This window comes from Numenius arquata, chromosome 9, assembly GCF_964106895.1.
Source record: "Numenius arquata chromosome 9, bNumArq3.hap1.1, whole genome shotgun sequence".
Lineage (NCBI taxonomy): Eukaryota > Metazoa > Chordata > Aves > Charadriiformes > Scolopacidae > Numenius > Numenius arquata.
In genome coordinates this window covers 23,418,154-23,490,006 of record NC_133584.1, presented here as the reverse complement: position 1 = coordinate 23,490,006, position 71,853 = coordinate 23,418,154, and the positions used below count along the sequence as shown (strand labels likewise).

At 46.4% G+C, this 71,853-nt stretch overlaps 2 protein-coding genes across 2 annotated transcripts; one reads left to right on the top strand and one right to left on the bottom strand.

The window, feature by feature from the left end:
* Positions 1–19,478: 19,478 nt before the first annotated feature.
* On the top strand, positions 19,479–21,217 carry LOC141468765 (lysophosphatidic acid receptor 6-like). The gene is given in 3 exon segments (XM_074153932.1): positions 19,479–19,544; positions 19,546–19,596; positions 20,267–21,217. Coding segments are annotated over 3 exon segments (1,068 nt in total).
* A 17,586-nt stretch (positions 21,218–38,803) lies between these two features.
* Positions 38,804–64,037, bottom strand: ITM2C (integral membrane protein 2C). Its single transcript, XM_074153523.1, has 6 exons — positions 63,886–64,037; positions 48,957–49,094; positions 46,788–46,976; positions 46,363–46,473; positions 42,539–42,689; positions 38,804–41,229 (listed from the first exon to the last, which is right to left on the bottom strand). Exons 1-6 carry the CDS (start codon positions 63,994–63,996, stop codon positions 41,138–41,140), a joined length of 792 nt encoding a protein of 263 aa, XP_074009624.1. The 5' UTR covers positions 63,997–64,037; the 3' UTR covers positions 38,804–41,137.
* Between the last annotated feature and the right edge of the window lie 7,816 nt (positions 64,038–71,853).

Genomic DNA, 71,853 nt, shown 5'->3' with positions numbered 1-71,853 from the left:
GTAGAGAAACACAGAGAGGAGCTACACACGCACTTTTTGCTCTGGCTGCTCCCCCCACTCTGCCAAAATACGGAGCATGGAGAGAATAGTGCAAAAGCTCAGTTATGAAAAGGGGTAGCAGTTTCTTCTCTTACTCTCTAGCCCACTGTCTCTGTATGAGGGAAGGAAGGCCTAGAGGAAGAGGAAAAGAGGATGCTGCAGCATGTGGTGGAACGTGGTTATCGCAGAGGGTGAGCTGAGCCTGCTGCCACAGCAAGGATCTGCCTGGGCAGCCGAAGGTGGCTTCAGTCCAAAGATGCAAACCTGCTGCTGGAATAAAACCATAGGAGGCGCAGAAAATCCCCTCAACCCCTCTTCCTGACCAAGGAAAGGTTTTATGTAGCTTCCTAGAGGCGTCCCCAAGCTCCTGCGTGTGTGTGCCAGCCCAGCACCCTCTTTTGAGTCATGACCTTTGCCACTGCATCCCACATCCCAGCTCCCACCCAGCCCTCACATAGGAGACAGGCTCTGCTCCCCAGGCAGGACATGGCAGGGCAGGGCTGGGGAGTGGGGACACTGTGTGGTGTCCATCTTTCTACTCAGTAGAGGTGGCCACTGTCATGGCTATGGATGCTGAGATGGATCTGCATAGGCTGAGGCTTCTTTCAGCTACAGTGACTGCTTCTGAAAACAGCTAAAACTATTTCTCTTGTAAAGGTGTGTAGGAGAAAGAAAAAAGAGAAAGAAAAACGAAACAAAACCCCAGAACCACCTATTTTTGTTGAAGTTAGGAAACATTAGTCTATGGAGAATATTAGACGAGGGATCCCGCGTTGCTTCTAAACACATAAATGAAATGAGCTTCTGTTGGCAAGAGAGTTATTTGCATTGGAATATCACGCCTAGGAACTGCTTGCCACAAGGTATCACTGTATGATGAGCTTCCCAGCTCTGTTAACCTCAGTGTTAGCTGGAAAGCTCCAGACAGATGAAACTTGCCCCTTCAGCATGAACATGTCAAGTTCACCCAAGCAATCTTCTGTTTATCTTTTTAACATCAGGCCAACAGGCAGACTAAAGCAAGCGTTAGCACTGAAGCACATCTTGCCAGACTAAGAATAGTTGCATTTATATACTGTCTTTCATCTGAGGAAGTCGGAATGACTGAAGACGAGAGACACAATCATCCGCTGAACAGACTGCTCTCCATCTAGTGCCGGAAACATGGGAAGAGAAAAAGGTGAACCAGAGAGGCAGTAGTAGATCCCCAGTAAGGATGGCACTGCTTTCCCCAGCACCCATTGCTCCAAGGTGAGGATTCATCCTCCCACAAGTGAACTGGCCTGCACACAAGCGAGTCGAACAGACCTGCAGTAAATCTGCTCTGGGGCACCAGGATGCCATCTACATTGTCTGATCTATGCTATCTGACACACTTCACTGCAAAAAAAAAACCTCAACCCAGCACCTGGCACCTCCTCTATACCATGCCCAGTTGCTTTTATACACGCTGCCTGTATTGAAGGTCACAGTGCTTACTCATTTAAACCATGAGAAACAGTGCCATGGGGAGGCAGAGCGCATTTGCAGACCTTGTGGCAAGTCTCAAAGCTTGCCTCAGATGCAGGTGTTTCAAAGCAATCATGCCCTGCCATTTATCTTCTCACCCCAGCTCACCACTTCTGCAAGTCGTCTATTAGCCAGTGTTTCAGGCCCCAGCCCTGGACCCACATGCAGTGGCCAGCTTCCCATGTGGCAAGGAGCATCCCACAAGCATGAGAGATCCTGTCTCAGCTGAACGACGCTGCCACCGTGGCAAGCCCCCTCGCAGCTCATGCCCAGAAGTGCTGGCAAGGGCAGGCTGCTGCTTGTGAACTGTTACGTTTGTGGGAGGTTCAAAAAATCGATTGCTCTTCCCCCCACTTACTAAAGCACAACAGCTTGAAGGACAGGTGGATTTCCATGTTAAAAGAATAAGGGGGAAACTGCTTTTTTTTTTGTTCAGTTTTAAGGCCCTAGTCTATTGCTTCCTCTCTCATATTTCCTGAGACCTGGAAAACTACACTTGTAAGTGAGAGACATAGTTCTACAACTAATCTTCATTCTGACCAAGACTGCATTTACCTAGTTCAGTGCATGGGTAAAGTCCTGTGACAGTCCGGAAACCACAAACAACAGCATTCATGCATACGATCGCCACATCAGAATCACACACCAAAAACCAAAATGCAGCTTTAAGTAAACACATGAGACAATCCAGTTAAAGTTAACACTGTCCCTTGCAAAACAACTGCTCCTACCTCAAGCAAAGCACCCAACTGCAGTGCCAAGTAAAGAAACTAATGAGGTTCCCTCAACAGTCAGTGAGGAACTTCTGGCTTCTCCCGCAAGCAATTCAGATTTGTAACATCTGGATTGCCCTCAACAAGAACCAACCAGTCCATCCTCCCCAAGGACAGCAGGCTGCTAGGACATCTGCGCTCTCAGGTCACCTATCTGTGTACTTGACATCTGTTAGATACTTGCATATCTGTATCCTGCAGATGAAACCATACAGCTGCTTATTAAGCATCTCTGCCACCCCAATCAACTCATTACTGAAAAAGATGCAGCCAATAATTATGCCAGAAGCTATCTGAGCACTGGAAAGGAGACCATGCATGACTGCCCTTGTAGGTTAATAAGAGTTCAAACAGTCATTAGTATCTGTATTAAATCTACTAATTGCCGCGCGTTACTGGAAAAAATTAAGATTCTAGTGTTTTTCTGAAACTTTTGATCTGTTTATTTACTGAGTATACATAACTATGATTCATCTCCCTTTTCCTCAAGTTTATGTTGGCTGGGGAATTTTCCTCCATATTTCTTAGAATCATATCAATGCATGTGGAATATGCCATTTCTTTTAAAAGATCCTAATACGTTGGCTTTGAACATTTTACAGAACACTGCCTTTTCTCTGCTTTTAGAATCATAGAATCATCTAGGTTGGAAGGGACCTTCAAGATCATCTAGTCCAACCATCAACCTAACTCTGACAAAAAAACCATCATTAAACCATGTTCCCCAGTACAATGTCAACCCGTCATTTAAATACCTCCAGGGATGGTGCCTCAACCACTTCCCTGGGCAGCCCATTCCAATGCTTGATAACCCTTTTATACCAAGTCTTTTCCAAAGGCAAGTAATTCCAACCCAGTGAAAGAAAGACTTGCTCCCAGTTCCTAGAGTAGTCGGAAAAAAATGCTGAAACAGTGTAAAGTCATCAAAATAACTGCACTGAATTCTTGAAAATCTGTCCCTCTTCTTCCACTGCACTATATCTTCTTAAGCATGCCCAGCACATCACAGTTGCAGCAATATCGGAGAACTCTACATATCTACAGCTATCTCCTTCTAACTTACTGAGATCATACTGCAAAGCAGGGCCCTGTGACATGATTGCCTTGAAGCTATAGGAGATCACTTGATTGGTTAAAATACCAAAATCCGAACTGTGTGGCGAGTGTGATTTTTATTTTTATTTTTTTTACTTAACACCAAGCACTAAGCCTGATAAAGACAGTAAAATTATTACAGAAAGTATCAGCTTCAAAATGTATTTCTCTCTAGGCTTTTGTAGTAGAGACACAAAGATATCCTGAGAATTAAATCTTTTTCTTGAAAGTAGACAGCATGATTCGTTTTGAGTCACAAACGTCTCTAAATGAATCTAAACCACATTTGCCCGATTGACATAGCAAGACCTTCTCTTCTGTCTCCCGTTTTGACTTCCAGTGCTGGAAATTCAAGCTTGGGGAATTCAGCTGGATCATTTCTTATTTTTACCTCCCTGTCAAACAAATTCAGTGCTGGCTAATTTTAGTAAAAGTCTATTTCACTGCTGTTTTCTGGCAACACACAAACATAAGAAGGGACCAAAGCTGACACTACAGCCAGAGCCTCGCCATCAAGGATGCTGACAGCCTGTGAGAACAAGCACATGTTCCCTTTCAACGCTCATGCTGGAAAGCAAATGCCTGCTTTCTCTTACACCATTATTCATTTAGAGCACAGCCTTAAAGTGTCACCACTTGCAGATTTCAGTCTAACTCAGTGGGAATTGCCCATGTGTTGGCTCAGTATTGCAGACAGGAGAAAAAAGAGAAGAAAAAAAAACCCTACCATAAAATAAAAACATTCCAGTATCTCCTAACTGCACCAAGTACCAGATCTATTATGTAAAAAAGGCTGATCTTTAGGTCAGAATACACTGTCTCCACCTTTGGCCTGACTCCAGCAAACCAACCAGTGAGAACTCTCCCCTGTGAGAAGCTGACAGGAGTTAACATATAATTTTTTAACAGAGAATATATATATTTCTATGTCTCCCAGTGTGCAGTAGGTGGGAAATAGCAAGGAAACATTTTCTTACTTTCAGCCTTTAGCTCCATCTTCCCTCCAGCTTTCTGCTCTTGAAACACCCTTGGTCATGCAGTCATGGTTTGGTTTTTTTGTCTTCTGCTTTTAAGCTGCTGTCTCTTGACTTTCTTCTGCATTATTCCTACAATTCGACGCCTGTACAAATTGAGAGGACTGATAAGATTAAATCTTTTATCCTGTTTGCCCCCAGTCCACCCACCGATGGAAACGTTTTTCAATGCCAACACCAAATGTTTTTTAAAATGAACTAGAGCTCAGTGTGGCCAATACCATCACCAATCTCTGTCAATGCCAGAGTTAACATCTGCACCAGAGACTCACCATCGTCTTCAGGTCCTTGTTTTTTCAGTTGTCACTAAAAAAGAAAGTGTCAGCTGTTCCCTCAATTCATTTGACTGGAAGGTGGAGAGCACACCCACAAGCTTCAGTGACTTCTATAAATGCCTAAAGATCAGAGAAACATTAGCAGGAGGCACTCGAACTTCAAAATAATTTCAGACTATTGTTATTTCTAAAGTCTTTTAAAAATAGTTGATTTTTTTTTTTAAGAGTGGGTGTCTACAGGGTTGGGCTTTTTGCTTTTTCTTAATGTAACTAGAACTTGGGAAGCAAAAGACTAGCTCAAAGATGTACAAACATCACCTACCAAGATCAAAGGTGTCACTCAGCTTTTTAACCCATCCAGACATGAAGTCACACCCAAATTTTAGGCATCTTCATTAAACAGGCAGGTAGTTTCCTTTCTGGCAGGCTGTCAGGAGCAGTGGGGCAGCACCGGGGAGCGTCAGGTGGCACCCCACAGGGTGCATCCTGCTGCGCTGTGCCAGGTGAGCAGAGCGGGCAGCCATGGGGAGCCAGGTTCAGCTTGAGCCCCCGTGCCATGGCAGGTCTGCAGGGATACAGCCAAGCTGGGGCTAGGGCTGTGCCCAGCACTCAGGGAAGCACCAGCAAAGCAGGATGCAAGCGTCCCCCAACTCTGCCTCACGTTGCTCCTCCACAGCAGCTTGATTTTGCGTAACAGCTCATCTCAGGCACCCCCTGCCAAGCCCCATTTGCAGAAGAGGTTTGAAGAAGAGGAAGAGGTTGCAGGTTGGTGCACTCGGGGCCATGACAGTAATTCTCACAGCTGAGCCGTGGTCCTTTTAAACATGCCTGCTTGTGCATCACATACAGCTGATGTCGTCCATGACTCACCTCTGTGGCCAGAAACCTCTTTAACAGCAGGCTGTCAAGAATCATAAGGTACTGTTTTTTTTGTCAAATGATTAAAGATTTCAACTCCAGTCTTTTTCTGTGATATGCTTGCATCCTTTAACACAAGCACAGCCTGGAGAGCAGCACTGAAGTTGGGCCATGCTGAAAGCATGTCCCTAAATGACAGTGTGTAACACACACCCACTGCATTGATGAGACCTGGCACACAGTTTCAAACTAATTCCTTTACAAAGGTCAGTAAGTCAAAAAATACATATATTATAAAACAATATAAATAAACCTCTGTCTTTTCCCCATCACCACAGGCAGCCGAGCTACCAACACACACTGGCAAAGTGATCCCAGGAGCCCTTTCAGCCTCTCAGAAAGTGCAGAGCTTCCTATGGGACAAATGCTGGGCTAGCTATGCTCTTCAACCAAAATTTCTTTCATTTTTTAAGTAGCTTACCATCTAGCATACCAAATACATCACAATCCTCCTCCAGGTCATAAGGTAATAGCTATTACTCCAAATTTTAACATATTTCTGTCCCTGAGCATAGCCTTGGTTGAAATGCAAACTGTCTTCCGTTACTGAGACTTGCACCTAAAATTTGGCTCCTAAACCTTACATTTCAGTTCTCAAAACTGGTTTGTGGGTTGGTTGCTTAAATTGATTGTTTGGTTCTGTACTGTCTTCCGTTACTGAGACTTGCACCTAAAATTTGGCTCCTAAACCTTACATTTCAGTTCTCAAAACTGGTTTGTGGGTTGGTTGCTTAAATTGATTGTTTGGTTCTGTACCAAACTTTCCCACTGGGAAACTTACCAAGCCTCCCTGGGCCAGGGAAAAGGAGAGCCTTCCTTCCAGCACCCATGGTGGTCATCCCAAGCAGCCATTCCCCTCCTCCTGCCCCTCAGGCATCTTCTGCCTTCTTCCACCTTGCGTTACCCATTCAGGGATTCTCCTATCCATGGGGCTCTTTCCCTGATCTTGACATTTGCTAGAAAGCCACAGCTGGGACTCTTCAGAGAATCTGCCCCACATTTTCCTCAGCAGTGTGAAAAGGCTGCTTTTTCTTGTACACTGAAAGGCGTGGGATTGAGTCACCTTTCTTCTCATTTCTGTGAGCTGAGAGACCTGAAGGTCTTATGTATGCCTGGGGGTGGAGAACATGGTGCTAAGTAAAAAGTGAAGAACTGGGGGAAAAGAAATGACTGATGTGCAACATGAGAACAACATGAACATGAAAACCCTGCCTGGGTTTCCTTCTTGCTGGGAGGTTCACTGCACAGCACCCAGGCCCTTCTCAGTCACTCGCCCAGGTTTGCCTTTAGCAGCACGACGCAGCCTGGGTGTCTCCTGTGCCTTGGTATAGGAGGTGGACCTATCTGAAATGAAATGAAACACCTTTAGGTAATGAAAACACCTTAAAAACCAGCCCTTTACCAGAGGCAGTGAGATTTCTGAAGAGGAGATTGCCATCTCCAAGCATGGCCCATCAGGAGGAAGGTGCAAAGTAGCAATATTTAGGCTCCCACAGAGCCAGAGCCGGGGGCCTGCCTGTTTTTCCTGCCCTTCTGTTGGGCAGCAACTGGCCCTTGGACCCCCTGCAAGCTGCAGGCGGGACTAAAGGCAATCTGTGCTTCCTCCCAAAAAAAGTGTCATGGTGTAACTAGCATCAAGTTAACAAATACAAATGGTTTTACAACAGCATCACGTACCTCTTTTTTTTTTTTTTTTTTTTTTTTTTTCCTAGCCTGTTGCTTACATGCTGTTAGGACCAGGCTGTAGATCTCTGTCCTGCTGAGTAGCAGCTCCTTCTACCAGGGGTCACTTGGTCCTTTAGTGTGGAAGGTGCTATTGAGCAGAAGAGTGGTAAGCCACAATTACATTGTGCATCCATTTGTTTGCGGGGGGAATAACAATCGAATTCGCATGCGCAGGATTTTCCTCCAAACATGTATCTTCTCCTCAACCCAGAATCATAAGCAAGAGTTCTACACAGAAACTGTCAATATTTCTTAGTTTGATAAACTAGGTCAGGTTAAAAGAAGAAGAAAGCAAGCACAACAAATAGTTAATTTAGGATGGTTACTCTTTTTTCCTACTCAAGAGGCACAAATTTTAAACCAGTAGTTATAGTTCCAGGAAGATATTTGGCTGAAATATGGCGGGCTACGTATATGCTATTAAACTGCGGTGTTAGAAGTTTGGACATATCTTGACGTCAAATTTGATCTAACTTTTCACAAGTTTATGAGATACAGAAGAAATGGAAGAAACAATATTCTGGATCCTGGAACGCTTTACTCCAAAAAACCAGGTGTCAACACTGCAAAATATGAACCGAGCATCAACTCTACAATGACTGAACTATGGTAGGAATATTTAAAAAAAAAATAAAAAATCCTGTAGTTAAAGAAAAAGATATTCTAACACTTTCTGCCCCTCCCCCCTTAATTCAGATCAAAAGCCTGACTGCTAAATCAGCATCAAAGCTATAGCCCTAGTTACTTTTTTCCTTCAGTGGTTGTGGTTATTTAGAAAGAAATGCTCAAGACCAGAGAAATTTTATGCTAAATTGTTTAAATACTTAACTTTAGAACAGCTTACCAGGAAAACAACAGGAAAAGGATGTGGCCTGATCAATGCTTGTAACAGCTTTATCAGTGTTATATTTATTCACATGAATTTGATTTCACTAAGAATTAATAAATGTGAGAAGTCTGGGGTGTACACGTATCATGGTACAAAATTAGCCGTTAAATAAGCTCCATTTTCAGGCAGGAAGACAGACATTTTTAAACTCACAGCAAATCCTGTCCACTAAAAGCCTTTTAAACCTCTCACTGAAGGCGCAGAAAAAAAAAAAAAAGAGAGGCACAGGATGGTGCAGCCTCAGCCCCTGCACACCAACCCTCTGAGGAAAGCAAGAGATGGCCAGTGGAAAGAGGATGGGGGGAAATGACACGAAGGAGAGGGCAGGAGCAGGGGCTCTCCATTCGTTTGGTTGAAACCCAGGCTGTGGTGCATGTGGGCCCCTTTCTATAGCGACTACGTATCTAACTATGCATACACACTATAGCATATAGTTACATATCCATACAAAGCCTATGGTGGAGTACTGGTGACATGAACCCCTCCCTGCCCTAGTTCTGCAGGGCAGGAACACCCTGCACACACCTGCAGCAAGGACAGATGGAAAAATGTAAAGAAAGCACATAAGGACAAAAAAAAATCCCTCACAATTTCAGCTGTACCCCAGTGAAAAGGCAAAAAGGCCATCAAATCCTTTTCCTCCATTCTTCCTCTCCCTCCCATTGTGTCCTGTCTCTCCCCACGAGTATGCGCAGACAGACAGCAAGCGCCTCCGTCACTCCAGTCTGCGTCAGCCTCCTGAAGCTCTAAGGGCTCGGTCTTAGAGAGAACAAATAGTAAAAAATGACCCTAAATTTGAATAATTAGGGGTACAAGAAAGCATAATGGAAATATGAGCATAAGTAGTAATATGAAAAGCCTTTACTTGCAAACGTGGTCAAAACGCACCACTTCTAGAGTGTAAAAAAAAAAAAGAAAAAAAAGAACCAAACAAAAAAATCCCAAAACAACCAAAAAACAACTCACATTCTATCAAATGGAATTTCTTCTTGTCTCAAAGCCAAGAACTTAGCAGGATTCAATGGAGCAATACAAAGATGCAAAACAACGGGTATCAGGAAGAACTGCTTTCCTTAAATCAGGTTATTTTACAGGTTATTTCTTGAGACAATGTTTGAACCTTTCTCTCCCCAGCCTCTGTAGTATGAGGGGCTCAGAAGATTAAATGTGCCATTTGCTGAGCGCTTTTCTGAACAAGTCCGTCAGCTCAATGTGGTTCAACAAATCTTTTCTAAGCACAATGTAGTGGCAAAACTAAACTGTACATATTGCCCCACAAACATTAAACCTCGCACATTCCTCATCTTACAGGTAAACCAACACTGAGGGGATTATCCACACTGTCAAGCCATAGGGCTGCTGGCTGACCAACTTCTTTGGGCACTTTGGTCTTTGGTTTACTGGCACTTTGGTTTACTGGCACTGCTGCCAGCCTGCAGGGTGGAAACAAGCCAGTGACCACTGCTCAAACTGCCTTGCAAAGTCCTGGCCAATGCATGCGCCAGGGTCCCTGGCTCCTGTCCTGTAGAAGAGCTCCTCTCTGCCCCATCCCATGAAGAGCTCTCCTTCCATTAGCCTCAATGCCAGGCAACGGGTAGATGCCCATGAGGTCATCAGCAGCCAAGAGAGCAAACCTAATCCCAGGGTGCATCGAACACAGTATAACCAGCTGGTCAAAAGAGGTGATTATCCTGCTTTATTCAGCATTGGTACAGCCTCACCTTCAACACTGTGTGCCATCTGGGCCCCACAATTTGAGAAGGATGTGAAGGTCCCTGAATGTGTCCAGAGGAGGGCAACAAAGCTGGTGAAAGGGCTGGGAGGAATGTCTATGAGGAGTAGATAAGGACTTTGGGCTTGTGTAGTTTGGAGGAAAGGAGGCTGAGGGGCAACCTCATTGCTCTCTACAGCTTCCAGAGGAGAGGAAGCAGAGAGGGAGGTGTGGAACTCTTCTCCCTAGTATCCACTGAGAGGATGTGTGGGAATGGTTCAAAGCTGCACGAAGAAAGGTTTGGACTGGACATTCAGATCCATTTCTTTACTGAGAGAGTGGTCAAACATTGGAACAGGCTTCCTAGAAATGCTGATGCCCCAAGCCTGTCAGTGCTTAAGAGGCATTTGGACAATGCCCTTAACAACATGCTTTAACTTGGTCAGCCCTGAACTGGTCAGGCAGTTGGACTAGATGATTGTTGTAGGACCCTTCCAACTGAAATAGTCTATTTATTCTATCAGTCAACTGCTTTTAAAGGGATTGGTGTTAAAAACAGGGCTGGAAATTCAGAGTTCCCTTTCTATGCCCAGGTGTAGTTATCGCACAGTAGCTCTTCGGAGAAGAGAGAGCAGCTCAGAAGGTAGCTCTTGCAAAGATACCTAATGCCAAATGGTAACAATGACAAGGGACACAAAACTATCAGAAGTCTTCCTCTGCCTTTCATCCGAACTTGAAAAGAATAAGAAAATGGTCTTCCTTCTGCATAAATTTCTTGCTATTAGCAACCAAAGCTTTAAAAATCAGAGCCTCAGAAGAAAAAAAAAAAAAAAAAAGCCAAAACCATAAAAAACCTACTGTGTCAAAGGTAAGAAAATTACAAATGTGTGGAAAAGAAAAAAAAACATGCAGACTATTTTCTATGATTCAGAGACGTGTGGGATGCCGCACGCATGTTTCACACATCAGAAAGCAAACGCTTAACACCGCTGCTTAACAGTAGGCTAAAAACCATCAGCAGCACTGCAACAGGCTTTAGCATAACCAAACTGGTGTTTCAGCACCTGTGCCTATTGTGAAAAAAATTGTGCTGGCATGGCAAGGCAAGGCACGAAAAGGAGAAATCCTGCTAAATGCACAAGAGACCCTTGGCCAAAGAAATCAAATCTTGCGAAGTATAGATTCTTTCTGTAAGCTGTATTATCTTAAAAGGAATAATAATGGAAAAAGAAATTATGAATTATGAGTGCTCAGCAAATTTACATAATGTAGGTGACTAAATGATAAGCTGAATAAACACCGTACCATGAACACACTTACAACAGTGTAAGATTTGCTTGAAAGCCACCACTTCCTGAGTTCAGCTACAGAAAAAAAGGAGGGAAAGATACTCTTCTCTTAATCCTTGCTGAAATCTGCACAGAATATAACTGCAGAGACACTATACTTTTATCACATATATACAGCCTCACCGTAACTAAAATGTTACTGAAATTAAATGGAAAGACTGAAAATTCAAATTAATTAAGTGATCACATATATATGGAAAATGACATGAAACACACGTTACCATATTCTTGATTACTTCTTTTGCATGTTACTACATAGTTTCAACAGTTTCAGCACTTATCAACCGAGAATTGTTGATTCTGAATATAAAAGGGCAGACATACAAAATATTTATGAAGAATGTAGGACTTCTAGAAGGGGTGTGGGCATCCAGACATGATTCATGCAATGCTGTCTCTCCTGGGGTGCGGACAGGGAACTGGGCCCCAGGAAGGAACAGGCTAAAAATAGTGTGTTGGCACTGGGAGGGAGGTTTCTGGATTTGGGAAACCACACTTCACTGTAGGTGTCTTGTATCTCCTTTAGAAGTACTTTTTCTTATCTCTGCTTTGATTCCCCACATGTAAAATGGAAAAGATAACAGGTTCTACCTATGCCACCAGGATGACACCAGAACAGTTCCATTTAGGAGAGGACGGAAAAACCCAAGCTTGACAGTGTCAAGCAAACAAGCCTGCATTGCGATGTCCCTGTGAAGACATCTAAATCACCCTAAAAGTGGTGTGGTTAGACACAGCAATCACCACACCTTATCAACACAACGCTCGGCAGAGCTAATGTTTCATAAACAGGTTGTAAGGTTAGTGAAGCACTAAACTGACACGTTCAACTATGCATACAACAAGAAGAGAGAGATTTGCATTAACAGCCAAATCCTCTGTGCACTCTACCTCTAGTGATAGCAAAGTTAAATCTTACTAGTATGTCATGATATAATAAACATACTCATTGTTACTGGCCTGTTAATGTTAGAGTAGACCATGAGTTGGTGATTGGCACAATAATGGTACACACAGTTTACATAATGAAGCAATAGAGCAGAACACAGAGAAATCAAAATGAATTTTAGTAAAAATTAATTTAAACACACACACACACCCCCAATAAGTCTTTTGAAAATATATCATTTCGTAAAAATATTTCCTTTGAGGAATATGTTATGAATATAAATTCAGGGGAAAGTAGCATTGCCGAATTCTGACTGCTGTCACTGCATTTCTAATTAATTCATTTCTTCATGCTAATTATCTTAACTCAGAGGTTTGCTGTCTTTCAATTTCTGCTACCTTAGGAAGACCAGAAACCATGATTCAGCTGGCAACCTACCTGCTCTTTCTCTTAAGCAATTTTAACAAACAAACCACCTCTACCAAACAACGGAAGTTGCTTTATCATAAAATTTGTTTGGGGTTTTTTCAAGAAATGTTCCTGAAGCAGCAGTTGTTAGGTAATACGGTTCATCGATATCTGACTGGTTCCCTAAAATACTAAAGATACACGGGTAAAACATTTTGGTATTTTCAGTGTAAAGACACACGTGCATATCATGTTCAATGTACGGCATACATCTGTAAGGCCTCAGTAGAAAAACACTGTGGGATAGGGGAAGAGGAAAGTCTGGAGCCTAAGGGAGTCTTTATGACCAGGCTTTCCTTATTTTCTAAACTTCTTATTTCTAGAAGCACTGTCAGCAACAGGAATACCATCTCTTACGCTCTTCCCCTTTGCATCCACTGCTGGCTTCATTCAAAGACAGGATGCCGTATTAGACGCAGTTTTTCTCATGCCTAAAATGACTCTTACATTCTTCTTCAGTTCATTATTTTCTCGTAATGACATTCAACGAAATTCCCTCCCTGCCATGAGGGCTGCCATAAATATACCTAACGATTTCTCACAGACACACGCTGTGCCATTACACAGGCCCCAGAAAAGAGGCAAAGAAAACTGACCATTAAGAAGAAATGGAGCTGTGAGCTGTGTGGGGTCTGATCAAGACTCTCCCAGTCACCACGGGGTGAACCCCAGAAGGACACAGTTCCTTGGCCATACGAGCAGCTCAGTTAGCTCAAAATGTGTACAAGTGCCTTGTCGAAAGGAGGTCCCGTTATGCAGTTACTTTGCTGGAGTTGTACGTGCACTTCAGCACTGTGAAAAGTCTCCTTGGTCATCTTCAGTAACTGATTATTTTTTTTTTCTCACCTTGCAAAATTGCAGCTGAAGTGCCTGTCTCATCATCCTGGGGGAGGGGGGGGAGTCTTATGGTTTGGAGGTTTGTATGGTATGATCTGTTGGGAAAGAGTCGATTTACGAAAATGCTGTTTCAGGTCTTTCAAAGGTAAGTATGAGTTGAAGCCCAGTGTAGCTAATGGTTTGAGTAGGAAAAAAAAATAGAAAAATACCTTATAAGTGTCAAAATGACTCAGTCATTAGGCTGGAAAGAGGTATACACTGTGATGTGATGTGATGTGTAGGGCTCTCAGCCGGGCTGCACGAACCCTGCTTGACTGGCTGCTCTGCAGAGTGCGAGAATAACTAAAAGTGCAAAAGCTGCAACACGAGACAGATCTCCACCAAGTCGTTACCATTGCTGCTGCAGCTTGAGAGTTAGCAGAATAAGGATGTAGGGGAATGAATGCCTGAATTGCCTGGGCCTTAGATCAGAATGTAGTAGAAGACTTGGGAAAAAGAGTTAATTTTCCTTTGGGTTTATTCACATTTCATCAGTTTCAAATTTCACCAGTCCTCAGAGCACTGACACGGAAAATATCCACCCTGCTGACCTGGCCTTAGGAATTCCATGGGAGCATCCCCAGCCAATTTCTCTGTGGAAACCAAAACATGTCTCTCAACAAATACTACATCACTTCAAAACTAAACATGTCAGGGCTTAAAGAGAGAAACCAGCTCACCTGCTCTCCCAAGCAGCAGACTTAGCTTCTCCAGAGTTGAAAGGACCCTTTTCCACTGGGACACACTCGGTCCTAGTGCACCCAAGGTTTGCTGGTGCCTCCCTCAAGCTGTAGGGTCTTTTCAGAGGACATTAAATGCCAGTGAGAAAGCCATCACGAGGATCAGATCTCTGTACGACCACAGCAGCTTCCTGGCCCCGGCCTCTCAGTCTCACCACTAATTCACAGGCAGTACTCATGGGCACTGTCTCTACAGAAAAGCTCCATTTCAGCCGCTTCTGTGCTTTGGCCCTCTCTGCTCACCACCATCAGAGCTTTTGGTTCTCTTTTGTCATCACTCCTGGGATGTCCACATTGTGGATGGCGTAGCAAACACAGAAGCCAGTGAAGACAAGGAGTCTAGTGCTTGGCTGGTGGAGGCAAGTTGTGGGATAAGTTGTCTGAACTACAGGTGTCTGTTCCTCCTGGTGATCAACCAAAGATCACGACAAACATCACAGGGCTGAAGCTGTGTTTCTCATTTCCCCTGCAGCCACGAGATGGTGCAACTCAATAAGAAATGGCTCTGCAGAGTGACTGGATTTAGGTGATTGGATTTTCACTCCAGTTCTGGCTCACCCAGAGGCTGCAGGCAGCCCTGGTGGGATGCTGCAATGGCCCAAAGTGAGCACTTGGCCCATGGTGGGCAGGAGCAAGCTCCAGTAGTTTCCTGGCCCATGTTCCAGATGGGCTGCAAGGAGAGGTTGGTGTTCCTGGATGCCACCCAGAGAGGTCTCATAGCAGGACCAAGGAGCTCAAACATGCTCTCAGCCTGCCATGGTGACCCCAACCAAGCACACTGTAGCCATAAAGGCTTCTCCAGGACCATCTGAAGGCTCCACACATTGTTCTGTTGTGGCCACTGTTGCTCAACCTCCTGGTGTTTCCTTCTGGCTAGCTTCTGGAGCCTCCTCCTCAGCACAGAGCTAAAGCAGCCCTTCAAAAAAGAGAAAAAACAGGGACCTGGGGACATGGGAGGGCAGTGGGGAGGTGAATAAAAGTGAAAGGTGGAGAAGACTTGAAGGGCACCTGAGGGAAAATCAAGGAAGAAAGCAAGGGAATCACAGGAGTGGATGCTCTCTCTTCTCAAGTAGAGCAAATATTTTTCTCACTGGTTAGACTCTGCTTTAGATCAAGAAAAAAACCACCATGTTTCCACTGCACAATCCTGTGTGGTGCAATGGTTACTGAACTGGAAGCTCCTGAACTGGAAGTATATCAGCAGCACCAACCCCATACTGAAGAGGCAGGACCAGACCTGTCTGTGGTGCAGTCTGGTATCAGGGCTCAGCAACAGATTGGCAGTACCCTTGGGATGGCTGGCACAACCCAGCACAGCAAGGAGAAGGTTGACTGCAAGGGCAAGCACAGGGAATCAGCAGAGCTTCACTGGTTGCCACCCAGGGACGCGTGCATGGCCTGAATGGGAGGTCTGTGTGGCAGCGGTGATGTGGCAAAGTCCTGGATACTAGCAAAAAAAATGCCTGTGAAACAGCTCCTTAATCAGCAAAAAGGAACAAGATGATGCATTCAGTATCTAAAATTGCATGAAGCAGCAGGTGCTTCACACATTGGTGGCATCAGTGACATGCACAGAGGCAACAAGGACAGAGCAGAGTTTGCAGGGTGTGGCTGTCTTCTCCCTGGTCTGCAAGAAAAGGGACTGCACAATTGGTCTTGAGGACTTCATGAAGAGTCACGTCCCATTACCACAAAGTAGGGCCTGCACTGAAAGAAATGTATCTTGGCTGCCCATAGCTTTCTCACCCCTGCCTCACAAGTTAAGCTATTAATCAACAGTCTGAGTCCTTCGTGGACTCTCCCAGCCTTGCCATTATGCTGCTCACTCAGTTTCATTTTCCCCTCAGCAGCATCCTTTTTCACCCTTTTGATTTTGAAGGGAGAGCAGCCCTCACACCATGTCCCAAGTGCAATTGTACCCGCTGCATGCCTTCCTGGCCATTTCTCCTTGGATCCCTGCCTAAAACACTGATGCGGATGTTTGCTACAAAAAAAAAAGCAGACCAACCACTGGTGTTGACTAGACTATAACGTGCCAACTGTGGCATTGCTGCTTCCTCATCCTCCCCTTTCCAAAGCGTCTTTCTCCAGGTGTGTAGCCACAAAGGGCTTTGTGCAGCAAGCATCCACAGGGAGGCATGCTTCTGGGCAGCCTCTGGTGAGGTGGGCGTCACTTAAGTGGCATGAGAATATGCGTATCAAAGAGAAAATGAGAGAGAAGAGAAGAGAAAGCTCTGAGTGTGTGAGGGGAAAACCTTGAATGGGGAAGAGAGAGCATCCACTCTGAGCTTTGGTGGCAGTATCAGAACTGGCATGTGCAAACCCTGGACCAGGACAAGAGCACAGAGAGCACTCTGGCAACTGGGCTTACGTCCCATGGTCACATCAGTCTTGGTTCCCACCACCCAGGCTGGCTCAGGCCCCAAATGCCTCTTCATGGTAGTGGTGCCTGCCTGTGTCATGTGGGGTTTTTGGTTAATATCCAAAATGCAGCCATGGTCACAAGACCACCACTAGATACACAGAAGTGAAACCTAGCTGAGGAATGTGATAAGGTATTGTTCACTCAGACTTTCTATCATGTTTTTTCCCCTTGGTGGTGTTTCTTTTTTTTCTCAAGTAGAGTCATTTCAACTAAAATATCATGGGGAATCCCCAAGTACTGCTTCTTCTCTTATCTCCTATCCCCATCTCTTTCACAGACACACAGTTTTAATTCAATCTATATAATCCTCAATTTTAAATTTAAGGGGAATGCACAGGATTAAACAAAACTACCCCTCTGGCCTTTCTTTCCCCCTTTGGTAAGAAAATGGCAAACACGAATACAATGGGCAAAAAAGTCTTTTTTTCCCCTTTCCCCTGAACAAAATCAGCACCTGACACTCTCCATGGGTACATTCCCTGCTCCCTACGAGTATAAACAGACTTAAGAGTAACCCTTGTCTTTTTTTAAAATACGAACTTGAAGTGAACATATCAGATCACCACCGAAAATCAATGACCTTTTCCTGTCTGGTATCATGAAAAGTAAGGGAAACGATGACAGTGATAGCTGACGATTTAGCTTAAAGCACATTTTGACAGCTAACACTCCATCCACAGGTGTTACATACAAAGAATAAAATCACGTCTTGTAGAAAAAAAATTAAAAAAATAAATCTGTAGAGCCAGAATTTCCCTCTCTGTTACTGGAGACTTTTAGAGTGGGTGAGTCACAGTGACACTAGCCACACAAAGCCATCTATTTACATGCTTAAATGAGCTCTGTGTGACATACTACGTACATAGTGCGTGTACGGATGTTGTAATAGAAATATGTGATGAAACGAAAAGCAGCAGCACTTCACACTTTCTGACATCCAGACCAGCAGTTACTTTGCATGCAGCTCACCCCACCGCCTTAAAAGAAAACACAAGACTTGAGAATTCTACACGCTCAGAGGGAGAAAAAGTCAACAGCCAGAGCTACAGACAGCCCAAAGGTAAGATGACAAGAGAGAATATTTCATTGTAGTGAAACCTTACCTTAAAAGCTTTCTTCTTGCTATAAGATCTGAAAACTAGTATTGTACACAACTTGTTTTGTTTATAGCATACCTACATATCATTTTTTTTAGGAATGAACAGAGATACCCTTTGCATTTATGCTTTAATTCTTTTTTTCTGTTTTGTTTATAAATCTACACAACAGATTGTAGTCTAAGATGCCTTTTTATCAAAACTAGATTTTTCTCAGGTAAAATTCTCGGTAAGAAGCTGAAGTTTTATTTCTCTAGACCCAGAATTTCCTAGACACACTATCAAACAAAAACAGACCAAAAAAAAAAGGGCTAATGAAATCTCCTACAAAAGCAATGATGTAAAGAACTTTGTCAGTATTTATTACTTTTCAGTAATTCCTTAATTAACTTTTCATCCCTTTGGTTCTAATGCGTTCCCTCCCAGCCTTAGACTCTCACTACTTCACTTGATGAAGGGGACTCAGCAGGAAAGCAGGCTATTGGGTTGCCCAGCCTAGACCACCCTCCTGTACTGGGCAGTATCTCTGCCCAGATCTCAGTGTAACCCCTCGTCTGCCACTGGCAACCTGAATCCAGAGGTTCAGGGATCCAACCCAGCTCCCAACAAACTCTCCAGCCCCATGGCTGCAGGAGGGTTTAACTCCCAGGCAGTGAACAACCTGCAGCTTAACCAGGGGTGCTTCTCACCTCCAGCCACTCAGATCCACAAGTGCTTGACAAACTCAGGCTTTCCTGTCCTTTTTCATTTGGGCAAGGGAATTTCATTATTTCTCCTCAAACTTCCCTCAGTCCCTCGCAGACTGCAGCGAAGCAGGCGGTGCTGACAGGGTTGCTGCCCCACTGAGCCATGTCCCCCCATGCCTTAGAGGCAGCAGTGCTCTGCAAGGAAGGAGGTTGTTAAGTGCTTTATGAAGCCTACAGCACTGCCTACTGCAGGGACCCAAATAAAACCTGTACCTGCAGGACAAAAGCTGCATATGGATCCCCGCACCTGAGCCCACCAAGGGTATGCTCTCCTGCACCCACAGTCCTGCCACCACCTCATTCTCCTCATCAGGCTGGGTTTCTGGAGCTGTTTTTCTCGCTTCTGTAATGTAAATAGGAACTTATAGAATCATTTACCTGGCATCAGTGTGTCCTTAAGAAGCAAACAGCCAACCTGCTCTTGCTTCCCAACAACAATTGCTAGTTTTTAAGTAAGAAATAAATTTCCTTTTTGCTGATCCTAAACTCTCTCAAAGAGATCCAAATCTCTCTCAAACCACAGCGCAAGCGAGCTTACCTCTGAAACACTGGGGGAGTGACTTGATCTACAGAACAGGAACTTTTACCAGTTGACAAATCTAAAATGAAACAGCATCAAGATCAGTAAACTCATGTAGGAAAGGCACTAGGTTGAAGAAGTAACAATTACAGAACAGTAGACGAAAGTAATTTCTGGGCACTGATACAAAGATCTTTGAAAGGCTTTATTTACAGGTTACATTTGTTGTGACAGAAGTGGCTGGAAGAAAGGACCACGTATTTCTGTGCATTTGCATTTGTAAGCAATTCCAGCTGGGACCAGCATTGCAGAAACCAATGAGAGCCTTCCTGGTCCTTATCAGGAGAGTCTGAGGACAGGATCAAACCAGCACCTTTCCTCTAAAGAAGAGAATTACTTCATGACCCGTGCTCAGAGAGCACCTACCTCAACATTTCTAGTTCCCTCTTTGCGGAGGAGAAACCAGCTGCATGTTTTCTGCAACTCCTGTCTCTGCAGATACAAATTTATCCACTGTGGTAAGTCTGGCTCATTTAGGCAAAAGGTTGGGTTCTTAAATATCATTCTTCTTCTAAAGGCTTAACCTCTGCTAGAAATAGCCTGTTTGAAACTTCCTGCCTGCCTCCTTCTATCAAGCTTGTCAGAAGGGCCAGAGGTAGTCACATCCCCTCTTTGCACAGTGCTGGTGAAAGAGGGTGCAGGATGGCAGCTACTGTTTGGGATCTTCACATTAATAAATATGGGGGACCCTTGTGCACTTGGCTCCTCAAGGTGTCTTATGACAGCTTGATTCAGGAAATCTGATCCACTAATTGCCTCCATCCCCACAATCCAAGTAACCCTAAAACCAGGGGCTGCTACTCTGGCTCTGCAAAGAGATTGCATCGCTCCAAGGGGATGGATGGTCATACCTATACTCTGCCTAGCCAAAATTATAGGGCAACACAGTTTGGGGTAACAGGTAACGGTGCAAGTGAGGCTTGGACCTCAGAAAGCCTTGCTCCTCCTTGAGGCACAACCTTGCCCCCAGATCCCTTGGCACCGAGCAGCTCCATGTTACTGGAAGCTACAATTCAGCACACAGCAGTCCAAGAGGAAAAAGTGTCTCCAGGTCTGTAGACACACAGAGACCTCATTGGCCTTTGTACTGGGTCTTAAATGGGATCTGCATCCTTCCTTGTGGGGAAGGTTATTTTCTTCTCTTCCAGCATACCTGGAGATATGAATGACACCCATGCCAAGACCAATATCAGCGATACTGTGAAACTGTTCCAGGTCATCGTGTACACTCCCACATTTACCCTGGGATTGCTGTTCAATGTGATGGCTCTATCATTCCTGTTTTTTAAGGTTAAAAAGCTGTCAGAATCTACAGTCTACATGACAGCCCTTATTTTCCTGGACACTTTGCTGCTGTTTACTCTTCCTTTTAAAATCATTTCCTATCACCTTCAGGACAACTGGAACTTGGGGTCTGTGTTTTGCTCCACCTTGGAGAGTCTTTACTTTGTAAACATGTATGGCAGCATCCTCATCTCCCTCTGCATTTGTGTAGACCGGTACATCGCTATCCGGCACCCTTTCACAGCTCCCACCCTGCGATCCACCAAGAAAGCTGCTATGGTCTGTGCTGTCATCTGCCTGGCCACCTCAGTCGGGACAGTCTCTACTTTCCAACTGCATGGAGAGGGCAACAATATCTCGTCCTGCTTCCATAACTTCTCCAAGAACACATGGGAAAACGTGGGCCTGCTGAGCGCCTTGGAGATTGTCTTCTTCGGCAGCATGGCAGCTATGATCTTCTGCACTGTTCAGATCATCAGGTATTTGAGAAAGCGCAGAAAACCAGACAACCCCCAAACACACGCCACCAGAGCAGAGAAGATAGTGGTAGCAAACCTGGTGGCATTTTTGGTCTGTTTCACACCTTACCACGTGGTATACTTCATGTACTTTTTGGTGAAGAATAACATCATTCACACCAGTTTTCAGAAAGTGCTAAAAGATACCATTCAGGTCACCCTTTGCTGGGCAAATCTGAACTGCTGCCTTGATGGGGTGTGTTATTATTTTGTTTTAAGGGAGTCCTTGGAAGACCCATTACAGAACAGTCAAAAACCAGCCACACTAAAGCCTTGATCCACACGCTGCATGTGTTCCTTGGGATGATGTGTGGAGATGCTTTCATGGAAAGTGCAGAGTCCTGAACTACTTAGCTAAGCAATTTACTTTAAATATTCAGAGCTGAAAATATTTAATAAAAAACAAAACTAAGTACATTCCCAGGAGACTGCTCCTAACTTTATTATTTCCTTCCAGAAAGTTTTGTGTAAGCATTTGCGGGTAAAAAGAAATGGAATTATTTCCTATAAATGGTGATGCATATGTTTTTAGATGTGATTCCTCTTTACTATGGAAAAAAAAATTGTTCACTTATATGTTGTAGCTTCTTTCAGCCTCCTTGTCTATATCGCACCTGCAAACCTCCCTAGGCCTTCAGTCACTACAGACTTGGGCTGCTGAGACGTGGAACCTATGGTGGAAAGCTTCAGACTAAATTCTGTTGCCTCCCCTGCCCTGATCATGTATGCTCATGCTCACATATGTGCACACCTGTCAGGTTTAGATTTGTACATGCTATTTAAAAAAAATGAAATCACTGTAACTCTGAATCCAAAGGCAGCTTTAAGTTAACATGGGTATAACAAGACCTGCATGCCAATGCTTCTTTTAGCAACTTCTTTTAGGTCTTGTGCCTACCATCGCACTTCTAACTCATATTACTACTAGCTCAAGTCTCCAGATAGCTCAGATGACTATCCCAGTTCCAGGCTTCTTCACCAGCTCCTCTCCTGCTCACAGGCTTTTCACATATCTGTTCCTTCCTGCTTGGTTACAAACCCAGTTTCATCAACAGAGCCAAACCAAATAAGAGCATGAAATAAAAAGCCTGAGTCCAATGTAGTGGCAAACACATGAATCTGAAGGAACAACCCCTACCTTACTGGGGGTTAAGATAAGAGCTCTCCTGATACCTAAAGCAGCAGCCAGCAACAGAGGATCCCAGGGGTAAACTAACCTTTCAGACCTCGGAGCAAGCTGAGCACTACTACTTCCCAAACAAACAAGGCAATAAAAAATAGTCCACCAGCAGGAGCCTAACAAGCCAGTCAGTTACTTCTTATCAGTGCTCACAGGCATCTAGATAAACTGAATGACAACATGCTCCTGGCCTGGAGAGAGGCAGCTCACAGCTCTGGGGGACCCTATTGCTGCTGCTTTCCTGAGCGATGAGGATGATGACAACCGAAGCAACTACTTCTCATATTCATGTTGAGCTGGATCCTTGCAGTATATCTTCTAGGCAGAGATACTAATCCCAGCCTTTGAAATATCTTTTCTCTGTACACTTTTGAGAATGATAAGCACAGACCATGTATTGATTTCTTCCCTGAGCTAGCAACTTTTCACGTGGAGACTTTAGTCTGTAAAAGTGAAAATTTTTGAAGTCACTGTATCTTGGTATGAGACTGTACCACAGAGGTGCAGTTGCTGAGGAGGGAAACACTGACCCAACACAGATATAAGCATGTGCTGGTGTTTACAGGGTCCTTTTGGTGTTCAGCTGATGAACAGTGCTTCTGAGGATACAAGAGCTTTGCATTTACTCTAGCCATGTCCTGGTTATGTTCAAGTGGATGAAAATAAAACTCACCAGGATATTCCAGTACAAATTATCTCTATATATATCAATTGCCATTTGAATTGACTCCCTCAGTAAATTCAGAATACCTGACCACCTTTCCTGTCAGCAGGTACTGAGTCCTCATCTCCTCCCTCTTCATAACTTACCCCTTAACTAACTGCACTTCCATAGACACAAAGGTTTTACCACTGAGAATTCAGATTCCTTTTGGAAGCAGAGTTAACAAATAATAGAAGAAAATAGTGCTGATGCAGAAGGCGTATTTTACATTTCAGAGCTGTGGGTCACAGCTTTGAAGGCCAAGGCGGCCTCCACTTTAACTGATAATGCCTGAACACAGGGAATGGGGATTTTGTCAGGAGGCAGAAATTGTCAAAGTATATGAGGAAACTGATCTCAGTTGCATTTCTATAGCCCAAGGCAGCTCCATTAGTTTTACTGACATGACTTAGGGCTTACACTTCTATAACTGAGAACAGAAGCTCACCTGTACTTTTATGTTTCCTGTTGCTCAGCTCGGTTTTTTTCCATTTTTAAGTATGCCTGTTCTTATTTGTTTGTTATCCTGTTGTCCTTGGTCCCACAGATCATAAAGTAACTTTCACTATCATTTCATTTAGAGTACCGGGAGACAGTAGCAAGGTGAATATCATATTAAGGAATTTTTGGCTTGATTACCTCCCTCAGCAATAACACACTGCTTAGAATAGGCAGGGATGTCGACTGAATTAAGCATCATTAAAACTGTATGAAAGACAAGTTAAAAGCACTTGAGGCATTTCTTCTTCTCTCAAGCCTCTCCCCTAGGTTTCTCCAGCATTTGTGGCCACTGATTTTTTTCTAGAAACAGACAGGCTGAGGTGTGGAAAAGCAACTACCTCTCCATGGACAGGGTAAAGCCAACCACCATCTGAGCTCCCTGCCTCTACACATGGCTCGCAGTGCCTCTGCCAGCTCTAAGAGTCTGCTAATTATCAGGGCACGGTAAATCCTCTGCTGGATCTTGTTGCTTTTAGGCTTCTGAACATTCAGAACTTTCCAGGTCAAATCTGGTGTGGTCTGATCCATTCTCTTCACTCGGGTGGGTAGCTGTAACAGCTTCTTTGTTTATAGGGCTTTATATCCAAATCATGACACTGGGTATCTAGGGAGACTACAGAGATTTCTGTTTGCACCAAGAGAATATTAAAGACATAACAGTGCTAAGACAGAAAAGGAAAAAAGCCCGAAAATCTGCAATTTAAAGCCATCACAGACTTTCCAGAATACAGATAATAATTCATCTGAGGAAAAAAAGAAAGCTAAAACCAGGATTTGATTCAAAATCACAGAATCACAGAATCACAGAATCTTAGTGGTTGGAAGGGACCTTTGAGATCATCGAGTCCAACCACATAAAAAAAAAAAAAACAAAAACAAAAACAAAAACACACAAACAAAAAAACACAACACAAAACCAAACAAACAACAACACCCCCCCCCCCAAAAAAAAAAAAAAAAAAAAAAGCGCAGCATCCATCAACCAAACCCCACACAAACCCCACACACAACACCCCACCACAAACCAACAATCCCGGGCACTAGAGCATGCCCTGAAGAGCCACGTCTACACGTTTCTTAAATACCTCCAGGGATGGTGACTCCACCACCTCCCTGGGCAGGCTGTTCCAGTGCTTGACCACTCTCTCAGTAAAGTAATTCTTCCTAATATCTAATCTAAACCTCCCTTGCCGCAGCTTCATACCATTTCCTCTGGTCCTGTCGTTATTCCCTTGGGAGAAGAGGCCAACCCCCGCCTCTCTACAGTTTCCTTTCAGGTAGTTGTAGAGGGCAATGAGGTCTCCCCTCAGCCTCCTCTTCTCCAAACTAAACATGCCCAGTTCCCTCAGCCTCTCCTCATAGGACTTGTTCTCCAGACCCCTCACCAGCTTGGTGGCTCTCCTCTGGACACGCTCCAGCACTTCAATGTCTTTCCTGTAGTGAGGGGCCCAAAACTGAACACAGTACTCGAGGTGAGGCCTCACCAGTGCCGAGTACAGAGGCACGATGACTTCCCTGATCCTGCTGGCCACGCTATTCCTGATACAGGCCAGGATGCCATTGGCCTTCTTGGCTGCCTGGGCACACTGCTGGCTCATGTTAAGCCGGCTGTCCACTAACACTCCCAGGTCCTTTTCTGCCGGGCAGCTTTCCAGCCACTCTTCCCCAAGCCTGTAGCGTTGCTTGGGGTTGTTGTGGCCGAAATGCAGAACCCGGCACTTGGCCTTATTAAACCTCATCCCATTGGCCTTGGCCCATTGGTCCAACCTGTCCAGGTCCCTCTGTAGAGCCTGCCGACCCTCAAGCAGATCAACACTCCCACCTAGCTTGGTGTCATCCGCAAACTTACTGAGGGTGCACTCAATCCCCTTATCTAGATCATCAATGAAGATATTGAACAAGACTGGCCCCAAAACTGAGCCCTGAGGGACACCACTGATGACCGGCCGCCAACCAGATTTTGCTCCATTAATCACAACTCGCTGAGCACGGCCATCTAGCCAGTTTTTTATCCAGCGGAGGGTACACTTGTCTATGCCATGATTCTCCAGTTTCTCCAGGAGAATGCCGTGAGGGACGGTGTCAAAGGCCTTACCAAAGTCCAGGTAGACAACATCCACAGCCTTCCCCTCATCGAGAAAGCGGGTCACACGGTCATAGAAAGAGATCAAGTTGGTCAGGCAGGACCTCCCTCTCATAAACCCATGCTGGCTGGCCCTGATCCCTTGGCTGCCCTGCACTTGCCTTGAGAGCTCACTCAGGATGATCCTCTCCATGATCTTTCCCGGTACCGAGGTCAGGCTGACAGGCCTGTAGTTTCCAGGATCCTCCTTCCGGCCCTTCTTGTAGATGGGCGTCACATTGGCCACCCTCCAGTCATCTGGCACCTCTCCTGTTGACCAGGATTGTTGATAAATAATGGAGAGAGGCTTGGTGAGCTCTCTTGCCAGCTCCCTGAGAACCTTTGGGTGAATGCCATCCGGCCCCATAGACTTATGCGTGTCCAGGTGCATAAGCAAATCATTAACTACTTCCTCATGGATTACAGGGGAGTTGTTCTGTTCTCCATTCTTATCTTCCAGCCCAAGAAGCTGAACCCCCTGGGGGTAGCTGGTCTGACTATTAAAGACAGAGGTAAAGAAGGCATTAAGTATCTCAGCCTTCTCCTCATCCTTGGTTGCAAGGTTTCCCCCCGCATCCAGTAAGGGATGGACATTCTCTGTCACTCTCTTTTTGTTGATGTATTTATAGAAACTTTTTTTGTTGTCCCTTATATTAATGGCCAGGCTGAGTTCTAGCTGGGCTTTTGCCTTCCTGATTTTTTCTCTGTATGACCTAACACAATCTCTGTACTCCTCCCGAGTTGCCTGTCCCCTCTTCCAAAGGTGGTAAACCTTCCTTTTTTCCTTAAGTCCCATCAAGAGCTCTTTGTTCATCCAGGCCGGCCATTTTCCCCGCCCTTTAATTTTGCGCCTCATGGGGACAGCCTGCTCCTGGGCCTTTAGGATTTCCCTCTTGAAGAGCGTCCAGCCTTCCTGGGCTCCTTTGTCTCTCAGGACTACCTCCCACGGGACTCTCCCAACCAGGGTTCTGAACAGGTTAAAGTCTGCCCACCGGAAGTCCAAGATGGAGGTTTTGTTAATCCCCTTCCTTACCTCACTATGAATGGAAAACTTAACCATTTCATGATCACTAAGCCCAAGACTGTCTCCGACCTCCACGTCCCCAACTAGCCCTTCTTTATTTGTGAACAGTAGGTCTAGCAAGGCACCTCCCCTGGTAGGCTTACCTACCATTTGTGTCAGGAAGTTATCCTCCATACACTCGAGGAACCTCCTAGCCTGCCTGCTCTCTGCTGTGTTATATTTCCAGCAGATGTCTGGTAAGTTGAAGTCCCCAACTAGAACAAGGGCTGGCGTTTGCGAGACTGCAGCCAGCCGCTTATAGAATACCTCATCAGCCTGCTCATCCTGGTTGGGTGGTCTATAGCAGACTCCCAGCACAAAATCACCTTTGTTAGCCTTCCCTTTCACCCTTACCCATAAACACTCCACTTCTTCATCACTGGAGTCTATCTCTATAGAGTCAAACAACTCCCTAATGTACAGAGCCACACCCCCCCCCCCCTCCTTCCTTGCCTATTCCTTCTGAAGAGCTTATAGCCACTTATTGCAGCATTCCAGTCATGACCATCGTCCCACCACGTTTCCGTGATGGCAACTATGTCATAGTTGTCCTGCCGCACCATGGCTTCCAGCTCATCCTGTTTGTTGCCCATGCTACGTGCATTAGCGTAGATGCACTTGACCTGGGCTACTGATTTCACCCCCATCTTTGGCCCTTGACACTCAGGTTCATTACCAGCAGGCCTGGTTTTATCCTCATCCCCCTTAACTTTCGGCTTAAAGCTCTGTCCGTGAGCTTTGTTAACTCTTAGCCTAAAATGATTCACCCCTAAGAACTGAGGACTCATTCCTAACACATACAGTTCTTAGCTAAAAATTGTTAGTTTATTCTGAAAGAATGGGAATGGGGGCTAGAGAGCTGTTATGGACCACTTTTTCCACTTGGACTTTTTTTTTTTGCATTTGGATAGCAAACCAGAAAGGGTTTAAACCAGCACTGAAAGCATAGCTGGTCACAGGAGGTGGTGAAGCTGCTCAGCTGGGGAGCTTCACCCTTTGGGCCAACCAAACCATTTCAGTTGAGAGGCCTTTCACAAAACGTACCCGGAGGCTGCTGGATTTCTTGCCGAGAGACCTGTCTTGCACACATTCGTGCATATATCATATTCACGTAAGTAACTTCCCTACTCACTTATTTGCAGGTTTCACAAAAAGTCTGGGCATGTGTTTCAGCACCTTTAATATTTCACACTTAAACAAGCCAAGTGTCCTATTTCCTGCAGACTTGCTCACCTGGGAAAGCAGCGAAGCTCACACTTAGGAATCCACTAAGCCTGCACATCTGTCCTTTACTTTCCAAATTTCTTTTCTTCTAGTCCAGCCATTATCTTGTGTTTCAAGCTCAGGAAGGATCTCTTTGGATTGGGAAGGAAACAAGTTTAAAAGAAAACATCACTGATGATACTTGCATATAACCACAGAAATGCCAACCAAAGATCCCATCTCCCCAAAACAAAGAATCAGCACAGGTACCAGGTATGCAGTATCCCCTACAAATTTCACTATTGCCTTTTTTTGTTTTATGAAAGATATCCACATACAATGAATGGAAGAAAATATTCATCCTGAGCAATGCCATATCTGTGGTCAGTGATAATGAGAAAAACCTTAGAAAAACAAGTCTCAAGAGAAATGCACAGGCTTTTATAGAAATTTTCATATGCATATGCTCCTCTCAAAGCAGTTTTAACATTTCTATTGCCTAGAGAGGGTTAAAATTGTCCCGTTTTCCCCACAGAAACACAGCACCGTAAGCTAAAGATGAATTTTTAGCACTCTAGATGCTAGGGAGAAGCCCTCAGATAACTCTCAGAGACAAGAAGTGTGAAATAATTTTGCTGTGAAAGTAGAGTATCACAATAGAAATCGCACCCCAGCTGACTTCATAGTTATTTCCCCACACAGCAAAGCTGTTTGTGTGCTCTTTTCCTCTGCTGCATTTACTGGTTGTATGAGATGGAAGTCTTGTAGAGAAGCAAAAATGTCCAAAGTGACACAATATAGTGATGGAGCATTCCCATTGCTGACCATGGTGTGACAGAGGCACACAGAGTCCTTGATGTGTCCGGTTTCAGAGGGAGGATACTCTGACTCTCAAACTGGACCTGTGCAGCTTGCTCCTAGATTTGCAACTGGCCAGTGCAAAGTTACAATTCAATCAAGTGCTCCGGTTTGCCTTACTCAGCCCTGTCTTCTTCCTTCTGTCCCTTTCACATGCCTCTGTCTTCAGCTTTATGGAGGCACTGAATTCTCTACAAAAGCTGAGGCTTTGCTCTCCATTTTGTTTCTTGCTCGCTGAAAAACTTACCATTGCAACAGACTCTAATGAATCAGTGTCTTTTGCTACTGCCAAAGGCAAAGGATACCTACAACTCCTCTGTTTATCCTTCATTTTATTTTAATTATTCTTATTCTGATTTTTATACATTGTCACTCCATAAGAATGACATTTACTACACTGTTTAATATGATAAAAAAGTGGCTGTGGGATACTGATACAACCAAAAACCTGTGAGGAACCAGAAATGCTTCCCAGGAAGAAAAGCTGAGTCAGTGCCATTTGCAGACACCAAAGGATGTAAAACCTCACATCTGCTGTATGCCACAGATTCCTAGTAATCCTCCTCTCTATTCCAAGACAAAAATGGCATTAAACTGGGATTATACTTGAGAGCAAATATCAGCAGTTTCGAGTTATAAACACTGCCAGGCAATTGTTAATCCAAAGCATTACAAACCCAGGAAATCCAGTTCAGATTACACTTCAGAGCACACCAACACAATCCCGACATTCCTTGTTAAGTATTAACTTTGTGACTACAAGTAAAGTCATCTCCCAGAGACCAGCATCTAACCTGGTCCCACTCAGTCAGCCATCGTATCTGAGGCAGTGAAGGGCGCTATTTGAAATAGCTTTATTCAGTTTAAAGAGAATCCCTGTCAGAAAGGTAGTTTGCTGATGTAACTTATGTGTTCTGTATTGCTGCACCCCACTCTCCATTACAACCACGTTCGCTCAACTTCTGCTGCATACTTAATCCACCTGGAATTAGAAACCCTTTTCTATATCACAATCAGTTGCTGTGGAAATGAGCCCAGTACCCCAAAGGATTAGAGTCTGGAGGGTCTGATTTAATTGCACTCCCTGGACAGACTCAGACTCCAATGGTCAATGTCCAAATGAGGAATAAATAATAGGGATGGATCAGCTCTTGAGAAACAAAAGGTCCCGTTTTCATGCAAATAGCATTCGTTTGGAAGAACAATGAAGGAGAAATAAAGAAAAGTCAAAGACAAAGCAGCAGAATCTTTCTAAGCTGAAGGTTTTCCAAGAGGCATCAGCTGCTCTTTTAACTGTAAACAACATTTCAGAGTGTTTTTAGATTTACTTTTGCATCCCTAGGTGGGAGTTGGTAGATGCAACCAAAAGCAAGTGTCCGATATGCTTTAACTTTCCTTTTGTCACTTCACCCCTATTCACACCCTTAGATGGCAACAATTTTCAGCATCTGTTACCAAACTTTTAAAATAGAAAGAAACTTTAAGAAAGAAAGAATAAAAAGAAAAAAAAAAAAAAAAGGAGAGGAAAATGCAGTAAAAAGAGTGGCTGCAAACGACAGCAGCTCTGCTCAGCAGGTGCTGGCTGTGAAGAGCTCCTTTGGAAGATCTTGGCAACAGCACCCTTGACCCAAGGCAAGCGAGTGCGGGTGAAGGCTGGTGGTAGGAGACGATGGAGGGATGAGGGAGCATCTCAGAGCAGGCACAACAAGCTACAAGAGGCGGCGCAGCAGTCGGCAATGCCTGCAGCGGAAGGCAGAGAACATTTAAAGCCACTGTTACATCCATGGGGAAAACTCCAATCTTAAACTGCCACAGAGGGAAAATGCCAAGAAAATGTATATCCAGTGACAGCTCTTTGAATAAATCAAATATTTTGCATGTATTTCTCTCAACAGTTTTGCAATTCTTTCTATGTTAAGCTCTGGTGACATAAGCTTTTTTCCTCTTTTTTTTTTTTTTGGTTTTTTTTGTTTTTTTTTTGTTTGTTTGTTTTTGTTTTTGTTTGGTTGGTTGGTTGGTTTTGGTTTTGGTTTTTTTGGTTTTTTTCCCCTTGCAAACTAGACCATTGACATCAGAGCACAGCAACAGCAAGTCACATTCAACACCCACATCGGGAAAGGCTCACTGCTGCCCAGCATTTGGCCATGCCAGCTACTTCTTTTACCACATTTTTAAAAATGACAAAGCAATAAAAAGTGACAAAGCACTGCTGCCCCTCGAGGTGCCGCTCATCCCCGAGAGCAGGCAGCAGCTCCAGCCCTTTCTCCTCCTGTCGCCCTCTGCCACAGCTGCTTTGCTTTGTTTTAAAAAAAAACCAACAAAACAACTCAAAAAAACCCCAACCACCCTCAAATACTTTCCTAAATACACCACTGCATTTGGGATTTTGTCTCCACGAGACAAGCTGGGATCCTGTTCTTGCCATGGCCCCTGACAAGAGACCAAGGGGCGAGGAGGGCAACCCCAGCTGCGGGTAGAGACTGCCCCTCGACATGGCGGCCCGGGGGCTTCTTTTAAATACGGACAGCAAATGATTTAACTTCTTTCTCCTCAAAGCCATTCGCCAAATTAAAAAACAGTTTCAGTCAGAAAAGCATTATTACTTTTAAAAGTTTCCTGTACTCGGGGAGGATTTGCACAGAAATGCTCGCCGCTCCAGTGACAGAACACTGCCCATGGGGCCACGTTTCTGTGAGGAAACAATGTGGTTTTCAACATTACGCTATTTGTTTAAGCTCCCCCCACTTACTGCGTGTTGCGGTGAGTGCCAGGACATTAACACAAGTTGATATAAAACCAAACGTGAGGAGGATCGAGGCACGGGGCACACAGGCCTGAGCTGGCAGCTCCTGCCCTCCCCCAGCGCCGCTGCCATGAGCCACCACCCCGGCACATCCGTGGGCTGGCTGAGGTGAGCTAGGAAACCAGCTGAATGATGAGGGGTTATTCGATGAGCTAATTACATGCTAATTTATGCAAGAAGCTCCATAACACTATGTCACAAGCACTGAGCAACCCCCAGCCCCACACGCTGCCTGGGACCGGAGCTGGGATGGTGGCGGCCACTGAGCCCTCACAGGCAGGCGTCGGGCAGGGAGAGAGCCTTCTACTTGTTCAAAAAATTCACTCTTTTTGGCCCAGGCGTTAGAGGCAAGCAGTGGCAGCCCTGCTCCGTTACAGCTGCATGGGGCTAAGGTTACGCTGCCCACAGCAAATGAACTGAACACACGGAAAAGTGCAAATATCACAAGGCATTAATCGATTTTACAGCTGCTGCAAACAGCCCCTCATGGACTTGCCCTTTCAGCAGTTCTAGCATAAAAATAGTGGAGCACTTGCTGTTAATGAAAAACTTGGGGAAAGAAGCGAAGTGAAAACGGAAAGATCCACCAAGTCCCTATGGGCAAGCACAAAGCACTGCTCTGGCAGAGGCAGCGTTTCAGAAACAGCTACGCTGGATTAATCCAAAATGTCAAGGAGATTGATATCAAATATTTACCCTTTTAGTGCAATTAAACAACTTCATCAAAAGTACTGAATGAAAGCGAAGTGCATTTCCTTTGCAAACCTCATTACAGAAATCGACATGCCGCCTTCTCCCAGCTTAACATCTCAACCGGCCAGTTCGATATTTGGTACCTGCTGATATAAAGGTAACTGGGCGGGAGTGAGTTTGTTGTTTGCTCATGCGTTTCACAGGCTAACACTTAAATACTGGGGTGGGGAGAAGAGAAAGCATTTATAACCATGACATCTTAATTGAATCTGTTTTCTCAAGCTGTTATAAAGCTCAGAGAGAGACTCCAAAACGCTTTTTGCAAACCTGCCTCGTGTTTCAGAGGGGCCCAAGCTACATTGCAAACGCCTGTACTTTTGTAGCACTCATTTTCCTTGGAGAGGTGGAAGAGCATCAGTTTTAAATGTCTCCTTTCCAAATACTGCATAATGCTTCTCCAAGCACTTTTATCAGGCAATTCTTTTTCCACTGCTCACTAACCCAGCCTGCCGCCACCAAGAGAGGAGCCCCTCCTGGCAGTGCTGGGGACCTGGATGTCTTCAACTGAACGGAAAAAAGTCACCAAAGTAGGGCAAGAGACAGAATATGCTTAATTGGCCCTCATTTCCTTCTCAGGTCCTGGGCTCCAGCAGAGGCGAGACTGACAGCTGAGACCCCTCGAAGATGCAGCTTGTCCCCAAAATACAACTAAGTGCCTAATAAAGAGAAAGACCTACTTCGGGGCCGTCTCTGTGGCTGTCGGGCCAGGGAGGGAGCACACAGCCAGCCAAGGCGCAGGGGTGTTGGATGAGGCTTGGTGCTCATTCCCAACAGCTGCCATTCGGCATGAGAGAGGCAAATGGGATACTCTGCCCCAAAACGGCTACCATTTCACCGCAGCCACCTAAGCAGGTCCCAGGGGCTAACCACATTTGCCCTGACACAGACTCCTGACTTAAGGGGGAGTTTCGCAATGACCTTGCCCACAGAGGGAAACACAACAGGTTTAAACAGTGTTACTGCCAGCGCTGGAGTGGGAAATCACCTGTTTGCTGTTCCCAGCCACATCCATTGCCCCAGGGAGGAGCAGGTGAACTCTCCTGCTCCGTTCTCTGCCTCATTTACTCTGTGGGGACCTGTGCACAAACCGGTGCTGCGTGCGGTGCCGTGGGATTTTCCCAGCATTGCTCAATAACTGGGTGTGCTGTTAGTTTTTAAGGAAGAGGTTGTGTTAGCACCTCAGACCCCAGCGGGCCACCTCAAGGGCAGCGCACTGCCAGCCCTTTGTGGTGTGTTCCCTACAAAGGGACACAAGCCCCCCAGCAAGCTGCACGCATAGCCTACCGCATCCACAGGGGCATTTGAAATATATAGTAAAAGCTCCTTATAATGCAGGGAGTCTTCAGCAGCACTGTCAGTCACAGACAGGGAGTGCTTTCTGATGTTTGGAGCCAGCATCCAGGCCCCCCCACTGAGCCCCTACTCCCTTTCCCCTCAGCTATTCTGACAGCCCGAATCCACTCAGAAATCTTGCTAAAATCACTGCAAAACCAGAAGTAATCAGTGGCACAACCTGCGACGTGAGCTGCCAACCCACACAGCCTCCCCTGCTTCCCCTGCTGGCAACTGGGGCTGCAGGTGGCTGTGCAAAGCCAGTCACAGCTAATTTTAAAGCCAGCCTGTAGACGTAGGTGTCTGCGCATGGTTTATTCCTCTCTGGGTATTTTTTTTTTAGATGTTTTTGTAGTGACCTGCAGTGTTTAGCTGTACAACAGCACATCGCTCTACCAGAGTGCTCCCAAATATTTGACCTACAAAATCACAGCATCTTCTTGGTTGGAAGGGACCTTTGAGATCATCGAGTCCAACTGATGAGCCAATTTGGAGCCAAACTGCACTCAGCCAACTTATATAAAATGCTGCCCTAAAGTTGCTACTTTCAGCACTCAAAACCAAAACCACGGCTGTGTCAGGTCCAAACCTTCCTCTAAAGGGTAACTTCACTGGGTCTGTATTTTCCAATACTCCCCCACAGAGATCATTAACATGGTGCTGCTGCTGGCTTAATTACCACAAAGGCCGCTATACGTTCAAAACCACAGAACTGTAATTTTCTTTTTCAGTTCTCAAATCCAGCTTGCCAAATTCCTCAATAACGTGCATTGCTAAGTCACTGCCCGCTTGCCCACAGGCACTTCCCAGGCGGACCCAGCCATCCTAGCAGGAGAAGGTACCTGGGGGCCAGCAGCAAGCTGCACCCCCCAAAACCTCCACAGGCTTTGCAGAGGGTAACGCTCTGACAAGGCTGCTGACATAGGGGCGTTTCCAGAAGGCAGCCCCACGTATCCACAGTGCCAAAGCAAGTAAGTGTGTAGCTGCTTCTTGGAGTTTTAACATGCAACAATTTCTGGAGCAGAGAGAACAGCTCATGAGGATTGCCTGTAGTTCTAGCCCCACATAAGCACCATCTGAAAAGAGTGAGAAATGAGCTGGGGCCTGATCCAAAGCCTTTACTGTTACTTTACTGAGAACAAGTTGCTCCATGAATAACAAATGGGGGAACAGAGTGATATCCTAAAGAAATCTCTTTAAAAGACAACAGATTTTGAGAGGTTTTCTTTAACATTGTCTTCTCTTCTGAAACTTTTTTCCTCGGTCAGACCATGAGAATATTTCAATCATTGCATAACATAATTTCAATTCAATTCAAATACAGATCTAAAAGTTCAAGTATGAAATCACATACTTGGCCTTTTCACATTAATTAATCCAAATGAATAGAATAACATACTGGCTTCCACTGGAGAACATCTTTGTGCTAGTGAGAACAGTTAATTAGAGCTGGCACAAACACATTCCACATTCACTATGAAAAATAATATTCCCAGAGCAAATATTCTCAGCAAACTTAAGGAAACAGCTGACTGTTTATTCTTCAACCCACCCATTTCTTTCAAGATTTTAGCAAGTGTGAAGGGGCTGAAGCGCTGGAAACTGTCAAGCAGTCCCTGCACCCTGTGCTCTTCCTGCCAGCCTAAGGCACTCAGCTCCAGCCCCTCCTCTGGCCTGACCTGCCTACAGAAGAGGTGTGTGAGCGTATACTATCAGTCCCAGTTGCAAGGCTGCCTTGCGCGTTCTATCATCTCTCCAGTATCCTCCCATAGGTCACAGCCCAGTGATGGAGGGGCTGAGGCTCTGGGCTGTGCTGCACCGTTCCTGTCTGCAGGTGTTTTGTCAGGAGACACCTCTTGGTCACCATCCCCTGTGATGGGGCACTGCCCCACATCACCCTGCTGGGGAGAGCTCTGCCCCACATTTCTGCTCAGCACTTACCTCCTTACCTGCAGACACAGCAAGTCCGAGCCAGCTGCATTTCAGAGCAAGCAGGTCTAGTCCTCATGCAGAGAAGCAGAAGAGTCCTATGTGCAAGGGACCGTGTACACAGCAGCCAGGAAAACCAGCGGCCAGTATCACCCCATCCTGAAGTCAGTCTTGTTTTAAATATACCAGTCACTGAAAGTATCTGACACACAAAGGTGTGCACAATGTCTAATTTAGGAGACTAAGGTATGCAGAAACTCCTAAACTGAGCACTCAAAATCATCCCCTAGAGATGTCCTTACTCTCTAGGAAGCAAAGGCTCCTAATTTCAGTATGACAAGTTGGATGGTCCACATGTTGCTCCAAGCTCCAGTTCCCTTTCCAGCTGCATTGGGCTCTGCTGGCAGTAGGCCTGGATACTGGAGAGAAAATAAGGGACTTTTCCTGTTGGGGTATGAAGCAAATTGAAAAGAAAAAAAACAAAAAACACAAAACAAACCAAAACAGCGGATTCCGATCGAACCAAAATTAGGTTCTTTATCTCAGCTTTTTCCAGCACAAAAAAAAAAAAAGTATCAATGCCTTGCTGACATTTTGGTCAACATAAACGTTGGGGGTTTTTTTTACACAAAATGAACAGCATTTGTTTCATTCCCATGTTACTTTACCATTTTAATTTGGCATTTTTAGATAAAAATTGTTTCAAAACAAGAAACAATAACTTAATTACTAAAATATTAAAACAAATGCTTCAGCTCAACATCAGGAAGTTTAGGTGCTTCCATCTACCTTTTTATGCTTTTCAGCTGACAACATTCACTAAAGTTCAATCCATATTTGTTAGCCATTCTCTGCCCTCAAACTGTGCTTTCTGTTCATTTAATGCAGAAAACATTCTTTCCAATGGACCTGCAGCACCTCATGGATTTCACTGGGACATGAATGCCACCATCAGGAATTGTACTTACCAAAATAATGAGAAACTGGCATTTTCCTGAGACCTGGGACACTAACTTAGAAAGATATTTTTGGTAGATTATATAGCTTTTTTTCTCTGGGAAGCTATGAAAGCATCCACAATACTTACGTTTATAATGTCTGGGGTTGAAATGAGAATGATGGCAGCAAAATACTTGGGAACAACTTGGACATCCTAAGGCACATACGTAACTACGTATAAGAGTGAGAACAGGCTTCCATTAGCTCGGCACCAACACAATACATCAGACAGCTGTTCATGTTGAGCTACATGGGCTGTAGTCAGTAAGGACAACTGAAAGTCTTACAAACCATAACAAATTGGGCACTGCTCAATTTTCAGATATGTGCATCAGGGAGCCATTTCACAGGGTAACACTTGACAGATAATTTCATTCCTCACAGCATAAAAGTGGCCCAATAATCCCTATTCATCCCCAAACCCAACAGGTGATTTGTAGAGGGCACCTTCCTGCTGCTCGTACGAAGCCAGTGTGGGCAGCACAGCCCTTCAGACACCCAGAACACCCGGTGGACCAGCCACCCCACATCTGTGCCGGCAGTGGGCAGCCAACCCCCGGCAGAGCTACTGCATGGGATGCCTGCGAGCACAGAGCTTTCCCTGCCTTGTGGCATCGGCAGGCTGGCAGTGGACAAATGTGCCCCACTAGCCATGCTTGGCTGCCCCTTTCCGAAGGACCTAGCAGCCCTCCCGCCACCTGCCCAGAAGCACGTGCAATACATCAACAAGATGCAGCCGTTCCCCCCACCAAAAATGGGGTGCCCATCATGCTGGTGAAGAAACAGGTCCTTCAGGATCCTCTGTGATCCATCACAGCCAAAACATTCCTCGTCCCAAGTCTGCAGAAATCCCAATGGGCTGCACCTTACGGGATGAGACTGGACTGTGAATGTAGCTGTAAAAGACTTGTGGCAAATCAAGAGCTCATTTATGTTTTAGAATACACACTGAGGTTCCTCCCCTCAACTGCTAATTTAATAGGTTTCCGGTACATTTTTTTTGAAAATCCACCAGAGTCTGGATGCAGATGCTCCTACAGTTAAACCAAAACTTTGACTGACTTAGCACTGCCTGGCAAAGCTACATAGCAACCCCTGAGCCATACTGTAACACGCAAGTACTAAAAATAAAAGGTAAATTGTATTAGGTGCAACCTGCTATCACAGTGACCCATATCTTCAGGTTTCAACTGCATCTCTGCCACACAGTCCTCCTACAGCTGGCTTTATTGCCAAGCTTTTGTATGTTCCCCTGTTCAATCAAATAAAAGCAGCTTTCTGCCAGAGAGTGTGAGCGAGATCAGGAAGCAGAACTGACTTATTTCAAGTTTCCTAAGAGCAAGGGGCGATTACCACAACCTCAAGAAATCAAAAACTAAGTGAAGAGGGAATGTTCAAAAGAAAATGCAAAATTTCACAACACATGCTGGTTTTCTTCATACTGGACAAGTCTCAAGGTGGCTATGTTTAAAGGTAACTAGATTTACTGAAATGCATCAGTGATGGTCTTAATATCAGCGTTTCAGCCTTCAAAAGGTGGAAATGTCCAAAGAGTCAGGTTCCCCGTGAGGTGACGCAGAGCGGCTTCCTCAGTCCAGTGCCGATGGAAGGAGATGGTTGTTGGGCACAGCTGACTGGGCCAGCCTGGGAGAAGAGCCTTTGGCAAACACAGTTACTGCAAGATGCAGATCTCTTCTGCAGAACCCCAATAATGGAAAAAGCATCCAGATACTGAAGAGATAAATGCAAAATGCAGCAAAATGACTGTAACAAGCGAAACATGAACTTCCTCATTGATTGACTCATTTTGGAAAGAGGAACGGTTGAGTTCAGAACCATATTCTGATGCTTCCCCATCAGAAGGATGACGGAGGTGGACAAAAAGCTCGGAAGAACACTAACAGACCCACATCACTGCGTGCAGTGAGGAGAGGAGGGCAGCCCTCTGAAGGCCTGTCCTGCAGAGCCAGACAGAAGGCAACAGCAGGCTTAGGCCACATGCAAACAGACAAATTTCTATGTAGAAGTCAGGCAGCTGGAGAAACAAGGCTGAGAGTGAAGATCAGACACCCACAAGCCACCCAAGCAGCAGAGGCACCTTGCTGTTTCACAGACCTCAGTTTGGCAGTGACTTCCCCAGCACGGGCTGCCCTTGGGTCTGCCAGGGAAGCACAGGGACAGGGGAAAAGCCCATCAGAGCCTGCAGGTACAGGCAGAAGGGGGCTCAGTCATGTCCCCACAGAGGTCTCCCATCACCATGAGGAAGGGCCTCCACACCACAGCACCCTCCCACTGCTCAGCTCCAAGATGCCACTGGACTGGCCCCTCCTGGGGGTGAGGCAGCAGCCAGATTGCAAGTGACACTTTCGTGGAGGGCATGTGCTTTTCATTCTGAACAAACACAGGCTTTACATATCAGAGGTAAAAGATTTTATTATCCCATGGATTTTTCCTAAGAAGTAAGAGTCCTACCAGACAAAATATACAAAGCATCTTACGTTTTCTTTCTAGACAACTGCATTCTCATCCTATGAAACAGTGACTATGTTAGTTCACCTTAAAGAACCAAGGTTTGTCCTTATAGCTGCGGGGTTGCACAGTTAGCATATTCAATAACCAGTTAATTCATGCAGAGTCAGAAGGAAGGGGAAAAAGGTCTGTATGCTCACCTGAGTGCAGGCTTAGGTTCCTAGAAACGAAGAGAAACACGGGGCTTAAATTTACCAGTTTGCGGCACTTCCATTAAGCAAACCAATTCTCTGACCCTTCTTGTCATCCACTCCGAAATGAAAAGTAAGGGCCGGTAGCAAGTTATTGCTGGAAAAACACAATGCTAGAAAAGCAAATTTCCCTCTGGCAGTGGGAAACTTTTCTTACCAACCCGCATGAAGTACACGTTATTCTTCATTTTACATCAAGCTTAAAGCAGAATAAAACCAAAGTGTCCTCCTCTACCTGTTAAAAGTTAATGTTCATAGTTGACTATGTTTATGCAAAAAAATAAATTCTCAGCCTCTAAGGACATACTAATTTCTATTGCATTACATGACCATTTTGAGATCCTGTTTTGTTTTCCCACAATTAACTCACAGTATTATTACTTAAAAGTTTTATTCTAAAATATATTAACTTTTTTTGGTTCTGCCGAGTTAATGATTGTACTTGCATTTACTTTATCCTTCCTCTTCTAAAACAACAAGCTCATTTCAACAGATGGTGAACAAGCCCAGATTTGCTGGAAACCAATTAACAAGAATGTGCCAAGTTGAAACTCACCCCATTCTTTCAAGCCAAAAAACTGCCTGCATTTCAAGAACCTAATTAGTTTTAACTATATTTATGGAACAGAGGGAAGAATATTTAATTACTCTGCAATTCTTCTGTCTGATGATCAACAGAAATGCAGTTTTGTTCACACAATTTCTCTGCAGTTTATTGATCAGCTGAATCTTGCCTTGTATCAATATCTGTACTACAATGGTGCCTGCAGATAATGTGATACATGGCTGGACCACAGTAATTACTATCAAAACAGCTTTCATCAGAGGAGTTATACAAGAATACACACTCTGTTAAAGAAAAAAATTTAGAAATTCTGCTTCTGCACTTGCCAGTAAACACCAGTTCTGCTGCTGACACCACTTTGTACGGAGGCGAGGCACCCGATCTGCACACAGATGGGATCTCGACAACTCAGGAAGAAAGACCTGTGTGAATATAACTCATCTTTCCAGGCAAGCAGAGCTGGCCACGACAGACACAGGGCTAGAGTAAACCACCAGCTCCACCCGCAGCCACAGCCTATAGATGGGACATCAGTGGAGCTCTGGCACCTTGCATCAAAGATCCACCTCTTTATTTAGTTGGGCAAAGTGACAGCAGATCTGCCCAAGAACTACGGCAGATGCAACTGTGTGTTAGAGAAAAGGCTACATAGCCTTGCATTTCACCCTCTGCTTTGTTGCCGGGGAGCAGGGACATGCTGTGTCACTCCTGTCATTCCCAACCCACCTCACTGCCCCCTGCCCTGGCCTCCTGCCCACCCTGAACACTCACCAGAATACCCTGTGCTGCTCAGTGGGTCACGCTGAGCCATGCCGCCTTCAGGAGGAGACATGGTGAGGGCAGGTTCAGGAGCCAACACATAGTGGTTGCTTTCAATGTTTGAAAATCTGGTCTTCGGGGGGACAGCACACAGCAAGCTGGGACCAGCACAGCATGGTTTGGGCAGAAACCTTCCTTCTGCTGACCTTTCTGAATCATCCTCTCTGTAGCCTCACAACTATTCTTTTCCTGGTTACGTATTTCTGGTCATTACATCAGCATCAAAATGGTAACCCTTCTTGTGTACATACACCTTCTGTCCCAGTGCCAAGGCAGCCTCAAAGCGCTATACCAGCCTGAAATTGCTCAGCCAGGAAAAGAGCATCTATTTCCAACACTCCTATTTCTTGGCCATCCCTTCTACCCCAAACCTGCTCCCAGAAGAGATTCCCGTCCTGTAGCTGCGTCTACTCCCAGGTTATCTTTGACCACTGTGTAAATTTAAGCCCAGCAAACGTCTCAGGTAGGTAGCAGGGAGAGAAGAGAATCCACTGTGAGGCCACAACGGACCCAAGAGGTTAGAGCTGCACAAGCAGGGGAGGGAGTAAAAAAAGTAAGACAGATTACCATGTCTAAAGAGAGGGCTGAGAGCGTGTGTGTGCGTGTGTGCAAGCAAAGCCAAGGAAGGTTACATCTGGAGAGTGGCTTCATGACTTTTTGCAGATAACAGTTTCGACCACAAAAGTGTTTTCAAAGTGACGAATACGATGACAGTTTCCAGCCTCACGTCGAGTGATACCTAGAAGTGATTGAAAGGGAGGAGAAGGGAAAATTCAACAAATTATAATCTACAACAGCTACAGCAAGTGGGGGAAGGAAAGCAGATGAGATACAACGGCTGAAATGCAGGAACAACACAGCCCATATCAAAAGCAGCATAACCTCGTCTTTGAAAGAATATCCATATTCTCTAGGCCATGGTCCTGCAGTGAGAGCTGCCATGAACTGGGGGAGCCACATGGAAACAGCAGGTTTCAGCTGACAGCATCTCAGCGTTATCTCAGAGACCAGAAAACCTCATGAAACCAGAAGTCACAGGTTGGTACAGAGCACAGCTCTGAATGCAGCCAAGGAGGGCTTGAAACCACCACCGTTCTGGCTGTTTGTGTCCCCGCATGCACTGATCCTGCTACAGCCTCGCCTCTCCAGGAAACAGGTAACGCTTCCCATGCCCATAAACTGCAGGACCTCAACTCTGGGCAGCTCTGCCAGGCAGCTGCTCCCCTCTTACGGCAGACCCGGTGGTGCCCTGCTGACAAGCAGGATGGTGGCAGAGCTCCACGAGGGCAGCAGCCAGCACCCTGGCAGCCCCGGGCACCATTAAGCACATCCTGTTGGGAAAGCAGCCATGAACTACAGCCATGGCGACTTCTGCACCCAAATGCTCTCAGGACCCTGCAGCTTCCCCACAGATCCAAACCCAAACCGATGGCAGGTTCACGTTTCAGGTAAACCTTTAAGTACACCAGCATCAACACCCAAACAAACACAAATACTGAAATTAAGGAGTTTTTTCCAGCAATATTACCATTTGTGTGTTAGATACCTATTGCTGATTTTCATTAAATCATTTTAAGGTAGTCTAACGTTCCCTCTTCACAACTTTTTCCATATTATTAGGAACTTAATTAATTAAAGGCAATTTGCAGTTCTAATCTGCTCTGAATAGCTGCCACTGAAGCGGGTGTCTCCATTAGGGAAATCTTCCAAACAGTTCCCAACAGCACTGCTATTAGCTGATCCCCAGGAGCCCCCATATAAATGAATTGCTGGCTCCTGCAACCATTTTTGCAACGTTTCTATTGGGCTGAGAGGCGCAGCGATAGAAACACAGCAGCCAGCACCCATTCGCAGCAGCAGCATCCCAGATTTGGGTCTAGATTAATTAGATGGGAAACACCTCAGAAGATCTCCTGTCTGCTTACACCACCCACAGGGAAACCTCCCCTCTCGCCAAGAAGAGATCAGCAGGGCTGTAACAGCAGAAATAAGGACTGTGATGCAGGGGGAAAGCGAGTTAGGGCAGCTGAACACAGCAAGGCTCTTACGTCTCCTCGCGTTCCTGCGCTTCAGCCTGTAGGTCTCCTTGCCGCTGCAGAGGCGGTAGATGAAGGAGCCGAGCTGCTCCATGTCACTGACGTGCTCGGTCGCGATCATCTCCTCCTGGATTATGTATGTCTGAGGCAGGTATGTCCCTTTCTGAAATGACATGGTTTCCACCAAAATAAAGCACAAACAGTGCCGTGATGTCCTCCTCGAACAGAACTGTCTCACACAGAGCACCAAGGACAGCCAAATTGTGGAAAATTCATTGTTTGAAGGCTCAACTCCACTTACTGAGGCCAATTAACACGCTTCCCTCTCCTCGCAGTAAACTGTCCCATGCTACTAGCACAAGGCACGCAAAAAGGATTAGATCCAAAAACGGGATGTTCACGTAGGGGATGAAGCCAGTGTAGGATCAACCCTATTATAAACTAACCCCAAGTTTTAAAGGAAGGCGCGCAAAGCTGTAACTCTGAAACCCTAATAAGCCCATCTGGAGAGGGATCAAGGCTCAACCAAAATGCCAGGAACTCCCACGAAAATGTACATTTGACATTTACTTCAAAAGGCAAAAACCAAAAAACGCCAGCACTGCTCAGATTTCAGTTCCTCATTTTCCCGAGTTTTCCACATTTCCCCCTCCTTCTTGGTCTATTCAGCACAGCCGCAATGATCTCTTGTTCTTATAGCCCACAGGAATGGGGACTAGAGATGAAGACCAGGGTGATGAGTGGGGTGGTGGGACACGGCAGAAAGCATGGAAAACATGGGGAAAGAAAAAATGGGGTATTTGGGAGCACCCCGGGGATGGAGGCCACACGTTTCCCTGCAGATCAGAGATCTGCTTGGCACTGAAGACTCTCTGCAAGCTGATTCCTGGATGCCCAGGGCATCTCGCAGCACCTGGGCACCACTGTGGCAATATGCAGCTGTGTTACAAGTCCAGCTTGGGCTGGGGGGCACTTGTGAGCAGACTAGATGCTAACTAGGCCATGAAGCAAAAACTCACTTCTGGTCTTTTTTTGCTTAAGAAGAGTCAAAGAAATAAAAGAACGGGCAGATGCTGGGGCCGATATAAATACAATCAAGTGGACAAGCAAGCAACAACAGCACAATTTCAAATACCACCTCCTCAGCTTCAACCACGGGACTGGTTATCTCCATAGAGACGTACCTGGAAACACGTTGTCTTAACTTAATGCCGTGCCGTGGGGCTGGCATAGCCTACTGGATCGATAAAGCTCTCCTCTAATGCTGGCGGACTAGACTATTAGTGGAAGTTTGTACTACACTAACACAACAGTTCTGCAAGAAATTCAGTTATCGATTCTCAGTGGGAGAGTGCAGGAGAGGGCACGCAGTATGTGCAGTTACTGGCAGGAGCTGTCATGTTAACACTCGGGGCTGGGGCTCAGGGTGTGCCACATCCTTGACCTGGCGAGAGGACTTGGAGAGACAGGCACAGTCACAGAACCCAGTTTCTTCATTGTTTTAGATTTAAATAGCTGTGGCAGATGAAGTAGTCAGGAATCTCCGCTCCCCCGTCGCAGGATGGCGCAACAAGGATCATGCCTTCAATTCTCTGCCAAGAGTTTTAAGAAAGCTAAAGCTTTGGGCATCTTGCATTCTGCAAAAGGTGTGGATCATCTGTCATTTAACTGGGTCATCTCCAGCTTCTTGCTGCTGTGCAGAGTGAAGCATCCCTCCATTCTTTTCTCTCAGATGCTCATGCAGCCCTGTTCACACCCATACAGAATAAAGCCTGCAAGAAGCAGCAGAGCTGCCATTAACAGGCAAAAAATCAGACACAAGAGCTCGGGTAATGCATACATGGGGACAGCAGGGCCAAGACCTGAGCAAGGTTCTGGCACAGCCATGCCCACACACAGCAGGGATCGCAGAGCAGGCACAAGGCACGTGGCAGCCACACGGCAAAGGGACACCCTGGTACCAGGCTGGCCAGGGAGGAAAGGGCAAAGGAGGTTCACTGACTCCCTGTGCTGCCACAGTCTGCCGGAGCAAACCGCTAGTGTTATTTGCTGGACTGAGCTTTAGTCCGAAACAGCACTGAAGCCACTGAACATCTTCAAAACTAAACTTGCAGCTGGAAATTAGTCTCATTCATTAGGGACTTGACTGATTCAGAGATGCAGAGAAGGCAAAAGTCTCTGAGTCCAAGGACCAATGCAGCTCATCCGGCATCCAAACAGGAGCACTTCTGAGCAGGGGCGTAAGTCATCAGGTGATGAAGGCAGCAGGAAGAAATTTGCCCTCTCTACCTGACACAGGCCAGCAGCAAGGCCCCACCTGTGGACATGAAGATCACAGGCTCACAGCATAATCCAGCTGGGGAGGGTCCTCAGGACTTTATGCAGCCTGGTCTTGAAACCTTCAAGGATTTCAAGGAGGCAGCACAACCTCCCTGGGAAACCAGTTCCACTGCTTCACTGTCCTCATGGTGAAAAACATTTCTGAGCTCAAGACCAAGCTAAGCACTTTAAAACAATGTCTGTAAGGTGCATGTTAAAACCTCCACAGGCAGATTTGGCACTTACCCATCCATCAGAAAGTTATTTAAACCCATCTCCGCTTTGTACTCTCTTTAAAGAATCAAACACGAGACCATTTTAATTGTATTTTATCCCCCTTTTTAAATTCAATTTCTGATAAAGACAAAGCATCATTTTCATTGACTGTGAGTTTCTATCTGTTATTTTAGGATGTGTCCAGCATTCCAAATCTGTGTTTTTTTCTGGGGCTCTGCTTGTCAGCTTGTGCAATTCTGCCTTTTCCATTTCCTTCTGCCCCAGGGACTGGTCACCTGCCATGGTCAGAAGCTGTGGCTGGTTTGGAGCGAGCCGAAAGCAAATGTGTGTTGTACCCCAGCAGGGTTCCCAGTACATTTGCCAGATGGTCACAGTGCATGAAATTGCGAGGACTGCTAAGAAACAAACTGGGAGTTCGACAAAGAGTGGGCATCAGGCATCTCTCAAAGCCCAACCTTTTGCCTCTGAGCTTAACCCCTAACAAAGTTCACCACACTGCATGCAGCAGCAAGTGAGCAAAGGGAATAAAAAGTAAAAGTTAGATCGGTTTGGATTTTTTGCTTTTCTTTTAAATAGACCCTCACAGAAGGGAGTAAAAGACCTAGGCTCAGTGTTTTGCTTTACCTGCAAAAGACTGAAATAGATATGCACTTTCTGCAGTCTTAAAAATCCTGGTTTTTTTTTCTGCTGTTAAGATTAAATAGTACTCTATTTTAAGATGACTCATTTCAGTCACTGCAATAGCAGCACGGGCTTCTGAACTGAACAAAACTGCTGCTACTAAAACCAATTAATGCCGGCTGTGAGCAAAACTGCATGAGCCTGAGTCCGGTGTTGCAGCCCACTGCACAGCAGGGACGGCAGCACAGATTCCTCCCCAAAAGGCAGAAAGCTGAAGCCATGGTACTCCCCAAGGGACGTATAGCTCTGCAAATAGCAAACCGCAGCGGTAACCACAAGAAGAGTGAAAGGAGGGAAAATGTTCTTTTTTTTTTTTTCCTTGATTCCTACAATCAGTAAACCCCAGAGGGAAGGAATCTGCTGCTTCTCTGTGTCACCCTTGTCAGGTCGATCTGTCATGCCAGTGTTACCGTGCTGCCTGCAAAATGAATATTTCAGCTAAACCCACTGAAGCCTTTGCTCTGTGTGAAGGCTCAGCTCTGTCAGAGCCAAGGCTTCCTTCCCCAGACACAGCAGTCTTGATTTCCCACGAGCTTCCAGCTGGCACCCACCAGCCAACTCAAGAAAAGCATGCAAAATAAGCAGGGTTGCAGCTGTACCTTCACATTAACCAGCAGCTCCCACAGGTTGCGAGGAGGCATCACAATAGTGGTGTTCAGCTCAATGACGTAGCATTTATCCAGCGTTATGTCATGATAAGCTGTCAGACCCTGTGTTCCAAGCACAGAAATTAACGAATTGAGCCCTTCGCAATGAAATGTGGCTGTGAAAATGGGTGAAAAGAGGGAATTCAGGGAAGACAGGAAACTGCCTTAAACAACAAACTTGTCCAAGAACCTTCCTACCAAGCAAGATAAGCAGGTTGGAAAATCTTGGAGAGGGCCTTTGGAAGGAGGACGGCTCAGTAACAAGATGATCATAGACATATGTGACAGCAGCAATAGCACTAGACCATGAACACTGTGCTTGGTGCACCCCAGCTAACCCCCGTGCTACACCCCCAAAGGCCCCAAGAGCTCCTTACTCGCTGGAAATCATGGATGATATCCGCAGGGTCACTGCCTCCAAACTGGGGCACTGGGACATTGATTTGCTCATAGTTCTCCTCAATGTAAATCTTTACATCTTCGTGCAACTCCAGCTGCCCTTTGAACGGCGAATACAGTGAGTCTTCGTAAAGGACGCCGCAGTGAAACACGCTCTCGCGGGGCAGCTGTGGGGACAAGATGCAGATGGAGGTACAACACATACACCCCACACCCCATTCACAGCTACAGCAAACACGGGAAGAAATGTACTCATACTGGGTAAAAAACACTCTTTTCAAACAGATGCATTAAGATATTTCAAGATCAACTTTTTTACCAGAAAATGTTCTTGGTGAAGATAGTGCCTGTGAAATGAATTTCAGCCCTGTGAAATGACCACGTCTCCCTTCCTGCTAGCCAGGTCCAAAGGGAATAAAGGATTTCCTGAGGGATTTCACGAGTAGTAATTCAGAAAGGCAAACTGACTGCCTATAGTGCTCTTTAGTTTCATAACTAGGCTGTTCACACCCCTCCATAGACAAGGCTTCCAGCAACTGCATTTTTCTACAGAAGGCATATACGCTTGGGGCAAGCAGAGCATCGTTTCTAAAGGCACTTGTGGCTTGGATATGGCAAACGCAACAAAACAAGGCAGCTTTGCCTCACTGCAAAGCAGGAGCTGCTGCTCTCCAGGGCTCCAGAAGCACGAGCCATGGGAAAGAAGCTAATGCAGGGTGAGCAGTAAAGTCTGAGCACGAGGATCACAGGGACAAACTGCAGCCACTGAAGACTGAGACATAAAGTCCCCCTTGCCTTGGTCCCGAGAGCACCTCTAACTATGTTGAACGGGCTCTGCAGTGTAATTGGATATAAGCTGTCATCTGGTATTGCAGGCAGGCAGTGGGACTGACAATGGGTGGTCCCAAATGGACCGGTGGGCATTTCCCAGTGCCGTTCAGCATGCACCAAGGGTAGGTTATTGACTGGGTAACGGACTGAACGCTGTCCATAACCTGGTCAATAACCTCCCCTCGGTGCTGGGGGCTTCTTCTCGTAAGGAACTGTCTACACCAAAAGCCCCGCAACAGGTTGCCATCACATTGACACAGCCGTGCGTGGGAGGGACGGGCAGCCCTGCGGTTGTCACAGGGTTTCCAGATCAGGTATAGATGACCACAGGCAATAAAGTTCTGATGTATCTTAAAACAAAGATTGCAAATTAATTTGACAGCAAGAAAATTTATGGAGCAAGAGAGTGTATAAAAAGACTATACTACTGAGTGGATAAGCGCCGGCTGCAGAGACGAAGGCCGCCGGTGGTCCTGGGAGAACTCATTCACTAATAGCTGCTCCGCAGCAGAAAGAGGGTTTCCGTGCAAATTGATGCTCTGGGGTTTCTTGGCTAAACACTCAGCAAGCCACAGAGCTCAGCAGTTTCCTCCTTAAAAAGCAGCTCTGCCCTGTCTCATTCCCTGTGCTCCGACCCACCACAATGCTGCCAGCCCAGCGCCTCCACTGGGCCAGGCTTTGCAAAGACTACATGGAAGAGAAGGTGCTGAATTCAATGGAGGTCAGAGGCTCACCTTCCATACCGTCTCCCACTTACTTATCACTTCTCCGCTTGCTTTATTAATAGCAGCACCTACTTTTGTTACACCTACAGAGTTTTGCTGTGCTAGGGCCTAAAAAACCTACTGCAAAAAGCTGTTCCCTTGCCCATACCTCCCTGATCTCTCCAGGGCTTGCTCTCCCCTCACAAGCCATGCTTTCAGACTGCCTTGCCCCTGGCAGCGATGATGTTAGGTTTAAAAGGTAGAATTGGCAGGACACTTTTATGGAGTTAAAGAAAAGTAAAAATAAAAAGGCAAAACAAAGCCACAAGGGAGGGAAGGAGGAGGGCTTCTGGAAGGCCTGGCAGTCGGGATGGAGGTGAGTCTTAGCCTACCACGAGGAAATCAGGAACTAACAGTTCCCAGCTACTGAATGTAACAGCATTTATGTATTTATACTCAAAAGATGTGCCTCATATGCAGTGCCCGAAGGACTGGCTCCTGAGTTACCGCAGTGCAAAGCAATAAATAACAGCACCAACTCTTTCAACCGTGAAGCAGCTTGTCTGGCTGCTCCGGCTGAAGAGCCAGCAGTCCTTCCCGACTCACCCCTACCTGGGTGATGAAGAAGTATCTGTACACATACATCGATGCAAAGACCAAGCCCAGGAGCAGTACAAGAAGGCCCATGGTCAGGTAGCACACCCCGCTGAGCGATGTCCTCCGGCCCTGCACCGTGGGAGCCGGCTCCTCCTGTGAGAAGAAACGAGAGCATCGGTCAGCCACTGCTGCAAGGGATCAGAAAATCAACTGTATTTTATGCAAAAGTTGTGCACAGGTTTGTGATGTGCGATTTGAAGGCAGCAGGCACTGTCCTGCAAAGCAACCTCCCATCTAACAGCATTCTGGCAAGAGTAAAATACTTCTTGTGCATTTTGCTCTCCCATCTCCTCATATACACATATATTTAAAAAAAAATGCATGTGTGAACATACACACACATATGTATACTCTGCTTCCCACCAACTGCTCAGAACAAAGTCAAGCTTTCTTTCAGTAGGGGATAAGGATCAACTGAAAAAAGGCAAATCAGGAACTAACAGTTCCTAACTACTAAATCTAACAGCATTTATGTATTTATACTCAAAAATTTCTGTTCAAGTGCTGCCACTCTTGCAGAATTTTTCAGGGGGAATTTTTGAGGTGGAAATTTCTGGTGCCAGAGAGGTGCCTCCTGGCCCTGCTGGGGTGAGCCTTCCCAAACAGCTGTGTTGATCTCAACTTCATTTTCACACAGATTCCTGCACACCTTCCAGGAATATGGTCAGAGCATCAAAAGAAAACATATCTGCCTGCTTTTACAGTGCTGCCCCATCTGTATAGACAGCAGCCAGCCCACCGCATTACAGCCCTCGAAAAGGAGGGCAGTGCAAAGGCAGGGTTACCTCCTGGGGACCACTCATCCCAGCCTACCATGCTCTTGTTTTCACTACCAAAATAACCATCCGAAATGCAAAGCAGGAGGATGTAAGGCCTTTCAGAAGCAGATGAAAGAAGCCGGTTCAGAGATGCCCCAGTTTCCACACAGAAGAGCTGCAAGCTGCCCTCAGCTGAGCAAGCAGACAGGGGAGAGAGGTGCCAGGGAGGGCTCCTGCAGATTAACTCCTTCTCTGCAGTACGTGATCTGATGTGTTTGATTAGAAAGACACTCTCCACGGCTAGCCAGAGACCAGTACGAGCTGGAGGAACAGATTTAAAAGCAAAAAGCAAACAACAGCCTCTCATTTCTAAGATGCATTGCTTTTTAAAGAAAGAGACGTTTCTCTAGGGTAACCTGGCCAAAACCCACAGGGTGCAGGTGCTGAAGCCCCAAGGGGAGATGCCTCTCAGTCCCTGCCACCCTCTGGTGGAGTGAGACTGCTCTGCACAGCCAAGCTGGCAGCAAACACCTCTGTTCCCTTTCCCTGCCATGGAGCAGCCCTTACGAAAGTAGCAGTTGAGTCCTAGGCTTGAAGGCATCTGGTTGCTCCTGCCCCAGGACTAGAGCATCCCTGGGGCACCCATGGGGAGCCCGCCAGGCGAGGATCCCCCCACATCCCTGGCACCTGAGCTTCATCGAGGTGCAGAACAGGGGCAGAGCTGGGATCCTGCAACCCCTCTGCAACCTGCTCCAATCCCGGACTGCTCCAGCTATTGACTTTTTCTTTTCTAGCCACGTTCAGACTGGTAACTGCAAAGACCAAATTGCTGTGGGAGAGCTACAATGCCAGCACGCCTCCAGGAGAAATTAATCTATATTTATTTCTCCTTGATCCCAGCTGTTGAAAGACCTGCAGCACCTCTATTCACTGCCAGCTCCCTGCACTGAAGGATCAGTGTAATCAGTTTGCCACTGTTCCGCCAGCAAATAAAGGGATGAGCAAACTGAAAAACACCACATTTTAAGTTCACTTCCAATCTTTCCCTTCCTCTCCTTCTGCAGACAAGAGGCAGCAACTGGGACAAGCCACAAAGAAAAGAACGAAGAAAAAAATGTAATCACATTACTAGTGGAAGTTTAAAGGCCCTCTGACATGAACTGCTAGGACACGAAAGTCACACTATATGTCAAGTGTTTCACAAAAACAGATTTCCCCAGATACTTGTCATCAGAGTGCAGACAGTAGGGGTGAAGAGGAATGAAAAGCTCTCCAGCTACTGACACTGAAGCATGGTTGAGAAAATGTTTAACGCTCTGCCACTGAATCACATCTGAAAGGTGCCAGGTTCCCGTGATGGATAATGCACTCCTTGCTTGCTCGGTGAGCTGCAAGTGCTAACTCCACAGAGTGCCTGGGGAGAGGGTTCAGAAGGACACAGCAGCTCAAAGAGAAAAAAAATTACTCCCACTAAAAAGAAAAAATATGTTGGAAGAATAGTAGGGAGGGGCAAATAAGCCCTCACTGGTTTGCTATTTGCTGGAGCAGGTCTGTGCTCCTTGCACACAGCAAGACATCCCACTCCTCGCCACCAAAGCAGATGAATTCAGCTCCCTACAAAGCATTCCTGGCTTCAGGAAAAATGCCTGAGTTTTGCATTCCAGGAGAAGGTGTGGGAAGCAAAGCAAAGCTTTGTCCTGGGAAAAGTTAAGGAAGACCAGGAAAAATGAAAAAAAAAAAAAACCACCTCAAATTCTGAGGGAGGACCGAAAAACTTAACAGCAACTGTTCTGATAGAGAGGAGATAAAGGCAGCAAAGTTAAAAATGCTGCCAGGCAGGCCAAGGGGAACAATTAACCACAGCCCTGTAAAATATTGCATAGAAATCACCTGCACAAACCCTCACTGCAACATGCATCTCCTTCCCCAGTCCAGCAGATTAAAAGGCCACCAGCCTTTGTCACGATGAATGAATTACAATTTAAAAGCAACTACACGTTAGTTGGCACCCAAGCTTTGGGCCAGAGGCGTTCTCAGCGCTGACAGCCTGGGGACTGAGCAGTGCACAACCTGCTTTAACAGCATTTCACCCAGGACAACAAATCTTCACCAGGATGGAAAAATCCAGGCAGCTTCTTCCACAGGCTCCGCTCATGCCGCAACCTATCTCCTTCCCACAGGCCTGTCACTCCCTGCAGCAGAAACACGGGTGTTTAAAAAAACGGGAAATCCATCACAGCTGATTTCCAGCTGTTCCTGCTGTAGGAACGCCTGGCTCCCCAGCAAGGGAGCAGTTTTCCCCTAAGCTAACCTTACCGTAAAGAGAACCCGGTGGTCCCAGCAGCAATCTGCAGGAAAGCCACCCCCACCAGAAAGACCCCTGGGACCAACCGGCAAACCAAACCATGCACCGTGCTCAGGCCGCACGACAGACTTTGCAGGTCTGGCAGCATTCCCGATCTCCATGAATCTCAGTAGTGGGGAAAAGACTTGGCAGTGGGGTTCTCCTGAAGAGCAGATCACGCCTTTGAGATGCGGATTCCCACTGAAGACAAAAATCAAAATATTAACATGCAAAAATGCTGTACGTTCACCAGATGTTTAACAATATTCTGTAAGAATTCATTAACCAGACACTATTCTTGCAACAAGCCATACTACTAATTTTCTGCCTCAAAAAACTATGAGATGTTTTGGCCAAGAGAAATAGGAAAGGTTGGGGTCAAAACCATCCGCGGGCAGAGGCAGGGACAGGTATTTCAGTTCAGCAAATGGGCTTTCCTTTTCTTTTTTCATCATTTTAAACACGATATTCCAACAGATGGGCTTGTTTTACACAAAAATCAACATAAGGTCCTTCCTCCCCTCTCTAGGCTGTGCAGAGGACAAACATTCATTTACTTCTCCATGAACGAATGGATGGAAAAGCGACAGCAGCAGCAGAAGAGCACGATGTCCACGGTCCAGATGCTATGGATGTGCTCACGAGGAGGATGCACAGACAGATCCACAGCTCTGCAGAGTAACTCACTGGATTCCAGGGCAGGAAAACCCTGCCATTCCATGCAACTATACTTTCTTTGCTTCATATTTCTTGGCACCACCACATGCTCCAGCGCTGGCGCAGGTAACAGAAGCTGCCTCTTTGCTGACCCGACAGAAAGGCCCGGGCCGGCTCCCTTTCCAGTGGGAAACCTGGAAGAGGCTGCGGGCAGAGCTCCTTCCCCTGAGCAACCCAAGGGGAAGGCACAGCTCACTCTTCCCCACCACGGGCAACAGGGGAAAGCATCCATCTCTCCAGGAGAGCATCTGCATATCTCGGTTTTCTGCCAGACATCGTCCTGCTGACACTTCATCCCACCGGGTGAGAGAGAGAGGCAGCTCCAGCACGCAAGCCTCAATAACCAGACATGCTGACTCCGCTCCAGCTCGCAGGCGTGATTGCTTCGCAGATACTCAACCCACTGCCTGGCAGCAGACAGGATACTGGAATATGAAAAGGAATTCCTTTCCTTAGATAAAACAGGCTCTTCACTACACTCCAGCTCCCTGCCTGCTCACGGGGCTGGTGCAGTAACGGAGTGCAGGCAGCAGACACCCAAATGGGAGAGGATGAAGTTATAATACAGACCATTTGGTAAAGGAGGCTTGAAATCAGCCTGAGACAGGAAAATAAGTCCTAATTCAGTCTTTGAGGATTTTCTTCCTAATTTCAGGTCTTGCTGGGGACATGATGAAAACCGCTGGTGTCCTGTTATCCCTATTTGTTACTGAATGGCTGAGGAACACCTCTCCTACAAGGGTGTCAAGGACAGAAGCCTAGTTATGCTTTACGGGCACAATGTCTGGTCCATACCATGGAAACCAAGTCCAAAGGCTGGAGTAAGACAGAACAGGGAAACCAACAGCACCTGCCAGGCACTGCTGAAGGCGCCTACTGCTGAGCAAACCCTCCTGGCTTCATGGGGCTGAGCCTCTGGACACGTAACACCACCAGGAGCTGCTAGCAAGAACCATACCCAGTGAGGTGTTGCCTTTGATATTTCTCATTAATATAGTACAGGGTTATGAAAAACAGATATTTGATTCTATTGCTCCTTCGTCACCAATGTCTTGCTGAAGATGACAGAAATGAGGAAATTAAAGGTGTCACGTCATGGCTTGTTCCCTCCTGAGTTGCACACCTTCTTGGCAGAGATGGGCTTAGGTCACATGCTTTTCCTGCTTCTTCAGCTTTGGAAACAGCTCTGAGTTTTCCACAAACTGTTTTTCCTGCATTTCTGAAACACCCAGGTTTGAAATCTTTCATTTTAGGTGTAGCAGGGCCTGACAAACAGGGGACACAGCTCAGAAAGCACCAAAATATACACATCAACAGGCAAAGAAGTTTGGGCAACTCATCATAGCAAATGTGATTTTGATAACTGACAAGTGAGAAGAGAAATGCTATGCAGAGTAAATACTCCAAGGGACGCAGTTTGGAGAGAAGTGCTATCTGAAAGGCAGCAAAATATGTCATCCCTCTCTGGGAGGTTGCTTGTTCCAAGGGAGCAGCAGCCTGAGCTCTTGACGTAGACGATGTACTGACGTAACTACAGACACGGCCACAGGGAGCCACGGCTTCCTCAAGGGATGCAGGTTCGAAACCTAAGAAAATCGAAACAAAAAATCTAACTGATCTCACTGTTTAGTCTTTTCTGGTAACCAAAGGCTAATATGGGCTACAGGAAAAGCTAAAAATCAGTTTAAGGTCTCTAGCTCCAGTACCTCCATTGACTTCAGATGGAAAACCCCCACAGCTGACTGCTGGAAAATTGCAGTGCTGCTGCAGTGGGTGTAAGCTGGTAGGGACTGACCGCTCCTCTGATGTGCCGGGCTTGGCTTTGAGTGTCACCTCTCAGCAAAGCGACCCCCACGTCTGCACCGATGCAGCCTGCTCTTCCTGCACGCGAAGCAAAGCCCTCTCATCCACCCACCCCACAGACAGCATCCCTACTACATGCCAGCGCTTACTGACCCTGCTCTGGATGATAAAAAGCACTGGAGAGTTTGTGGGATAAACTACAGGGTGAGGAGATCCAGACCTGCCTCCCAGAGACCACCTCTCCCCTATTTAGGTGTTCAGACCCAAGGGAGCTCGGTGGTGAGGAGCCCACAGGGACGGCCAGAGTCAGCAGGGGTGGCCAGCCAGGGTTCGAGACTGGACCACTTGCCAAGGTAGAGCTCTGGAGAAGGAAAGTGAGAGACTACGCACAGGGAAAAGGCAGATGAAGGAAGACAAGAAGGGGGAGAGGAACGCAGAGAGATAAACCATCGCAGCAAAGGCAGTTCATCCTTGCATCCACCAAAGCATCTCCCACGCGCCAAAAAAAGGCTCCTCTGCCAAATGAACAAAAAATGAGTCCTGTCCTCAAGAGCAGTTACGCTTGGAGGGAGGAGAGGGAGGGAAATGAGGAGAAATACCAGGTGATACCAAGGGGGAAACAGTGCCTGGGCCATCGCCCTGGCAGAGAGTCACAGGGGTCAGTGCTCAGTACTAGCAACGAGAGGCCCCTGAACGAGTCCGTTACCTGGCAGGAGAGTCCTTCCAGCCTGAAGAGCGTTTCTAATGCTTTAGGTCAGAAAAGAAAATAATGTGTGCATGCATGGAGAGAGATATATATATACACACACATATATATATGGCACACAGTTTCCAAGACAACCGAACTCCCTGCACGCAGTACTTGAGCAGCGCTTGTGCAGGGCACGCAGCAGCAGTTCCACAGAGAACACAACTGATGGCTTTCGGACTCAAAGATGCCTGGAAGCCAAAAAAAAAAAAAGAAGCCTGTAATTAAGAGACTATCACAGCCGAAGGCAAAAAGGTTGCAATAAATGAATCTAATCACATCTTTAAATGACACCACGGCACGTGACTAGCAACAAAGCCACCTGCCTCAGGAGTTACTTCACAGCGCTGGAAATTAGAATATCAAAAACAACCACTGGCTAATTAAAAGCCCCAGCTTTGTTGATAGACGACAAAGACAGCAGGATGTTAAAAACACAGCCTAGCATGTGGGAGCTCCTAAGCGCTCAATGATCATATTTTCCTTCTCCCTCGTCAGCAAGAGAGATATAAACCCCCTTCTTTTCTCCTTTTTCTATCCCTTTCTGGAACTAAGGGGCTATTTCTCCTCCCTCTTTGCACAGGGGTGAGGAATTAATTTCCATATATTTTTTTATTTTATTTTTTTGGCAGAGGCACAACAACTTGCAGCTGGAGTTTTTCCAGCCTCCCTCTCCTCTTTCCCAGGAGTAAAACCATCCAGAGCATTAGCAGAGCCAACAAAGCCCCTTGTAAAAATAAGGCTATTCTTACCAGGCACATAGCTATAGCCCCGAGCATCACACTGAACAGACAGGCAGGCAGAGAAAAAATAAACAGCTGTGATAAAGAGGCAAAAAATGTCCCAACCTGGCTGTTTAACAGCTTGACTGCCGAAATATGGAGCCTGATAAACACATTTCCAGAAACCAACAGGAGCTGCAGCCACTCACTGAAACGATGGGGAAATCAGTCCCTGCCCCAGGGCAGCTCCACCACCACAGCTAAAAGGCTCTGGAGCACCTGGGCAGACCTCACCTGGGAGAGGGAAGGAGCAAGCACAGCCAAGTGAAGGCCAGGGGTTTTTTTTGCAACCCTGAAGTGGGAGGTGGCATTAAAAGAATGGGAATTTTCCCCAGGAGAAGAATGAAGGTTAAGCTTTGGCATTGGGTCTCAAAACCTATCTAGAGCAATTAAAGACAAAAGGCAGCTCAAGAAAGAGTGAAGCTGAGTGGCTGCTCTGGGAATAGGGGAAGCTCTTAAATCGAGGGGTTGGCAAAGTTAAAGAGAGAGACTTGGTTCAAAGGTAAAGACATATGCAGGTGGGCCAACACCTGACTCCTTAAAAGACCTTTGACCAATGCCAAAAATATTCCGGAACACTGAGAAACTGAGGCAAGGAAATGCCAACGGCTTTCAGCTTGTTCTTGGTGTAGCTGAGTCTTCCTTCTCCTCCCAGGTGAAGTGAAGAGAAGCTGCTACCAGCTGCCCACAACACCAGCCTCCTTGCTTCCACCCTCACGTGCAGCTTGGGAAGAAGCAAGCCACAAGCCTGACTGCTCACCAAAGTGACGAGCTGTCCCGTGGTAGGACAGTGGGACCACATGCTTGGGAAGCAGCTGGAGAAAATTCCCTTCTGACAACCACACACTCACCTTTCACAGACTAAAATTGTACAATTGCTCCAATATAAACCAAACACACCTACCCAGCTGTGCCAGAGGCCCAGGGAGTCCTGGGCACAAGCCCAGAGAGCCAGCAACTGATTTTGCAAAAGGTGCAAAGGATTTGGTGCTGTCTCAGCACATTTCAAAGCAGAAAACGTGACAGGGAAAAGACGTTCACACACATCAAAAGGTTTTACACGATTTCATCTGCAGTTATTCACTACCAGTGATGGCTATGGATCCTGATAAGGCACGAGAGCAAAGCAAGAGAGTTGGGCACTCACTTGAACACCACCACTGGGCTTTAGCACTGCTTCCCCCAGAGAGCTCCATGTCCAGATAGTTTGGGGGTCCAAACAAATGTGCAGTCTAAAACTACAGCACCCACCTCTGAGCTTCTCTAGTCAAGCAAGCGCAGACAGTCAAGAGCAAATTAGCCATTTTGGATGTTGCCAAGGGCCAGCCAAACACTGCTGATCTGGTTGTGGGAAATTAAGCCATCGCTGTCCCACCTCACTCTTCCACTAGAGGCTAGTGATTCCCAAAGGGCTGGTAGAAAGGAGGACGCAGCCCTGCCCAAGACACTTATGAGCTGGAGCAGCCAAAGTATGGCCTTCTGCCAGCTCTGCAGAGGAGAGGGGGCATCAAGGCTGTAAACCTGTACCGTTCACTCCGAGCAGAGGGGTCAGAATCCAGCGCTTCCCAGGGGTCAAGCTGAAGCATCTTAACAAGGAACCAGACTTCGGGCTACAACATCTGCCTCTTCCCTGAAAATCAGGACTTACACAGTGTCACACCATAAAATGAAGTCATTTCTCCTTTTCAGAACAGACAGCGATTATCTCTTCTCCCAGCTGCAGCGTAGGAAAACCCTGACAGTCAGGCCTACGCTCAAATATTCACCACAAAGAAACAGCGTGTAGTTTAACAACAGCAAGAGACAGGAGGCAAATTCCCCCTTCTCTAGCCTTATTGTTCAAACTGACTTCAACAGTAGGGCATGGCAAGAAGGAAGATAACTCTGCAAAGCAAGTGCAGAGGGATGAATTAAAAAAACCAAAACCCCTCACACTGCCGTCCCTCAAACAGTAACAGTGGGATTAAAAAAATAACAAAAGATGCCTAGGTTCCCACATATCACTTGGGAAGAAAATACCCATCTAGAAGTGAAAATGCCTTTTCCATCTCCTGTAAAGTCATTAATGAGCAAAGATTTGGCGGTGCAAAAGCTGGAATTACAAAACTGTGTACCAGAACTCATCCTCCCTAGACGCTCCATCTCTCCAGGCCTGGAAGCTGTGCTCTGCTGCACGGGAGCCCCCTCCATACACAACACCTGGCAGGCCACCTCTCCCCAAACAGCCAGCCGAGCAGCACGGTGCAATAACAGGGTGAAAACCTGCATTCTGCTTATCACTGCATGGCGCAGGGCTTCTCCCAGCAGAGCAAGGGGAGCTCCTGTCCTACAGACGGGACCTATAGTGATGCGGTATTAATACATGCAGCGTATGCAGCAAAGCTTCTGCCTCATACTTACATTTGGTTCATTTGTACCCTTTAAAACTCCTTCTTTTTAAAGATATTTCTTGGTTTTCTGTGTTTTGCCAAAGAAATTGCTGCGCCCAAAGCAGGTAAATGCAACAGCTTCTTCCCATGTAAAGAGCACTTACGTGCAAAGCTGCGTTGGCTTCATCTCTCCTCCAGCTGTGGGAGAACGCACACCTCTAGACAGACATTTCAAGTTTCTCCGTCTGCAGCTCTTCAGTCTACATCTCTTTGGTCAAAGAGAGCGCCGTGTTTCCAAATACGGTTGCATTTATAACACTTCTGCTAGAAATAGTCATTCTCTCTCCTAACCCCCCCCACCAGTTTTAGCCAGATCCTTTGTCATACTCAGCTGGAATATCAAATATTCATGTCCAGAGTCCGGTAAAATACTCAGGTCTCGTATTTCACGGAGAGGAGGAGAAGCAGATCCTGTATGGGTCTGGAAACGTTTTTTCCAGTTCAGCCCTTTCCCTCCGCTTCCAAGGCATCCCCAAACCGTGTAGAACTGAGAACCAGTAACAACGCTTCTTTTTAAGCTGATGACTCCATAGAGGACACAAAAAGAAGTCATCACTTCAGCCCACGTGGATATGGGAGGGTTGGGCAAAGGCCAGGAATAACCTTCTGTTACAGAAGGTAGCTTCTTCAAATTAATATCTACCATGTTCAGATCCCTAAATCAAGACTTTAATGTGGTGAAAACACCCACAGCTCAGGAACATCAAGCCTGGACTCATGCCTGCAAACATGTCAAGGAGCGTAATCAATCCACATCGCTGTCAGATAGTTTTTCTCCCTCTCTCTGGATTTAAAGCTTGCTTTGTGAAAAAGCCCATTTAAAGGACTTTTCCTCACATCCCCTTCCCCAGCCATCTGTCTTCCACCTCACAGCATCCTGCAGGAAATTTGCTCACAAAACCCATCACTGCATTGGCACAGCATTCTCCACCCAGCTGGCGTGATTCTGCTGTACAGGGCCAGCAGAGATGCCTCCACAGCTAGCAAAGAGCCACTGCTCCTCCACCTGCCCCATGCGTTGGAGTCCAGCTCTGGAACATCACTGCTCATGAGGAACCAGTACCTCCAGGAGTGGCACTGCTCCCTGTCCTGCTCCCATCTCCCATGAAGCACACTCCTCTCAGGCTGGCTGAGGCAGATGCAAAGCAGTCACAGCTCACCGTCCCCGCCTGAGCACAAGAAAAGGCTGGGGAGCAGGGGCACAGCACCAGCACCAGCCCCAGCGGCGAGACACTCTGGCTGCTAAGAGGACCTGCTCCTCACTGCGGAGTTTTACAGTGGCATTCATGGGGAAGGGAGCTTCCCTGGCACCAGAGGGGCAGCCATCCCCCCCAGGAAACATGCTCCCCAAGGATTCCAGGGCTTTCCTCTGCTATTTCTGTACGAACCGGGCAACCATGCTCGGTGCGGGAGCTGCCACCAGCTGCCCCAGACTGGCAGCAAGGAGGCTGGGGCAGCTCAGCCATCAGGCATCCAGGGAGCAGTGGCCCTGCAGCCAGGAGGCTGCGGCACCCCACCAGAGGGTCATGCTGAGGTGCTGCCCACAGAGACCACATAGAGAGACAAAGGGTTGGATGTTCCAGCACCATACAGCAAACAACTCCTTGCAGAAAGCATTTCTAGATGACCAGGAAGGGTGCAATCCAAAGCCCACCAAATGGAAGAGTCGTGTTGAGTCTCAGGGAATGCGGATGAGATGAAAGGCATGAAACCAAAGCCCGGTATTACTGCAACCAACAGCAAAACACCAGTCGCAACCACAGGACACCATTGCATCCCCCCTGGAGAGCCCCTTGCAGCCCATGGGCCTATGACCCACCGCCGAGGTGTTTCCAGCGGGCTTGCCAGCGCCAGCGGGTACGGGGAGAGCTCTCCCAGTTCTCCTGCTTCATCCATAACTCCCTTCTCTCCCACCAGCCTGACCTACCAGCCACGGCCTGAGCAAACGCCAGCCTCCCCTCAACATACAACAATGGGGTTTGCTTTCTGCTTCCTCTCCCCAAAGGTTTCTGTGACAGCATCCCTCGATGCACACAGACACTTTCCCATCCTCTGCAAACTGTCCCGGTCCCCGCGGACACGCCATCTGCACTGCATCGTTTGCTGTAAGGCACCATGCAACACGGGCCAGCAGGAAGGAGTGTTCGGCAGAGCCCTTGGCCAGGGCAGCTGAGCAGCCGGTCTCTGCTGTGGACGGAGCGAGGGGGATGAGAGGCACCTCTTCCCTCCAATACTTATCGTTTACCCCTAGTGAAGCAGAAGATTTTAATGAAAGCCCTTCTCCTCTGGCTTTTGAGCTATCTTTGCAGAATAACCAGCTGCAAGCACTACAGCGGTTTACAAGGAATCAACCAAAGAAAAACCCCAAGCCAAATTTTGACCGGAGAGCTCCAGCCATCAGTTTTACTCAGTTCCTATGGATTTCAACAGCCATCACAAACCCAAGAAGCACATTTCCCAGAGCAGTTAAAGACACAGCGTATGTATTTATTTCCATTTCAGAATGTAAATCTGGAGTTCAATTAAAACTCACTGAATACTATTTTGCATCTGAGAAAATATTTTCCAATGAACACAACAAATTATTTTACTGACTGCATAACCTCAAACTGCCTTCTGCTTGAGGCTGCTACATCCTCCCGGTTCCTACTAACGACAAGAAGATTGTTTCTTTTATAAGCCTTTAAAATGTTGCAATTGCCTCAAAATTATGTGGATTTTTCTGACAGAGTTCAAATTGCATATTCTTTCCCAATTCAAAGTGAGCTGCACAGGGAAGAAACAAGGCTCAGCACATGCTGTCAGGACTCCGCACCTACTACTTTTCAGGACACATTAGCATCACAGACATCTTCCTGCCTGCCACATCTTTGCATTCACGGAGCACCTGCCAAAATTCACAGGCTGCGGAAGCCGCCGCTGAATCATTTCCCAGCTCTGGCTCCTATCATTGGGATTGAAGTTGTGAGATCAAAGAGGAAAGGAATGCAGAGCATCTTGTTTGCATGTCACCAATGCCATTTTGCTGCAAGGCAGCTAGAGAAAGACACACACAGACAGGAACTATTGGCAGCAGGAGAAAGAGAGCATGGCAAGACAGCCTGGCTACGGAAAGACCAACCCCACAGGCTGGGTGTTTCACAAAGCAGCACCTCCCCTCGGTCCAGCCAAGTACGAACTATGCCAAAGAAGCCAGTGTCACAGATACCCTGGAAAACAGCACCAGGAAAAGGCCACCTTCTTGTCAGTGGATGAGCTGCTCCCTGGACACCCTCATGCTGCACTGACTCACCGCAACCTGCTCCTGCCCTTCTGTCACGCATGGGTCTTCTGCTGAATTTCTTACATGCCTGTCTGCTGGAATTAGGAGACTGTTGAAGAGTCTTTGTTCTAAATTCAGGTTTTTAAGTTCCTTTGTAGCTCAATGTGGGCTTAAAAGAACAATATCGCACCCCCCCAGGAGTCAGAGAAAGGCCCAAGGCAACATAAAGAACCCAAAATTTATTATTTGCTACCTAAGCCAATTTCCTCCATCTGGCAGGACCTGAATCAGAATAATTTTGATTGCTGGGATCTGGCAGCACTAATGATGGAAATAAGCTTCTGTTACTTTTATTTTTCATTTATTAAACTTTTTCTCACAGTGCTCTTGAGAAGGAGCTGGAGACTGCCTTTGCTTGAGCAGGATCAACAGAACAACCCATTTACCAGCTGCAGAAAGTTGGTTTAATGGCAGGATGAGCTGGAAATCCAGTGTGATAGTCAACTGGGCTGGACATGAAAGGTGGGAAGAAGAAACCTACCACCTTCTTTTGCTCATAATTAGGAAAGCTGAAGTCTGGAAATCACCGAGAGATCACAGTTGGCCACGTTCCCCCATTACAGGTTTCTATACAGCTCCCAGGCGTTAGATTAATAGATGCAATCACGACAGATGGAGCACATTCAGACACTGACAGCACAGCTGAGAGCTGCAAGCACATCCCTGCGTGATGTGAGAGATCATTATGATATAGCGATTCCCCAAACCCTCTGCAGAACAGAGCAATCTCCTGAAGACCCTAATGCAGAGCAAGTCTCCGGGGCAGGTAATTCCCTCTCGCTCCATAAGGCATGTGAGGAGGAACGCTCCGCACTGCTGCAGGAATGGAGAAAAACCACAGCTCCCCCATAGCTTTTTGAGTCAGGGAGATAAGAGATTTCGATAAATGATCAAACTGCACACACAGTCTGAGTCATTTATGAGGAATACAAAAATGTCATTTAAGTTTCCTGCTCTGATACAGAAGCACTGTAAGGTGGACTGATGCCGTGGGTTGGGCCCACCTGTCTGGACAACATTCTCCCACTACACAGTATGATATTTACCCCAGCAGGCCCATCCTTGCAGAAGACCTTGCAAGCTGGGAGTTCTCTAGCACAGGAGACCTCAGAAACACTCAACTCCTGGCCAAACACAACAGTACCCATTTTACCTTCCCCTCCTCAAGAGGGCCACCAGCAACACCACCACTGGTACGTGCCCAGCACTGCCCGCCAGCGCCTGCCCTGGCTCACACAGTATGGACAGGACTTGACACAACTCTACTCGAGGGCCCCAGCCATGCTCTGCACCCATCAGGGATGCCCCAACACCTTCGTTCGCCTTGCACCTGGCAAGGTCCCAACCTCCACTGGCATGAGCACTCGCTCCCCTCCGATACCCATCACCTGAAGAGCAATTCGACTTCAGCACATCAACTCCCATCTTGAAGACTGCAAAACACCTACAGAGCTGCTCATGCTCTTAACCCCTTGCTTCTCATCTTGCTCCAGCACCAGCCGTTTTGTTCCTCTTGCCTCTTCTCCATGCCAACCCTAAGCATTCAGAGATGTTCCAATTTGAAATCCACCCCCAATAACTCCCAGATTATACTCCCCCAAGCAAAACCACCCAGACCAGATGGACGAATTCTGATGCCACATGTCCACGCTGGCCATTTACTTCAGTGCCCATGGATGCCACCCCCTGTAACGGCACAACTGCCCTGCCTCATTCCCTCTCTACTTCTCCAAACTTCAGACGCCTATGCACCCTCCAGGACCTGACCTAACAGCCATAAAACCGCCTGTTTTTTTCTTTCCCGGGGTGCCTCTCCCAACAGGAGCCAGCTCCGAGCAGACACCCGGCCCCACTCACGCACCTTCTACCTCTAACTTAGCAGAAACGGGGAAAAAAATCCAGCGCAACGAGTGCCATCACCGGCGGGGACCCTCTGGCAGAGCCCGGGCCCCGCGCCCGCCCGCCCCCGCCCCGCACTCACGGCGCCCGGGGGCAGCAGCACGGCGCCCGCCGCCCCATCGCTCCCCGCCGCCGCCTTCTCCTTCTCCGGCTTCAGCACCGCCGGCGGCTGCTGGACGCCGATCTTCACCATGGCCCCGAGCCGCCGCCGCCGCCGCTGCCCGAGCCGCCGCCGGCACCGGCACCGCCCCGGGGAGGGGCCGCCGCCGCCCCCGCCCCCAGCGGAGCCCCGGGGCGCCCCGCTGCCCCCGCCGGCGGGACCGGGGCGGAGGTCCTCCCCCAAGGAGGCAAACGGGGGTTTGCAACCACTAGGGCTGCGCCCGGGGCACCGGCGGGGTTCGGGGCGGGGGATCCGACTGCACCGCCCGAGTCTCGGGCGACGGACCTGTCCTTAGGGGTGACCCACGGCGGCTTCCCGACCCCGGCCGAAAGCTGTCTGCTCCCCCCCCCGGGCCACCGTCGGGTCCTGCTCCAGCAGCTTTCAGCTTCACCAGCTCCCCAGCGGGTTTAGGACAGGGAGGGTGCAGCAGCAGCCCCAGGAAACCACGGCCGGTTGCATTGCCTAAATTTTTTAGTCCTGGAAGGGGCACTACTGAAATCAGGTCACAGCAAACAGGAAAAAAAAAACCCAAAATAAAACTCGACAGCCCGCCAAGCCTGAGGAGGCATCAGCCTGGAGCAGATGCACACAGCAAGCAGAGGTTACTCGGGGAATAACCCAGCTGCCATTCGTTTCAATGCCTGAGACCAGAATCCGTGAAGGAGCCCAGTGTTCAGGTGGTCACCACCCCAGGATCAGCTCTGGGCAGCAGAACAGATGGATTACCTTCATCATGGCAACAATGACAAAATCTGTAAAAAGCCCTTCCTGACAAAAGCAGAGTGTGGCATGCAGAAAAGAACTTGGGTGGGGGTTGCTCTTGAGCCACGGATTCTGTTCTTGTGCCACCGGATGGTGGCTGGGAGCAGCAGGGAGCAGAGGTGCTCAGAATGGCAGGGACAGCGGGGCACCACCTGGCTGGACGCAGGATCGACTGAAGCACTTGCACAGCCAGGGATAAAGAACACAGGCTGACAGTTTTGTTAAGGAAAGATAATGGAAAAAAAAAAAACCCATTAACAAAACCGTCTCTGCCAGACATGGGTAGTAAGGAAAGCAGCAACCTGTCAGTGGAGAAACCCTCCAATACCCTTACATTGATTTGGTCCACTTAAACATAGTATTTAGTTATCATAAAGTCGTTAGAGCATTTTCTTTCAATCCAGAAGGATTCATTATGTACTGAGTGCTTTACATCATGTTATGAACTAACCCATTGATAAATTAGTGCTAAATTTTATTTGCAAAAGTCATCTTTGGCAGGGATTCAGCATTGACTCACAACAATTGCTCATAGCGCTGACTTGCCATTGTTCAGTATTTAGAAGGCTTAGTCCTCCCGGCATCCCACTGTGTCCAGAATTGCAAGTTTTATCATCCTCAGAGATAAGGGGCAGCATTTCCAAAACGGCCCCTAATTTTAGGAGCTCAAACTGAGACAAGATGGTCCTGAGTTCCTGACATGAGGAGCACTTACAGCCAGATCCAAACATCTCACACCCAGCACGCAAACCAAGAGCCACCATCAGGATCTTCCATGACAAAAGCTATAAGGCAATCACTAACTACTCTAATAAAATCGATCCTAAATGACATGGAACTGACCATGGACTGGTCAAATGAGCATGGAAATGACCAGAACAGGAGCAGAGGGTCAGAAATCCCTATACCCTAGTCTACTCAATCCACAAGGTTATCCTGCTTTCTACCGCGCTCATCCTCGTCGTTCTTGGGCATAGATTTGGGCCTACTTTTTTTTTTTTTCCTTTCTTTCTTTTTTAAAGGTTGTTTGGCTACACTCTTCATGGCATACAGCCTTCTGTACGAGAAACGCTATGTTACCTCCTTTGTCTCCAGTGCAATGGTCCACTGAGCAGCTCTTGTCACAGAGAAGAAATCTAAAGCCGGGACGCCAGCTGGGGAAAAATGATGCGAAATCTCTCAATACATCTGATAAACGGCAGAAAAAGCCTTAGTTTAAAGTCAGAAGTTGTAAAAAAATTTGGGTTTGTTCTTTCCATTTGTGGCAAATATGCCTCCACCTCACATCCCCAGTCAGTCAGTCCGGTGGGACAAGCCCGCAGTCAGGAGAGCAAAGGATCCTCTTCTAATATTTCGGTCATTTGTGAAAGATACTGAGAGAAATAAGCACGAGGCTCCTGATGTTCATCAGAGCTCCCGACAGAACTGTCTATTGATTTTCACAGAGGCAAACAGCCGGAAAGGCAGCATCACACCACGCCAAGCCAGCAGCAGAGCACCAGCCAGCAATGACAGGGGCTCTGCCCTTGCTATGCAAGGCAGGTACTGGCCTGTCAACTACTGCATCAACCTGGGTCTTCTCTGGAGTACAACAATTAATTTCCTGTTTTAAGTGGAAAGTAGTATTGATCAAATAGGCGAGACAACCATCAGAGTGTGTATGCCAGGGGAGTCCCCCTGTTTGCAGCTCAGAAGCAGCTTCCTTGGACCAGCCTGGCTGTTCTCCATCAGGAAGCCCCTCCTGGCAGCCCACTGCTCTCCCCGGCCACTGGTTCTGCAACTCCTGCCCAGGCACGGCTTAAACAGCACCACCCTGTAAAACACCACCTGGCGCCCAAAAGCACCCAGGGAGCAAAGACCGTCCCCCATGAGGTCAGGAGTCCTGCAGGATGCTGTTGATGTTGACATGCACTTTTTAAAAAAAATTTTTTTTTAATTATTTTTTCTTTTTTTGGGGGGTTTTTTTTTTTTGCAATTCTGTTCATGGAAATATGCACAAGCGCCTCAATCTGCCAGTTTGCGGTATTTGTGATTACAACCGGAATACTTGTATTCATTTAACTGTACCACAAAATAAAAGTGGCAGGACTGGTGGGGAAGGCAAGTTATCCTCAGCATAATAGGTCTTTTAAAAATTTATAGGAAAACATCCAAAAGATTATAAAATTGGTCAACATTAATGGTCTAAAACTTTAAGCATATTTACTTATTTAACATTTCAAAATGGAGTATCAGTCACAGCCATGTCATTCTGAGGCATCTCCCAATTTCAATTACATATCTGGATAACGGGCTTTGCAAGCATTAAGAAAAATCACCCTAGTCATTATATGCTGAGTTTCAAACTAAAAGAATTTTTCAATAAGAAATCTCCTCCAGCTACAGGCCTTGTAGTCTGAGGCTTAGAGGATAAACACTGACAATGAACTTAACGTTTCTTGCTAATGCAGCTTAAAAAATGTGTCTCTTGCCTTGCAGTGGTGAAGTGACACGCTGCTTATAAAGCATCTTGCTCAAATCTATCTTTTCTATTATTAAGCGAGCAGGTTTCAGTTTAAAACTGCCACCTTACTGACTTAATTAAAGGCACCTGATATTTTATTAGCCCTTGATAACAAAGTTTCCACCCCTTGCATGTAATTAAGTTGCATCCGAGGAACAGTTTACTTGACTGATCTTTCATTAAGCACAGCAGCACGATAGCACTTCTCAAGCAATGGATTAGGGGGAACTATATAAAACTTTATTAGAGAAGCGGTCCCCTACCCTTGACACTTTTCACCTTTCAAAAAAGGTATCACTTTATGTAGAAAAAAAAAATTAAAGAGAGAACACAAGACAACTGCCTTAATATATTCTAAGCCAACCAAAATGTGTTTGTCATTTACTGAGCTGCATCCATTTCAGAGGTCTGCCTGGTGTATTAATAGTCCCTCACTATATCAGGCTGGAAGAAAATGTGAATTTTAAGAGTCCTTAAATCATCCTGCTTTTCCACTGCAGTTCCAATAAGGGCTTGTACTAGATAGCATGCTGTAAAAATGAGCAGAACTCAGTAATGTGCTGAAAGTATACTTTTATTTTCCCTTCCTATGCCATACTGATCAGCTGGGTAGAAAGCAAGAAAGTCTGGGCTAAAAAGTGAAAAAAATCATAAAAGCTCTTAAAGGAACAGACCCCAAATGCAGAAGATGCTCTGATGGCTTTTGCTATTTCTTATATAATCTACTTCTAATTACTCCATATAATTGCAGGAGGCAAAGCAATTACATGTAGCCAAAGAGAGAGATCAATCCAGTAGCTTCCATGGAAAGTTACAGCATTCACCTGCAGCTGAACTGAGCTGAATTTCTTGTCACTCCGGGGTGTGCATGCCGTACCAGCCGGGGTAACGCATCGATCCCTACCTACAGCTATCATAGATCAAGTCTTTTGTTCCTTCTTTGAAACAAAACTGATGGTTAGGCAGCAGCAGGAAACCCTGGACCACCTAGGAGGGTAAATGGAAATCTATTATCATTATGTACTTCAAAAATAACAAGTGAGTAATTTTCTCCTAGTAGTAAGAATTATCCTGGATTAGCCTCCCTCCTGGAAACTAGCGAGCTCCAGGTATCTCAGTTATCTCTTTTATAAACTCTAGCCTGAAAAAGGCTAGCATTTAGCATCCTTTGGTCAGTATTAAAAATAAAAAAAAAAAAAGTAACCACATTTCAAAAAGTATGCACAGACCAGATGTACAGTGGATTTGACCTGTACCACTACATTCAGTTAACCAGTGGTGGCAGGACTCGCGTGACACTTGTTAACACCTGGCTGCCTGCTGTGGCACCAAAACCCCTACCAGGGATGTGTGAAAAAGTGGGGAGGGATGGTGAGAAAGGGAAGGAAAAAGGTGGCTTGGAGACAGCACCCTAAATACCCAGTTTGTACTTTTATGTCATAGGATAAGAAGGGAGAATACCAGAGCCAACAAAATTACCAGAACTGTTGCACAGTTTATACTTTTTATGATTCGGAGGGAATTTTTCTATAGAGGTATCCACAATTTAACTGGAAATATGTTAGGGTTCCACAAATCAAAATACTTTGGAAAACTCCATACATATTACCTTTGTATCACTTCTGGAAAGGCAGTGACCAGCAGGGAGGGCATTTGAGTTGGTGGGAAAGCACTAGTGAAAAGAACAGGATACAAAACCTAAAAGCCAAGAAAGCCCAGGAAGTGGGATGGGCCCTATTCCTCACTTTTACATCTGAATGCAAGTGTTAAAATACAGATTAGGAACAAGAGCAGGAGAAAGGGAATGTAGGGGAGGTGCTGGTTTAAGAAGATAAAAGGCATAGGACTAGATTTAAGTTGCTGTCTGAGAAGGCAGGTGGGAGGTCTCAGCCCCACAGAGTTCAGCTGCATCCTTCCCCAGTTCCCAAAAAGGAACCCCCAAGTACAATAGAAGATGTAATCTGAGCTCTTGCTTTCCCTTTCCCTTCTGTCACCTTATTTCTAGTTCTGTATTCAAGAACCAGACTTTTTGCTCTACTTGCCCCAACCTTGTTAATATTCCGCTTGTCTGATGTTGAAAGAGGCCAGTTGATGTGGAAAAGCCCAGGCCACGCATCTTCTCTGGAAGCAGCAAACTGAACCAAAGCCACCTCCTTCCTGCCAGGGACCTGCAAACCAAAAGAGTGGGAAGGGATTTTGGGAGGTTGCTTGATACCCCCCTTGCCATAAGAACTAATATGAAGTCATGAGGCCTGGCAAAAAAACATCTTCTGACAGGTGCAGGCAACTGTTCCCTCATCATGAGCTCAGCCAAAGCAGTGTTTAAACCAAGAGGCTCATCACATGAAGAAGTTAGTGCAGATGCAGCATAGTAAGTATCAGCCTTAGATGTGGGCAGTGAAGCACCATTGAGTCCGGTTTCTATGGTGTCAGGTGCCTGGCTCCGAAAAAATGTGCCTGCAATTACAGTTTCGAGCGCAATGAATATTTTAGACAGCTACAGAAAAACTGGGTATTTTCAAGAGGTGTGTATTAGCTTACACCAGCAGCCCCCAGTTTTCACCAGCTCATGCCCATCCATCATGCAAGTAACATACTGTGAGCGCCCCACCTTTTTCTTATCTCTCAGTTTTCCTCTTCTTCAGGGCTTGCTAAGAGCGAGTGAGTATGATCAGCCTGAGTAAAACACTGTCTGGCAAGAGCAGAACACAATGAAGAGGAGAAAGGAGCGTGACACTGAATACCAGGCACCAGTTCTCCAGCAGATTTTATGCAGGGAAGGAGGAAAGAAAATGCGGTCTCTTTCCAGGAGTTTGACTGTTGAAGAACTGGTTTTCAAAGCTCAGAGACAATTGCTGTGGTGTTTCATGACAGCCACATCCTCAGAAATGAGTCTTCTCTGGCTCTTCGGTTACCAGACCTTGATGAACATCTCAGGGTTTTATGTTACACACTTAGAAAACTACCATTACCTTGAATCCAAGCGGGAGGAAGCATATCACAGGACACTGTAATAATACTAATAATCCTTAGGAGATGGGAGATTTCAATGTTAAGTGGCTGTAGGACTGAGCAAGAAAGTCTGAATCTCTTCTCCCCCCTTTTCATCTCAGAATTCTGCCTTTATTGAAATTTTTGCCTGGTGCCTGGTTGTTGCCCAAAATATTTGCGCAGCAGGCATCCTCCCTCTTGCCCTGGTTCCTTAGATTTGGTACTACTTCTTCTTTTATTCAGGTACTGCCTTGCCTTTGAACGCAATAGTGAAAACACACCAAAAAGATGGGAAAAAACAAGAACAACAAAACCATGGCCAGCGTGTTAGACAGACATGCAGAAAAAATGTGTCACTGAGAACCCAAGCCAAACAACTACCTGGACATCCTCAGTTTCACCTTCTTTTTGGGAGGGTGACTCAGTAAACAACCCTTCTGTTAAGACACCTTGTTCATCATACCCAAACCTACTGCAAATTGGGTCACATGGAAAGAATCTGCCATCCCTCCTGGCAACACATGGCATCCTATACATACCCGTAACTTAATTAATACCTAACAAAATCTCAGTATTGCATGGCTGACAAAGAGTTTTCAGTGCAAGAGACAGAACTGCTTTTATTTATAGTATCAGCACATATTATACAAATTCAGGCAAGCTCGGAGTCAGCAATTGGCAGGAATCGATGAAGCCTTTGCTATGTAAGTATCCTCTGCTTTGCAGCCCAAATGAAAAAAAAAAGCCAAAGCAAGCAAATTCAACCACATCTAGTAATTACCACGCTCCTGTTCAGAAGGTCCCAGGGAACGAAGATGACATCCACGAAGACCTTCACTAAAAATAGTTTTTGTTCGAACGCTGAGCATAGGCATCTGTATCTATGATAGCTGACTTCTCTAGCCTCAGGAGCCTCTTTTACTGAGGCCAGCTACCTTTACACAGCACTGAGTGTGGCCCAGTCAGCTCCACCTTCACCCTCAACAGCTCCCACCAATTCGGCTGGCTTGGCCCACTCACCCACCCACCAGCTTTTCTGGTGAACAAATTAAACTGCTTTGTAGGCAGATCTGCCCACGAGCCACTACTCCTCAACTCTGAGAGAAGAAAATCATTGAGAAGGAAAAAGGTACCAAAATTTATTCTTAGTCTTAAGTGACAGGAATGATTTGTCCACTTCCCCTTGCACTCACCAGCTGAAACATGTTCAAGCATTAAAGAAGCTGAAGGGGAACACCTGGTCTATCAGCCTTCCGCTTTTCTTTGCTTCAGCCCTACAAAAGGATAAACAAATTCAGAAGATGACACGGCAATTCGGTTTACCTTCCAAGGGACTGAGGAAAAGCGGCTGGCTTTCCTTTGGTAAAAAAAGGGTTGTAACTACTCTCTCCTACTGACTGTGCCTGGTACACTCACATGACAGGGCTCCAGCTTCACAAGCATGGCAGCAGCACTTTAGCCTGGTGATCTCACAGACCAGGGATTGAGATCAGGGCCCCTTGCAGGATTCAGTCATGAAGGGTGTTTTTCCAGGGCTTTCATCTTCACCCAGCTTGCCAGCCATAGCCAAATGCTTTCTGCCAGATTCTGCCTCCTAAGGGACTGAGGGAGAAATAATATTTAACGGTGAAGTA

Bases quoted from the DNA above. Each gene is read 5' to 3' on its own strand.
- ITM2C (XM_074153523.1), bottom strand. From the start codon at position 63,996: ATGGTGAAGATCGGCGTCCAGCAGCCGCCGGCGGTGCTGAAGCCGGAG. The intron at 49,095-63,885 runs GTGAGTGCGGGG...TTCTTCTCACAG, and splicing joins TGCTGCTGCCCCCGGGCGCC to GAGGAGCCGGCTCCCACGGT. The intron at 46,977-48,956 runs GTAGGGGTGAGT...TTGTCCCCACAG, and splicing joins GATACTTCTTCATCACCCAG to CTGCCCCGCGAGAGCGTGTT.